At 43.1% G+C, this 71,342-nt stretch overlaps 2 protein-coding genes and 1 long non-coding RNA gene across 5 annotated transcripts; 2 read left to right on the forward strand and 1 right to left on the reverse strand.

The window, feature by feature from the left end:
- Positions 1-3,100: 3,100 nt before the first annotated feature.
- IMPDH2 (inosine monophosphate dehydrogenase 2) lies at positions 3,101-28,912 on the forward strand. Of its 2 annotated transcripts, XM_063291495.1 has the most exons (15): positions 3,101-3,278; positions 8,619-8,667; positions 9,947-10,048; positions 10,949-11,023; positions 11,607-11,813; positions 16,812-16,899; positions 17,696-17,895; positions 18,215-18,305; positions 18,828-18,923; positions 19,399-19,470; positions 23,502-23,645; positions 24,156-24,300; positions 24,642-24,785; positions 25,037-25,120; positions 28,645-28,912. In XM_063291495.1, the coding sequence occupies exons 1-15, from the start codon at positions 3,181-3,183 to the stop codon at positions 28,664-28,666; spliced, it is 1,617 nt and encodes a 538-aa protein (XP_063147565.1). In that variant the 5' UTR covers positions 3,101-3,180; the 3' UTR covers positions 28,667-28,912. The 2 variants fall into 2 exon arrangements, with proteins under 2 accessions (XP_063147565.1, XP_063147567.1); XM_063291497.1 differs by lacking the exon at positions 19,399-19,470 and having other exon boundaries at positions 3,102-3,278.
- A 753-nt stretch (positions 28,913-29,665) lies between these two features.
- On the reverse strand, positions 29,666-40,188 carry NDUFAF3 (NADH:ubiquinone oxidoreductase complex assembly factor 3). Of its 2 annotated transcripts, XM_063291502.1 has the most exons (5): positions 40,081-40,188; positions 37,685-37,877; positions 33,603-33,669; positions 33,387-33,487; positions 29,666-32,835 (listed from the first exon to the last, which is right to left on the reverse strand). In XM_063291502.1, exons 1-5 carry the CDS (start codon positions 40,143-40,145, stop codon positions 32,743-32,745), a joined length of 519 nt encoding a protein of 172 aa, XP_063147572.1. In that variant the 5' UTR covers positions 40,146-40,188; the 3' UTR covers positions 29,666-32,742. The 2 variants fall into 2 exon arrangements, with proteins under 2 accessions (XP_063147572.1, XP_063147571.1); XM_063291501.1 differs by lacking the exon at positions 40,081-40,188 and having other exon boundaries at positions 37,685-38,038.
- Positions 40,189-57,206: 17,018 nt separating this feature from the next.
- On the forward strand, positions 57,207-63,482 carry LOC134492224 (uncharacterized). Its single transcript, XR_010067404.1, has 3 exons — positions 57,207-57,526; positions 62,484-62,632; positions 62,854-63,482. It is a non-coding gene; the product is annotated as an uncharacterized LOC134492224 (long non-coding RNA).
- The last annotated feature ends 7,860 nt before the right edge of the window (positions 63,483-71,342 follow it).

Consider the following 71,342-nt stretch of genomic DNA (forward strand, 5'->3'; position numbering starts at 1 on the left):
ATAACAGCGTGCAGTTTTGTTCAGAACAGGTACCTGCCGTTCCCTATGTGGGTAGGTCCACAGACATATGCCTAGATACGGATACTCATGTGACAAAATAAGTACACCCCATGTAAAGTTTTTTTTTGTTTTTAACGTGGAGATACGAATATTTTATCTTCATTCAAACAATGTATAAAGATAAAGGTGATGTATTTGAACAAAACTGAAAAATCGAAATTATTTACATATATATATATGAATGATATGCCATTTCCTTCTGTGGAAAAAGTACACCCTTGGCTCTTTACCTGGTATTGCCGCCTCTGGCAGAAACAACCTCAAGTAGGCGTTTCTTACAACTGAGTCGTGTACGAGATGGGCAGCCGAGAAATTTGATAAGTAAAGAAATAAACTGTCTGCCAGTCCTCTGTGGAGGATTTTTTCAACTGATGTTTGAGGGGTTTCTTGCACACGTGGCCTGTGTTAAAATCACCCCACAGCATCCTGATGTTCATGAGCAAACTTTAGTCTTGCCCTGATGTTCCTTCTGGACAGCAAAGGTTTCCTCCTGGCACACCACCTATGTAGATCTAATTTCTGCAGCTTCTTTCTAATGCTAGATTCACGCACTTTGACATCAGTAGTGGCAGGAGCTACCTGTTTGTCATGAGATGATTTTCTGGGGTCCTTAGAGACTTCTTTCAGCATCTAGTGTTCTGCTCGCAGACTGAACTTGCTGGGATGGCCTTGGCAAGTTGGCAGTTGTTTGAAATCTCCACTTGTAGATGATCTTCCAGACAGTGGAATGATTGATGTCCAATTGTTAGACAATCTTTTTTAAGTCCCTTCCTAGATTCTTAGGCATCTCTACCCTCTTTTCTGAAGGCCTCAGAGAGCTCTTTCAATTTAGGTATGATAGCACATACACCACCAACAAAAAGCAAATCATACTAAATCTCTGAGGTTCCAATAAGGCGGGTTCCAACCAGATCCTCTCTAATGATGATCTTATCATTTGCACCTGATCTGGTGCGCCTGATTCTAAGTTTAGCTATTTGAGGTAGTGATAAATGTAGGGGTGTGCTTGCTTTTCCATATAAGAAATTTGCTTTGGTTATTCAAATTACAAAATGGATTACAAAATGTAAATGGTGCATGATACTTGTTATATCCCCTTTGTCAATATTGTTGAAATGAAGATCAACTATTTATATGTTGAAATGTGTTGAAAAAGTCAAACATTTCAATGGGATATTTCTTCTTTACCTGGCTATACATACAACCTGACATACAAATACAGGGAATATGTATGTATGGTCATCCTTGGTGTCAATGCTATTTCTACATTTAAATGGATTTGATGTTTAAGTTACTCAACAATTTCCTCCTCCCAGTTCCTTTGTAAATTGTTTATGAAGGTTTGCCTGAGTTCTCTTATCTTTTTAGGATAAAAAGAGAGATCTAAGTGCTTTGGGTCATATGCCAAATATCCCTTCTAAGGCAATGGTTATTAAACTGTTTGACTCAATTACCCCTATCTTGGGTAATGTCATTACCCCCCAAAAAACTTTGTGTGTCTCAGCAGCAGCAGCAGCAGTCTCAAACGGGATCTTCAGCTCACATATAAGCAGTCACAAAGGATATACCCAAATTACCCCCAGTTTAAGAACCACTGTTCTAAGGCCAAATAAGTATTCTTGTTTCTCTTCAACAAATGTTGCTGGACAAAAATGTAGCATGCCTGTTTTGTTTTGTTTGTTTTGTTTTTTTTAAGGGCAAATTGACCTTTCACCACAGACCACCTATGTATTTTCTTTAACCCAAATTCAAGTATTCTAGCTTTTTTGTTTGTGCAAAAATATTTTAAAGTGAATACATTTTGTTATGAAGGGAAGAAGCCTTTTGTATCATGAGTGAAGGGTAGTTTGTTCCATTTGTGGAATGGAATCTGAGTCCAAAAGGGAAAATGTGATTCAGAACACATGCAGGTGCAAATGTACCGGTTAGCATTTCTGTAGGTTTAGGAAAAGATGCAGCTTCTTTTAAGGTGCAAATCATCTTTGAATCTGGATGGCTACAGTCCTAATACTTGCCATCCTGGGATCATCTGGCAACGTGTAACTGGTTGGAGGATGAAAAAGTAAAACTTAATAGAGATGGGCAATTGCTTAGGAAGCATATTTTGAATCAAGTTAAAATCCTATTGTAAGAGATTGCATTATCATTTGTATCTCGAGTCTGAACTGAGATAAGTCACTGGCTTATCAAAATGTTGAAAAGGTTGAGCATTTCAATCAGCTGTAAAGCTGAAGCGGTGGTTCGATCTGCTCGTCTTTCTACTGAAGGCAGTTCAGGGTTATGAACTTTTTAAAGGAGGACTGCAGTAAAGTTAAAATAAAACTAATTCCCTTTGTGGTTGCAATACATTTGACTCGGAGGCCCCCTTCTGGTTTTCCATGTAGGTGACAAAACTACAGTAAACGTTGCCTTTCACCGGCTGAACGGGACCGTAAGGCTTTGGAGACGATCCCGTAGGCAGAGGGTGGGAGGGCGACTCCTATACAGTACTGCCTTACCAGTCTCCGCCTAAGGAAAAGCTGCGGAGCGCCGAAGACCGGCGCCGGCGATTGCTCTGCACGCGTGCTATTTTGTCGCTGTTTCTGTTCCCCGCAAGCCTCGGAAGCCCCCCACTCAGCCCCGCTTCCTTTTTGTGGCGCCGAAGTAATCCGCACATGGGGTACGCGTTTGGTTCCCGATACAATTTTTCTATTTAAGCCCAGAGGACCCACTTGCACAGGATGAGTCGCGGCGAGGGGCGCACTAGAGCTCCACTATTCCAGAGGATCAAGGGGGCGGTGGGAACGAGGGAACGCGCACCGCCGGAGCACGCCCATCTCTTTACGGGACATAAGAAAAGAGCGAGCGCGGGGAAGGACGCGCCCCCTTCTCCCCTTTCAACTCGGCTTCAAATAAGAGCGGGGGGGGGGAGCGGCCCCGCCCTCAGGAGCTGAGAAACCCACTTTCCATGGACGTCACCGTGGTTTACGTCAGGCAAAGGGGCGGGGCTCTTCGCGCGCTTCTTTCTCTTCTGTCTCGCGGCGGTGACGCTCGAGTCTTTCTGAGGCAAGGAGGCGCGGGAGGCCGGCCGGAGCGCGCGCACACACGAGGCGGACGGTCCGGGAGGCGACCCGACCGGCCATGGCCGATTACCTGATCAGCGGTGGCACCGGCTACGTGCCGGACGACGGGCTAACGGGGCAGCAGATGCTGAACTCTGGAGATGGGCTCACTTACAAGTGAGGGGGCGGCGGCGGGCGGGGAGGAGAAGGGAAGGGAGACGAGCGTGGCGGTGGCGGTGGCGGTGGCGGTGGCGGCGGGGCCACCGATTCGCCACGCGGTGCCCGGCCGGGCAGGGAGGTGACGGGGCGGCGCTTCGAGTGGGATCCCAAGCGTGACTTTCTCCAACCCGGTGACTCCCGGCGCAGGGCGGCAGCTCCCACCGCTCTGAGGTAGCGTGGCCGTAGCCCCGGCGATAGCGGGAGTCCACCTGAAGGCTGAAAATGGACCGGGCATCAAGGGCGGCGGCGCTGCGGACAGGTGCCCCGAGGAGCGGATCCTTAGGGAGGGCCGCGCCGGGGGCAATCTGCTCCACTTGCGAAGCATCGAAAAATGGGGACGATGCCGGCTGAAGCGAGGGGGGGGGGGACCGAAAGGGAAGTTTAGGAGCCCCTCGGAGTCTTCAAAGCATCGTGCCAAATCCGCAGGACATAAAACGTGCTTTTTCCTTTAAGATCACCGGCAGCGCGTTATTATGCTGTAGGCTGGTGCCCTCTCCCTTACTGTTTGTCTCCTTAGAGGTGTCTGTAGTGGAAGAGAGGCGGTCACCAGCTTAGCCCGGTGGAGGAGGAATTTTATAATTAAGCGCAATTGAGGCACGGAATAAAATAATGGTTGGAGCAACGGGCACTGATCGTAATATGAAATAAGGAGCCTTTAAACTGAAGGATTCATTACATAATAAACCTAATAACCTAATAATAATACCCTCTCTATCTTAGCATGCCTGAGAACATAGGCTTTGCTTTCTTCCAAACCAGCAGTGGAAGAGAATCCTTCCAGCAACATGGCAATATAGCTCTCCTTTCACTGGGTTGGCAGAACTTGTTTCAGAGCAAAATTAATGTTGTGAAATTGTTCTTATGTATATTGGATATTAATGGTCAAGGTCATGTTTAGCTTTCCCTTCTGTTTCCTGGCATTCCTAATATTTAAATTTTGATATGCATCCACAAGACAGCTGTGCTACATACCCCAAAATTCTAAACTTTGCAGGCTGATAAGGTAATGTTGTCTCCCTTAAATTTTGTGCTCACAAATTGAAAGGTACATGCCGCGATGAACTATCTTTGTGCCACCTGGCTGATCACTGTCCATTTTGTGGAAGTTATAAACCTAGGGCATCATTTAATACAGCTGCTCAGGTTACATTTATTTCTACGGAGCCTGGACACAGTATATGCATTACTAAGCCACCTGTTGCTTCATGTGACCAATTTTAGTTCTTAGGTCATAATCCTTATATAAGAAACTACAAGGGACAGAGAATGTATTCCAACCCATGTTCTGAGCATCTTGTGCTAATGATTAATAATCTTCTCTATTACAGCTCTATTTATTTATATAGTTAATGTCTTACCTTTCGGCACTCAGGGAAGTTAACAATAAATAAATGATAATCAGATATTTAAATTCAGGAGAATGGCTAAAATCTTGATTAAAGAAATTCACACTATAAAGCATGGCTAAGAGAAAGTTTGTGCTTTATTTCCTAAAACAGAAAGAGCAAGGACTGTACATCACTTATATGGCAGAAGCACCAGCTGTAGATCTCTTTTTCAATTCACTCTCTTCTTCTACCCCCACCCCTTCCTTAGCAAATGGGGTTTCATGTGATCCCAGTTGTCTTGGGGGTAGGGCAGGTTTACGTACATCATAAGTTTCTCTGACTAGGAAGCCATTTGAGAAAGTGCTCTGAAAATAATTCTTACACTGTAAGTTGACTGTATTTTCTTACCAGCAATATTCCCATCCCAGCCTGCCTTAGAGAACTGCTATCTATAAATAAACTATATTGTGTGCAATAAACTTTGTAGCTGAAAATCCAGGTTCTTTACAAACAATGGGTGTCAGCTGCTGTCTACCAATAAATGCAATAAAATCCAATTAGCAAGAGATTTTTCCCATCAAGCTTCTATATCCTTGTTAACATTACTCATTGTCTTGCACTGTAATGCAGAAACTGAATTTCTGATTATTACAAATTTTAGTGTCAGAATTGTCACATAATTTGTACAGAGATGGTTAAGACAGCATCAGGTCAGACTCAGAAATCGATACAAATATTATATGTTGAATGGCAACATTTGGAAAACTGGTATTTGTAAGTGTTGATAATACAGAACAGTGTTTCTCAACTGTGGCAACTTCAAGATGGTTGGACTTCAATTCCCAGAATTCCCCAGCCAGCCATGCTGGGAGTTGAAGTCCACCCAGCTTGAAGTTGCCAAGGTTGAGAAATACTGGTATACAAGATAGATTGGGATTAAAAAAATGTATAGAGATTAAATCTCTCTAGTTATTGTGTGGTTTCAGCATAACCCTAGATATGCTACCTCTGTTTATGGAAGTTCCCTTTTAGCATAATATTGATACAATGAATGCAATCGAAGGTCTTTTTAGGACTCCTGGAAGATTTCCAAGGCTGGGTCATAGTTTTGGTTAAATATCAGCTAACATTTCCTCCTGAACATTTTACCAGGGAACTTCTCAGTTGTCCTTCTTTGGTGGAATTCCAGGAAAAAAAAACCAGATAGGCATACCATAGGGTATTTACAAAATTCCATTGTCCATACCTTCCTGAAAGTGTTTCCCTATAACTGGGAAACCTTGGACATATGAAAACTTATTTACTGTCACAACTGGTGCATCTACAGTCAGGACCAGAATATTGGAACGAGGATACCTATTTTGGCATTTGGCCTCTGTACACCACCACACTGAAGTTGAAAGGAAACATACCCAGATGGGAGCGAAGTCAGGACTTTCAGCTGTAATTCAAAGGGGTTGACAAAAGTGGGGCACTAACCATTCAGGAAGTACAGCCAGTGGCATACACACACCCCAGTTGTTGGTGGCTCATAAGTAATGGAACAAATGGCTGACAAGCAGCTGCATGGCCAGGTTTGGCCTGTTTGCTGGGTACCCCATGACCAGTCAAGCAGATAAAAGGACTGCAGGTGGTTCTGAGTGGTACATTTGCATCTGGTAGCTGTTCACTGGAACTCTCAACATGAGGTCCAAAGAGGTGTCCATGCAAGTGAAGGAGGCCATCATTAGGCTAAGAAAACAAACCCATCAGAGAGAGAGCAAAAACACTGGGAGTGGCCAATACAACAGTTTGGAACATCCTGAAAAAGAAGGAATTAACTGGCAAGCTCAGCAACAGCAAAAGGCCTGGAAGACCGTGGAAGACAACGGAAATGGATGACTGCAGAATTCTGCTCATGGTGAAGAGGAACCCTTTCACAACATCTAGCCAGGTCAAGAACGCTCTTGAGGAGGTAGGCATGTCATTGTCAACATCTACAGTCAAGAGACAGCTTTATGAATGTAAATACAGAGGCTTTGCAACAAGGTGCAAACCACTGGTGACGCTCAAGAGCAGAAAGGCCAGATTAGACTTTGCCAGCAAACACCTAAAAAAGCCTGCCCAGTTCTGGAGTAAGATTATTTGGACTGATGAAACCAAGATTAACTTGCACCAGAATGATGGGAAGAGAAAAGTATGGAGAAGGAAAGGAACAGCTCATGATCCAAAGCATATCACATAATCTGTCAAACATGGTGGAGGCAGTGTTATGGCATGGGCATGTATGGCTGCCAATGGTGTTTATTGATGACCTGAAGGCTGAAAAAGCAGCAGGATGAATTCTGAAGTGTAAAGGGCTATACTTCCTGCTCAGATTCAGCCAAATGCTGCCAAACCGGTAGGACGCTGCTTCATATTGCAGATGGATAATGACCCAAAACATACAGCAAAAGCTACCCAAGAGTTTCTCAAGGCAAAGAAATGGGATGTTCTTCAATGGCCAAGTCAGTCACCTGATCTCAACCCAACAGAGCATGCTTTTCACTTACTGAAGATAAGACTGAAGGCAGAAAGACCCACAAACAAGCAGCAGCTGAAGGCAGCTGCATTAAAGGCCTGGCAAAGCATCTCGAGGGAGGAAACTCAGCATTTGGTCATGTCCATGGGTTCCAGACTTCAGGCAGTCATTGACTGCAAAGGATTTTCATCCAGGTATTAAAGGCGATCCTTATGTTCATAATGATGTTGGTTTGTTCCATTACTTATGGTGAGCCACCAACAATGGGTGTGTGTGTATGCCACTGGCTGTAGTTCCTGAATGGTTAGTGCCCCACTTTTGTCAACCCCCTTAAATTACAGCTGAAAGTCCTGACTTTGCTCCCATCTGGATGTGTTTCCTTTCAACTTCAGTGTGGTGGTGTACAGAGGCCAAATGCCAAAACTGTTATCCTGGTTCCAATATTTCTGGTCCTGACTGTAGTTCAGTGCTTTCTCTCTAATTGGCCATAGGTTTCCAGGGTCTCAAGATGAAACCAAGGACTGACACCCCTGTATACTTATATAATTACAGATTCTCTCCTTTGAAAAGGCAAAAACAAAAAAAAGTATAATCCTGGAAATGGGGGGTGGAGTTAGTGAAAGTAGACTATTGGGTCTTAGTAGGCTTGCAACCATCCCAAATTGATATTTGCTATGTGCCTTCTTAAGAGGTCTTAGTTATGTAATGATACTGTGGGCTGAACTCTAGTGTTAAAAATAAGTTCTAAAAAAACAAATCCTATATCTGAATCTCAGAGAGGATTTTTGTGGACAATATATTGCTCCTGATCTCGTTTGAATTTGTGGCTTATGTAATGTTAAGGGTAAATATTTGCTTTCACTGACACAAATATTTTTAATCCTTAAAAATCGTTCACCTTTTTTGTTCTTGCATTCTACCTCCTCTCTTTTGATAGCAGTGTTAGAATAGGAGCATGGCTTGAGTGTTATGGATGCATAATTAAATTGAAGGTGGTGTACATGAGTTTTGATGAAGCCTGCTAGTTTGAACATTCACATGTTTTGGACCTATAAGTTTTGGTCTTTGGTCTTTCAAGATTATGCATAGTTCTTATGACCAAGTTACATATTAAGTTGAAGTTCTGTGACTAAAATTCATGACCTAATTGTCTTCTCTGAAAATCAGCAAAAAACTTGAGATTGAAAAATAAAAGAAGCTGCACAAGTCATCAGCAAATATTAATTTTCTAGGGGATAGGATTAAATTCTGTATTAAGGGGCTTACAATGTTTTTGTTGTAGCCTTTCCAGTTGCAGCATTTTGAGTTTGGCCCTTGCTGTCAGAGTTTCTGGGTTAGGAATAATAGGAAACAATTTCTCAAAAGAGCTACAAGATTCACAAAATAGAAGCTATATTTACATGTTAACAAGAACAGTATTTATATGTTAACAAGCTCAATAATATTCTTTCTTTCTTTCTCATTACTCAGTGACTTCCTTATACTCCCTGGCTATATAGATTTTACTGCAGACCAAGTGGTGAGTATGGGGTTGAAGTTTGTACAGCATATTAAAGGAATGTTCTGAATCAACTGCTTTCTTCCTTAATACAGGTAGTCCTCAATTAACGACCACAAGTGGGACCAGAATCTTGGTCATTGAGCAAAGCTGTCATTAAGCGAGACGGCATGTGACTGCTTTGCTCAACAACCACAATATCAGCACTCCTGGTTGCGGTCGTTAAGTGATCTTGCTGGTTATTAAGCAGATGGAGTCCCAGGTAAGGAGCGCGGGGTGCCTTGGGGGTGGGGGAGACCCTGGGAGGCCTGGCGCAGGCTGCACACAAGTGTCTTTCTGCTCAGGAGCTGAGAATCCTGCTTGGATCTCGGCTCCCTCTTGGCTCTGGGGACTGTTTCAAGAGCTCCCTGCCAAAGGATTCCTGCTCCGTGCAAGCTGGCACAAAGGATTTAGCTAAGTCCCTCTTGCCGGCTTGCACAGAGCTGGAATCTCGAAGGAGTCCCTCCACCCCATAGGCACCCCATGCTTGTTATTTTACGCACTGCCTCTCCGGGGCACTCCTTACCTTACGCGCTGCACGCAGGGGCTGAGAATCCTTTGGTAGGGAGTTCTTGAACCAGCCCCCAGAGACGAGAGGGATCCGAGATCCAAGCAGGATTCTCAGCCCCTGAGCAGAGAGGCAGTGCATAAGGTAAAGAACGCAGGGTGCCTGTGGGGCATGGGTGGAATCCTTCAAGATTCCAGCTCCGTGCAAGCAAGGAAGAGGGACTTAGCGAAACCCTTTGTGCCAGCTTGCACGGAGCTGGAATCCTTACACGGGGGGGCTCTTGAAACAGCCCCCAGAGATGAGAGGGAGTCCTCTTGGCAGGCAGCAGCAGCTTGCAATGTTCCCTGCCGCCTTCCCCATTGACTTTCTGGGGAAGCCGGCAGAGAAGGTTGCAAATGGTGATCACATGGTCGTGGGGCACTTGGTAACTGGTCGTAAGTACAAGCAGGTTTCCAAGCACCCAGATTGCGATCATGTGACTGAGGCGGGGTTCAACGTTTTGCATTGGTTGGAAGTGCTTTACATGCTGTAAAGCATCCTCTCCGAGGTTGTCATAACTTCAACCAGTCATTAAGCGAGGACTACCTGTAATTCTAATTTAGGGTCTTGTAGCCATAGAAGTTTTTTACCATTTCTTTTTAAAGTCCTGAAGATTTTTAAAAATGTCTAGTACGCATATGAGCAAAATTGGAATCTTGGAATATCCTGAAGTGATGTAACATTTTGTTACTGAATAATTCTGTTTATTTTAAGGACTTGACTTCTGCTCTGACCAAGAAGATAAGCTTGAAAACACCCTTAGTATCCTCCCCTATGGACACTGTAACAGAGGCCAGCATGGCCATTGCAATGGCGGTAAGTGAGTAGAGCCGGAGAGAGGGAAGGACTGACATAGTCTGAAGTGGGGTTGTTTATATTTGGGAAGTGCAGATTGGTATCATGATAGATGCCTGCTGAGAGCATTTTCTTTTTTGTCATTTGGGCTGTAGTCTTAACGCTGTTCCTTAGGATTTATGAAACACAGCAGAATTTGTTTTTGACAAAAGATACAAGAGAAGGTGCTGTTAATCCCATTAGCAGAGAGAAACCTTAAAATCGCTGCTGTATAAGTCTTAGTGGCAGAATAAGGCTGGCTGTCACTTTCTCTCGTTCAAGGTGCTTCCAGCTACCACATACTCTCTTGCTGCCACCCAGTTGTCCAAGTTTCACTGCTACTTTCCTTGTATCAGCCGTCTCCTGGGGAAGTATTCAAAGGCAGTTCAATATTCAAGGTACAAGAGTCCCAAGAAGAAAGGGGAGCATCTGTAGAGTATTTAGTAAATGCGATTAAAAATTAGATGCCCTCTTAAAGAAACTATATAAGATTTGATTAATGCTAAAGACATGAACATTTCTTCCCTCCTGTTTTTCTTACATACATTTTTTCCCAAATTAATTGTTTCATTATCGAATGCAAATAATACATTGTAGAATACAAATAATAGATAATTCTGTAAACTGCCAGGCATGGAAGCTTCCTAATGGGAATTTTAAAAGTTTTAAAATTTTAACTAAAAGCTGAGTTTTACACATATTCTTCAAGGTATGTACTTCCGTCATATCAATCCTTAACACGATCTCCTTCCAAGTGGAATATTCTCCTTAAATAACTGCATCGGTCTGTGAAGCATTCCTGCTGAACTTGCTGCCTCTGGCAGATGGCAGTGAAGAATCCTACTCTAGTTTCAGCATGTGTTTCCTTCTGTGTTTGCTCAGCTCACAGGCGGGATCGGATTCATCCATCATAACTGTACCCCAGAATTCCAGGCCAACGAAGTAAGGAAAGTCAAGGTAAAACCAGTGTTTCCACGAATGCTTATGTAAGCTATTGCCGCTGGAACGAAAGGTCTGGTAAGAGTTGAGCTGATAAGTGATTGCACGCTTCCCCCTCTCTTCTTCCCAAATCCCCTCTGTCTTACGACAGTTGTTAGTTGCGCCTAATTAAAGCTAATCGGAGTCTTCTGATCAGAGTTAAGATCAGCAACTGGTGGGCCCTAAAGCAGGATATATTTGACTGGTTCTAATTATGTTAGCATTACAGGAACTATAGTTCCTTTTGGTCCCTCCCTGTGCATTTGCGTAGGAGCTTTGGGTTCCACGTAGCTAAAATTATACAGTAGCATCGTCATGAGTAAGGACAAGCATGCACTGTTTTTTGCACGCTATTTATCTCTGCCTGTGCACACATCTGGGTTTGGTGCTTCAGAGAACCCTCCATCGTGTTTCAGAGCCATAGCATTACATGCTGCATTAATGATTGTTCGTTATCTCAGAGGATCTGGCTTGGGTGGATAGGGATCAGCCTCCTACGAGTGATACGACTATTCGTTTCCTGGCTCATTCTCTCTTTTTTTTTTAATGCGTTGCACTCCAGAAATACGAACAAGGATTTATCACAGACCCGGTGGTGCTGAGCCCTAATGATCGGGTCCGAGATGTGTTTGAAGCAAAAGCCCGTCATGGATTCTGTGGTATCCCCATAACAGACAATGGGAAGATGGGTAGCCGACTCGTGGGGATTATCTCATCCCGAGACATCGATTTCCTGAAAGAGGAAGAGCATGATCTCCCTCTTAGTGAGGTTAGTGAAGGTCGGACATTTCCCATTTGTATATGTTGGAATGTGGGCCAGAGTAATTTTTCTTAATGTTTCAGAAAATGCAGTACTGAAAAAAAAAAAAGAAACCAAGACAGCATTCCCTGAATGAAAAGAAAGGACTTATGCAGCATTGACTGTATAAAAGATACGACTTTATTCTGGTGCTTTTATTGATACAATGCCATGTTTTGTGATAGTTGCTTCTGAGGAAGTCTTGCATTTGAGCTAAGGCACCTAGGGTTTACTATTGTTGTTGTTTATTCGTTTAGTCGCTTCCGACTCTTCGTGACTTCATGGACCAGCCCACGCCAGAGCTTCCTGTCGGTCGTCAACACCCCCAGCTCCCTCAGGGACGATTCCGTCACCTCTAGAATATCATCCATCCACCTTGCCCTTGGTCGGCCCCTCTTCCTTTTGCCTTCCACTCTCCCTAGCATCAGCATCTTCTCCAGCGTGTCCTGTCTTCTCATTATGTGGCCAAAGTATTTCAGTTTTGCCTTTAATATCATTCCCTCAAGTGAGCAGTCTGGCTTTATTTCCTGGAGGATGGACTGGTTTGATCTTCTTGCAGTCCAAGGCACTCTCAGAATTTTCCTCCAACACCACAGTTCAAAAGCATCTATCTTCCTTCGCTCAGCCTTCCTTATGGTCCAGCTCTCGCAGCCATATGTTACTACGGGGAACACCATTGCTTTAACTATGCGGACCTTTGTTGTCAGTGTGATGTCTCTGCTCTTAACTATTTTATCGAGATTTGTCATTGCTCTTCTTCCAAGGATTAAGCGTCTTCTGATTTCCTGACTGCAGTCAGCATCTGCAGTAATCTTCGCACCTAGGAATACAAAGTCTTTCACTGCTTCTACATTTTCTCCCTCTATTTGCCAGTTATCAATCAAGCTGGTTGCCATAATCTTGGTTTTTTTGAGGTTTAGCTGCAAACCAGCTTTTGCACTTTCTTCTTTCACCTTCATCATAAGGCTCCTCAGTTCCTCTTCGCTTTCAGCCATCAAAGTGGTATCATCTGCATATCTGAGATTGTTAATGTTTCTTCCAGAGATTTTAACTCCAGCCTTGGATTCCTCAAGGCCAGCTTGTCGCATGATGTGTTCTGCGTACAAGTTGAATAGGTAGGGTGAGAGGATACAGCCCTGCCGTACTCCTTTCCCAATCTTAAACCAGTCTGTTGTTCCGTGGTCTGTTCTTACTGTTGCTACTTGGTCGTTATACAGATTCTTCAGGAGGCAGACAAGATGACTTGGTATCCCCATACCACTAAGAACTTGCCACAATTTGTTATGGTCCACACAGTCAAAGGCTTTAGAATAGTCAATAAAACAGAAATAGATGTTTTTCTGAAACTCCCTGGCTTTTTCCATTATCCAGCGGATATTGGCAATTTGGTCTCTAGTTCCTCTGCCTTTTCTAAACCCAGCTTGTACATCTGGCAATTCTCGCTCCATGAACTGCTGAAGTCTACCTTGCAGGATCTTGAGCATTACCTTACTGGCATGTGAAATGAGTGCCACTGTTCGATAGTTTGAACATTCTTTAGTGTTTCCCTTTTTTGGTATGGGGATATAAGTTGATTTTTTCCAGTCTGATGGCCATTCTTGTGTTTTCCAAATTTGCTGGCATATAGCATGCATTACCTTGACAGCATCATCTTGCAAGATTTTGAACAGTTCAGCTGGGATGCCGTCGTCTCCTGTTGCCTTGTTATTAGCAATGCTTCTTAAGGCCCATTCAACCTCACTCTTCAGGATGTCTGGCTCTAGCTCACTGACCACACCGTCAAAGCTATCCCCGATATTGTTATCCTTCCTATACAGGTCTTCTGTATATTCTTGCCACCTTTTCTTGATCTCTTCTTCTTCTGTTAGGTCCTTGCCATCTTTGTTTTTGATCATACCCATTTTTGCCTGGAATTTACCTCCGATGTTTCTAATTTTCTGGAAGAGGTCTCTTGTCCTTCCTATTCTATTGTCTTCTTCCACTTCCGCGCATTGCTTGTTTAAAAATAATTCCTTATCTCTTCTGGCTAACCTCTGGAATTTTGCATTTAATTGGGCATATCTCCCCCTATCACTGTTGCCTTTTGCTTTCCTTCTTTCTTGGGCTACTTCTAGTGTCTCAGCAGACAGCCATTTTGCCTTCTTGGTTTTCTCTTTCTTTGGGATGTATTTTGTTGCTGAATCCTGAACAATGCTGCCAACTTCTGTCCAGAGTTCTTCCGGGACCCTATCTACTAAGTCCAGTCCCTTAAATCTATTCTTCACCTCCACTGCATATTCCTTAGGGATATTAGTGAGCTCATATCTAGCTGATCTGTGGGTCTTCCCTAATCTCTTTAGTCTGATCCTAAATTGTGCAAGAAGAAGTTCGTGATCTGAACTACAGTCAGCTCCAGGCCTTGTTTTTACCGACTGTACAGATGTCCGCCACCTTTGGCTGCAAAGGATGTAATCAATCTGATTTCGGTGTTGTCCATCTGGTGAAGTCCATGTATAAAGCCGTCTCTTAGGTTGTTGGAAGAGAGTGTTTGTTATGCAGAGTGAATTGTCTTGGCAAAATTCTATCAGCCTATGTCCTGCTTCATTTTGTTCTCCCAGGCCATACTTACCTGTAATTCGAGGTGTCATTTGACTGCCCACCTTAGCATTCCAGTCTCCTGTGATGAAAATAACATCTCTTTTAGGCGTGTTGTCCAGTAGGTGCTGCAGATCCTCATAGAACTGCTCTACTTCAGCTTCTTCAGCATTTGTGGTTGGGGCGTATATTTGGATCACTGTGATGTTAGATGGCTTGCCCTGAATTCGAATTGAGATCATTCTGTCATTTTTTGGGTTGTATCCAAGCACTGCTTTAGCCACTTTACTATTAATTATGAAGGCTACTCCATTTCTTCTGTGGTCCTCTTGTCCACAGTAGTAGATCTGGTGGTCATTTGATGTGAAGTGGCCCATTCCAGTCCATTTCAGTTCACTGATGCCCAGAATGTCTATCTTTAATCTTGACATCTCACCAATAACCACATCCAATTTGCCCTGGCTCATAGATCTTACATTCCAGGTTCCAATGGTGTGTTGATCCTTAGAACATCGGATTCGCCGTTCACCACCAGCACCGTCGGCCGCTAGCCGTCCTTTCGGCTTTGAGCTAGCTGCGTCATCACGTCTGGGGCTAGTTGAGCTCATCCTCTGTTCCTCCCCAGTAGCATTTTGACCATCTTCCGACCTGGGGGTCTCACCTTCCGATGGTATACCGACATATCTCTGGTTGTACTGATCCATTTAGTTTTCACGGCAAGAATACTGGGGTGGGTTGCCATTACCTTCCCCAGGGATCGCATTTAGTCTGACCTCTCTGTCATGACCTTCCCGTCTTGGGTGGCCCTTCACGGTTTAGCTCATGGCATCATTGAGGTGCTCAAGCTCCAGCACCACGACAAGGTAACGATCCTTTGCTGAAGGGGGTTTACTATTAAATAATACATATTTTTCGGTTAGAAGCCTCGTGTAGGGTGGAGTGGCAGGCGGCAGTATTGCATCCAAAACTCTCCCCACGACCCGAGTTCAATCCCAGCAGAAGCTGGATTCTCAGGTAGCCGGCTCAGGTCGACTCAGCCTTCCATCCTCCTGAGGTCGGTAAAGTGAGCTCCCAGCTTTCTGGGGAAGGTGACAACTGGGGAAGGCAATGGCAAACCACCCTGCTAGAGTCTGCCAAGAAAACGTTGCAAAAGCGGCGTTCCCCCAAAAGGGTCAGACATGACTCAGTGCTTGCACGGGGGACCTTTCACCTTTTTAGGTTCGCAATATTTTTTTTTCTAGTACCCCCTTTCTAAAAATATATTCTGGGACCTGTTCCTGTTTTCCAGACAGCATGCAGCATGGCATTTGCTTTGCAAGTTAATGTTTTCCTTTTCAGCTAGCTGACTTTCTTCCCATTGCCTGGTGAGAGCCTTCTGAAATTAGCATTAATGTAACCACTGAAACTGGATGTGGGGTTTTAGCATTGCAGCATTCTGACCTGTCTTGGAGCTGGCTCTGATTTCCTGTGCTATTTTTAGGTTTGTGCTGACAAACTCTGCTAATAGTGTGATTTAATATTCTGACTGGAATTGCTTATAACACATTTCTAAAGGATTTCTGATAAGATGGGGAGAAGGAAAGGCTGCAGTTGCTTACTCTGAATCAGCTTCAAATAGAATTCAGTGAGGCTGTTTAAAAGACTATTGAACTTGCCCTGTGATCCTAAAACAGTTAAGCAAATAAATAATTCTTGAGCTATTCCTGTGAGGTCAGACATCTTAATCCTTCAGTCTTTGGTACTGTGTCTGTAGACAAGTGAGGATGTATGCCCATGTCTAGGCTATACCAGTTGGTAGCTGGAGGCCCTTGTTTCCGTATCAAGAATAATTAAATTCCAGGGGGGGGAATCCTAGACTTTCTCCATATAGTGTTCCAAGCTATAAGATTTGTAAGCAATTAATACAGAATAATAGCTCTACTTTCAGTTTTTCCTAATGTTGCTTATATTTTTAATAATGAAAAATATTACTAATGGATTTTCTTTTATTTTTGAGATCTCACATTATTTAACTTGTGCTTTTGAAACTGTGAAGTGTTAAATCTAAGCTATGTCTGAAAATGAGTTTTGAAAACTGATTGTTGCACTAGTTGAGAAGCCAGATAGAGACCATTACTTTGAGTTGTGTGATTCCTGATTTTGGGACAATAATGATGTCTGGCACCAAGTCGTTTTCCTTCTGTTACGGTAAATTGCCCTTTTCCACGTTCAGCTAATTGTAGCAAGTTGACTGAAACATCTTTGCACTTCCGTAATAATAAATAAAATAAATGAGGTTTGCTTTGAGGGGCAACTGTAGCCAGGCTGACATTTATTTCCCTGTTAGACAGTGCTGCTTAACTCAACCGAGATGGAAAGGATATTTACCTTACTTCAGCTTTTTATTTTTCATAGATCATGACCAAACAGGAAGATCTTGTTGTAGCACCTGCAGGAGTTACATTAAAAGAAGCAAATGAAATCTTGCAGAGGAGTAAAAAAGGTTTGTAGGAATTGCTATAAGACAGTTTATGTGCTGTATTATTGCATTTTTCATCCTGCACTTCATTTTATGGGTTGATTTGTTATTGTGATGTCACCATAATAATCATGGTTTGGCATGAATCTTGCTAACTTCTGAAGTAAATATGTTGTATTGTGCAGTATCAGAATTTTCTAGTGTAGCTCTAGACTGTTGGTCCAGGGGCATATTGTTTAAAGTGAGGCATTCAGGCATTCAAATATATAGGGTCTGGTGGCATACAAATAGCTATATTAAATAAATTATTCCATTAGGAAAAGATCTAGCTTCTGTGCTCAAATCCTAGTTTAGCCCATGAACTCACTATTAGTAGGTTCATACATTTTGGCTAAGCCAGGTTTGAATAAGCCATCATGGGTTGTTTTGACAGTAAGCCACTGTCTTTAAACTGTAACAGCTGGGTTCATACAAGTCAAAATAAAGCAAAAGCATATTGAATAAATAGTTGTTGGACTGTACCTATGAATACTCCTATAAAGAAAAAGAAATATCATTCTTAACTTGGGCTCCCAATAGATACCTGTTTTCTTTTTTCCTTGGTTAATTAATCACCTTCTGTAGTCTTATCTGAATTAGGAATCAGATGTTTTTGAATCAATTCTACTTGATGAAGCTACTTGAAGTTGCCATGTTACCAAAAATGTTAATATAGCAAATAAACAGAAAATAAAACTGGAATTGTCCATCTATAAAACAGGACAAAAAAATCAAAATTGTTACTCGGGAATAACAGCAGATTTTTTTTTTTAACTTCAAGGAAAATTGCCAATTGTTAATGAAAAGGGAGAGTTGGTAGCCATAATTGCCCGTACAGACCTGAAGAAGAATCGGGACTATCCTCTGGCTTCAAAAGATGCCAAGAAACAGTTGCTCTGTGGGGCAGCCATTGGGACCCATGAAGATGATAGGTACCGTCTTGATCTGCTGGTGCAAGCTGGCGTTGATGTCGTTGTACTGGTGAGTGTTAGAGGGTCCAATAAAGTGTAGCAAGGGAGATAAGTTGAATCTTACGTTGGATGCACTTTGGTAATTAGGTGAAATTATTTTAATTGTTTTAGGCGTTCTGAGGGATTAGGGGTTGCATTGTTGAAAGTTGCTGATCGATTCAGTGAGATCTGATGCAGTTGCTTCAGTTTAAAGTCCACATTAACTAGTAGCTGGAAAGAAGAACGTGGCAAGTGTTTGCACAGAATGTTGGACTCCTTAAATGGATTTAATTTTTTTAAGGAACAATACAGGATTTGTTCTTGTTTTTCTTCTTCTTTTTTAATCTCAGGATTCATCTCAGGGGAATTCCATTTTTCAAATCAATATGATCAAATACATCAAGGAGAAATATCCTCATCTGCAAGTCATTGGAGGCAATGGTAACTATTAAAATGTGGTTTGTAATGCAGTTGTTAGTATGTTTTTGATAAACATTTTGCCAATTAAACTGAGTTCATAAATGTGCTATGGATGGGGAGACTGCCTCAGCATTTGCACTGATATCTTACATCCTAAAATTACTAAAATGTGACAGATGAAAAATGGAAGCTAGCAGTACCTTGAAGGGTGCCCTAATAGATATCAAATAGCTCCTCTTTAACTTATTAGTGTGGGTACCTTGGCTGAAGAGAATAGTTCTCTACCCTAATGATAATCATCCCGATTTCCAGTGGTTAAAACTGATTTGTCCAACCCAACCCAGCAAGAACTGGAATCTGAGCCTCCATTCCTAGCTGATAGTATGATGGCTTCCTCTGTAATCTGCAAAACAGGCTTGTGCAAAACTGTCCCTCTTTGTTTTGAAAGGAGGAGCCATTTCTTGCAGACTTGGGGTGGAGCAATGATAGCTGCTCTGTGACTGGAGGCCAATTTCTTCATGCCTCTTTTCTCCCTTTTCTCAGTGGTGACAGCAGCTCAGGCGAAGAACTTGATTGACGCTGGGGCTGACGCTCTGAGAGTTGGCATGGGCAGCGGCTCCATCTGCATCACCCAAGAAGGTAAAGAGTAGCATTGCAGAACCATCAACCTGATTTTACCCTATGGGTTGCTAGACCAAAATATGTACAGTATTTTTGTGGGGGAGGGCTGGTGGTCAGGTGGGTGGTGAGATCCAGTCCAGTCAGTCATAATTCTGAGGGTAGGCTTCTACACTTTTGCCATAACAGTCGTATAGCAGCTGAGAAGTTGCTCTGAGCAGCTGAGATAGAAGAGCCTGGCTGTGAGCATGCAGCAGTTGGATTGTGTGTCAGATCAGCATCAGAACAGCAGAGAGAGGCTTGTTGGGTTCCTAAAGCCAGGGCTGTTTCATAGTTGGAGGCGTTTCCTCAGGCGTACCCCCCATCTCGCAGTGATTGGAGCGCAGCCTGGCTGCACAATGCCAGGTTGCATATTGGCATTGCGTCACTGTTCAGGAGAGCGTGGCTTGTTCCTCCCTCTTTATCTCTAAACTGTGTGTGTTTTTGTCTTGTTTAGCTGCTCCAAAGGTCCCTCCAGACCTAAAGTCCCACAGCCCCAAATGCCCTTCCGCGGTCACTGGCACCTATAGTAAGTCATTGCCCCTTCCCTGCCCCTTAATTTTGTGGCTTGGAGGAAGGCTCTGATTGGCTGCCCATTATGTCCTCCTGCCCCTCTGCTTGTTTGAGAATAATCTGGTTATAGACACACTTGGGGTCTTGTGGCTTTGGATACTGGTTGTTAAAGCTGAGAAGCTTTCTATTCTGCGTCTTTCCAAAAGCAGGGTTCTACCGTTGTCGTTTTTGGTGCTACCAGATGAAGGTTTCCTTCCTTAAATCCAAAACTGACCTTTAAGAAGGTTCCTTTGCTCTCTTGCTTTTTCTTTATGGCCCCAAATTCTACAATTACTTGCACATAGTTGAACTATGAATCTGAGTATCTTAATACCAAAAGTTAAACTGGTTTAATTTTCATCTGTATGAAATGCAAAATAGGTAATGTGCTATCTCCTTCTGATGTTAAGTTGGCTATAATATGAGCTGGTGTAAATTCTCCAGATACTAAGCTACTAAGATTTATGTTTACTGGACACTCTGTTAGGGTTATTGGATACTTATCACTGTATGTTATGTAGGACAGTTTCAAGGAGAAAGAGTGACCCTGTCTTGGTGTTTTCTTTATAGAGTCACACAGGTGGTGTTTTACATCTGCCAAAAAGACCTTATATTGCTGAATTGCTCTAGGCAATATAAACATTTTAATTAAGTATCTACCTCTGTAATTTAAAATGAAACATTATTCAGTTAAGTGATCCTTTGTAGGAAACCTTTTCAGTATTTGAAATATCATAAGTACTTTGTGTTCCCCATTCAGGATATTTTTTCTTCTGAGATCTTAACTTCCAGGATGAAAATGGGCTTCAGCATATTTTGCTGAGCAACCGTATCACATCATAGATGGTTCTTACTGTATTGATCAAGAGATTTCTTGTAGGAAGAAATGGTAATCGTTTCCCTAAGAATTTCCCTAACCCTCCATTTGTGTGAGGTAGCTGTTTGCTAGATATTCCCCAGATAAATGTAGTTTTTTGTTAGGATTGACAATCTTGACTGAATCTCATATAATTGTCCTGAACAGAGTACAATTAGTCATTTCAGATAGCCTGTTTGTAGATTTTTAAAACATCTAGAAAGATTTTAATGTTGTTTTGGGCTGATGACAGCTGATATGTGGTCTCTTAAACCCTGGTATCACATTTTCTTCTGATTTTGAAAATCTAGCCTGAAGAATGCTAGTATTGTGGAAATAATCCAAGGGGGAAAGAACTCTCAGATTATTGAATTATCTGTCTTCCCATTGTCCACTTAATTTTTAATGTTGTAGATTCTTGTGATGCAAAATAGGTACAGTGGATTTTTTTTACTTGGTACTGTATTTTTTTAGTTTGAATTTAATGTCAGATGTATATTAAGCCAATTAAGACATGTTTGGTTTAAGGAGTTGCAGGCAGGTGCTACATCCCCCCTCCCCATGTTTCCTGAAGCATCTGTGAAGTACTACAAAGCTCTATTTAATGATATCAAAATATACCATAAATTCAAAGAATGCTTCGGCTATCTCCCACTGAATTACATTCACATATTACACTTACTTACAAAACAGTTAAACTGAGTGAATGTGTTCTGCATGTGGCCACTGGCATATCCTGTGAATGGGTGGAGAGACACAGTTTCCAAACTTCTATTCATGCTTTGACAATGGCTAAATGTGCCATCAGAATAGAGGAAGCATGGTACTTTTGACTGCCACAAACCATAGATTATGCTTCTGGTTTGAAATAGTTTTGTTTTACATTATGTAATTTAGCATCATCTTGGGTTCAGATCACATACTTAATTGTTGCCAAACCACAAACTGGGATGTGCAAAAGTTTGTACAGGAGAAGCCGGAGGCCGTGTGAATGACACATGCATAATATGTTTGCCACTTGATTATTTTATAGTTCAGCATGATCTGCAGATAGGCTGAAGTATTATGAGAAGCGGGGCTGGAAAATATCTTTTTCCTGAATTCCTGGCAAATCACTGCCAATCACTGTAGACAACCAAGGGAGTCAGTTGAAACAGTGGCCTGCTCGGTGTCAGAAAGTGTTTGCATCCTTAGCGTTAAGAATTCTGACCCCAAATAAACTATTACAGTCTTGACATGATTGTTACCAGTATTTTGGAGATGGTCAAAACTAAAACAGGCCATTATGAGTGATCCAGAATGCTTGGAGCGACCCTATTACAAGATTGGAATGTTACCTGATGGAACATCCACGCACCCGTTATTAAAGTGGCTAAATGTCCAGCAAAAGTACGGGTTGTTTTGTAGAGGCCCAAGAACACAACAACCTCGTGCTGAAGCCATGGTTTTCCCAATTAAGCAAAGTTCTATTTACATATTGCCAGACCTCTCCCTTAAAAGAGATTGTTGTAGCCTTTTAGACAGTTGTGAGTTTGTTCAATAAAAGACTGCATCTACCTATTTTGTATCTCTTACTTTTGGAAATTTAAATGGTTAAAACAGCTTCATACCAAATTACTATGCCAAATTTCAAACCCTGCTTTGAAGCCAACAGTACCTGTGTGAATCATGAAGCTGAGAACTGAATTCTCTCACTCCATGGTAGCATATGCTAATTTTTAAAGGGTTGGTCTCAGCGTACAGTTGTATAGACATCAACTTGCAAAACTCAGCTACTCAACGATTGCTTTTCTATTTTAGAACATAACTGCATATTTTATAAGGCTGCGCATGCTTTAAAACTTGTTTGGAAAAAATGCTTTGGGCCTGGCACGACCACTTGTCTCTCTGCAATTCATTCAAGCAGCTGCATCTTTTTTCATGCTCTTACGGAAGCCTGAAGGAAGTGTGGCTCCTTTAATGGATAGCCAAAGTGGGCTGAACTCAGGCACCGTCGAGAGCAATTCTTCCAAACGATTTTTGAAGTGTGAGCAGCTCGTGTGTGTGTGTGTATATTGCCTGATAGGTTTTAAAGTTCTTAACATAAAAAACTCCTTTTTAATGTTTTTTTAGCTTCGATGTTGCCTTTGCAAAAATGAGACCATCTCTTTAAGACTAACCCTGTTTTGGTTTTGCTGGCAGCCCATTTCATGGTGATTTGAATTCCAGTTCAATGCAGTTGCTGTTAGCTAAATTGAATCTGGCTGGGCTGCCTGTACTTGGCCCTAGAAATTGAAAGGAATGTAGCAGCTGAGTTGGTGCAGAAGTGATTTGTATCAGGTCCAGTTTCTTGGTGAAGCACTGAGTTGACTTCGGCAGTGCAGATAGTATTGAAACTCTGCATTTAACGGGAAGTTTGTACTCTAATTTTGCACGGTCATGACTGAATCTGAATCAACTATTCTAACCATCGTGGTGAAAAAGATTTTGAGTTAAAAGTCAACTGGGGAGAATGTCCTGTTCAAGGGAGGGATGAGGCATTTATGTCAATCTTTGTGCATGGCCTTGGCTACACAACATATATCAGTTACAATCTGTGCATAATGGGGAATCTAGGACACACAAGTGATGCAAAACGTAAAAGAGCCCTTGCTGATACGTTTTGGAGATCTTTTGATGATTTTCTCTTCCTGACTCATTGTGAGCTTTAAGCAGACCACATTTTGCTTTGGTTTCAGTCACCTTGTGTGCCAGAAGTAGCTAGCTTGATAAAAACTCCACTGTAAGATGTTGGATTCTGATAACGAAGTTTTTATTACAGTCAGACAATGACTAATACTATGGCTGGAGAATGCTATCTGCAACTAAGCTGACTGGAACCAACTACTAATCATCATACATGCATGGATTTATAGCTGCCTCTGGGATATTACCCTCTGAGGTTTGCCAGAATTGGAAAGACATACAACTCCTTTGATGTACCCTGGGAAGAAATAGCTGAAGGATGCCTTTTCTGAAGATTGATTTGCTTTCCTTGGCTCATGCTAAAAATGCCATGCACTTTGAGGACCCTTATGTGTTAAAAGAGGAGTGCTCATCTCTCAGAAGCCTACTGTAGAATAAAAATTGACTTCTTTTGCTTCTTTTATCTTCATCTGTCCTGTCCTGTTTAGTCTTAGCATGTGGTAGGCCTCAAGCCACAGCAGTCTACAAAGTGTCTGAGTATGCTCGAAGATTTGGTGTTCCAGTGATTGCAGATGGAGGCATCCAGACTGTTGGACACATTGCCAAGGCCCTTGCCCTTGGTGCTTCTACAGGTGAAATTAGAATTACAAATTACTTGCCGTTGCTTACTTTCGGCTCATGGGATCATGATAATTCCCAGTCCCAATCTTTAGAAGGGAATGGAATTGTTCCTGAGTATAGGGCCATAGTGATATCTTGTACTATACTGTACTGTATTACCATGTTCGTGGCTCGAATGCATGGCTAGAAGCCTTGCCTACATTGGGGGACTTGTCAGGAAGCATAATTGTAGATAGCACTGTATGTTACGATAGCTGCAGAGAAATACTTGCATTACATCCATGTATGTACTTTTGGAAAAACTGGTAGGTTTTCGCAGTGCGCAGGCATACACGGGTGTTGATAAGCTACATGAGCCTGCCTAGTTTTATGAGCATATACAGCACATGAATGCAGTTAGCTACATCTAGCTAGCTGACATCAGAGTTAACCTGCTTCCCCAAATTCCTGTCCAATGTCCTTTCCATTTCTTTCCATGCGCCTCACACACCGTTGCTTGTATTTGTTTTCACTGGTTCTAGTGATGATGGGGTCCCTTCTAGCTGCTACCTCAGAAGCCCCTGGGGAATATTTTTTCTCTGATGGGATCAGGCTGAAGAAGTACCGTGGCATGGGATCACTTGATGCAATGGACAAGAACCTGGGCAGCCAGAACAGATATTTCAGGTAGGAGGGTTGGTTTGAAAGTGCTGTGCAAGCAAATAAATCCATGCAGAAAAGGGAAGGTATATGTAAAACTGAAGTTACAGGACTCTGTTTCGCCTCTATAGGATTGCCTTCCTCTAGAAGGTTGTCAGAATGCATTTCTGAATACATTAATACCTTTGGACAGGTATTTAATAGTTGAGGTGGGGGGAGGTGGGTGATTTGTGATGTGCAGTTGTTTTTACTACTTTGTTGTCACCTTTAAAATATTTATATCCTTATTTCTTTCAAGATAATTAGTGGATTGAACAATCACAATTCTGCAGTTCTCATAGGTCTTTTCTGTTGTTTGTTCTTCTCAGTGAGACAGATAAAATTAAAGTGGCCCAGGGGGTCTCTGGGGCTGTGCAGGACAAGGGCTCAATCCACAAGTTCGTGCCATACCTGATTGCCGGCATCCAGCACTCCTGCCAAGATATTGGTGCAAAGAGTTTAACACAGCTGAGGTGAGAGCATCAGCAGTTTCTCCGTCATTACCCTGATCTGTACCTCAGGATTGTTTTGGAGCTGTTGTTGGCATTGTCCATACAAACTTGATGGAACAGTGGTGTTTTGAAATCTACGCAGGAAGACTTCAATTCCTGTTACAGATTGATTTGGGTTGGTCAGACAACTCCGTGGTGATGGTTCCTGTGTTGTTCCGAAGGTGCAGGTTTTTGTGGCAGGTTGGGAAAGTCTTCCTTCTTTTGATCACTAGGGCCATGATGTATTCTGGAGAGCTGAAATTTGAGAAGAGGACAACATCTGCTCAAGTGGAAGGAGGGGTTCACGGCCTTCACTCGTAAGATTTTTTTGTGCACATTCATTCTGAATAAGCAGAGAATTCAAAATGTTGATTCCACCAGTTTTCCTACAGCGGAGGCAGGGCATTCTACACTGGATCTCTCTCTCCCATTTTCTCTGGAAGCAGTGTTTAGAAAGGTTCTTGCACTGCTTCCTGTGGCAGAAGATATACTTTTCCCTGTTCTGGCCCTGCCTTGTTCCATCCACTCTGCCAAGGACTCTCTTAATTGTGGCAAACCCCCAACTTTCCCTTTCTTTTTTTAACCTTCTACTCCTTTTTGTTCATCTAGACCAGCTCAGTGGATTTTTTGGCCTGACCAGCAAGCTGGCAGCAGCATTGCACTGCTGTGAATGAGTTGGAAGTCTTCTCTGATGACTGGGGCTTAGCCATGGGGCCACTCTCCAGCAATGCACCAGTTTACCTTTCTGTCTCCCCACTCTATTCTCCTTAGGAGATGCTACCTAATGCTGCAGCTGTTGATTTGCCAACCACAGACCTCATAAACCTCACAGCCATCAGAGAGCCATTGCTGCTCCTCTGGGGATCTAGTGGGCATGAGCACCGGAGGTAATGGAAGCCAGCTGTACCAGGTGCCCTATCCCCCCACCCTTTACTGAGGGAACAGCAGCCTCCAATCTCCTTGGCTGGCTCCACCGGGAATCCCTTCCCCCAGCCTTCCACTCCCTGGAGACCTCCAGGGAAATCCACAGGAAGCCAAGTCAGCTCACACCTTGTTTGGATTCAGGCCCAAGCTAGTGAACATCCATCCCACAGGGGCCAAAAGAGTTGGAAACATCATTTTGGGGCTACCCACTGTATCTACTACTAGCAGTCACTTTTTACAGACAACTATCAGCCCTTTCCTCGGTCTCAAGCCCTAACCCAAGTCTTGCTTGAACTCTAGTGCAAGTCAGCTTTAGAGCATCTGTTGTGGAAAATGGCATTCCTAACAACCATATCTTCTGCCAGACAAGTGTCAGAAAAGGGGAATTTTCTGATCAGCCAGCATCGCTACCCAAAGTCAGCCTTCGTTATTGAGATGAATTTGGTTTTTTACTGGGTCCAGAAAGTGGTCCTCTTGCTGCCCAAGACCCAGTTAGAGAGAGGATCCATATAAACTGGACGTGAGAGAAGTTACCAAGACAAGCGATAGAGGATTACCAAGTAGCCAACAGTCTCATTTCCTTCCTTCTACAGCCACAGACCCTCATCACCTCTCATATAAAGAGGGATCAAGACTTGCCTCAAACTAGCCTACAAAATGCAGAATAAACTTGACCCACTCCACTAGATGCACCCTCACCAGAAATACCTTCCTGGGAGACATCTATAGGGTTGTACAGGATCTTTGGTCTTCTGGCCAAAGCTGGGTTTTGCAGAAGGGGTTGCAGCAAATAGTTTCTGTTATGCCCTCCAGACATAAGATCCAGCCACCAGGGACAGCTTTGCTATTTCCCCCACAGGATGCCCTGGCTCCACCCAGTTATGTATGAAATGAAAAGAGGAAATACCTACCAGGGATCCCATCAGTATTTGCAACCAAATGTACCCTGTCTGACACGTCTCTTCTAATTTTCTAATATGTTATTCCTACCTTTTTGAAGCCTTTTATTCCTTTGAATGCGATTCCAAAACTGGGAAAGGAGACCTCTCTTCCCTGAAAGCAACGTCAGCCCCTTTTATAGCTCTGCCTCTGGAGCAGTATTTCTTAACCATGGCAACTTTAAGACTGTGGACTTCAACTCCCAGAATTCTGGGAGTTGAAGTCCACACATCTTAAAGTTGCCACGGTTGAAAACCTACTCTGGTGTAAGTGGGAGAGAGAGACCCACTGTAGGTAGTTTCTGCTAGAAGAGGGACCGTCAGGGTAAGTCCAGTGTACCGTTTACAGCTTGGGCCAAGGATCTCCTCCCTGCAGACATATTCCAGCCCATAACTAAACTGGCCACTGATAATGAGGGTCATGCAGGCTGATCACTTGGCAGCAGGAAGGCCCCCAGGCGCTGCTTCAGATAGTATCACAAAGGGCACTCTGACCATCTTTCACCTTTTTAACGCTTCCACCATGATTTAATTTTTCCAAAGAAGCTGTTTAAAATACCTGCTTTACAAGTTAAGTGTCTGCGCTTGTTAGAAATACCCAAAGTTGTTAAAGTATGCCAGACAGAGGAAACATCTACTGCTGATCATGGCAGAGCACTTTGGAAGATGTTAAGGAGGTTTCACACAGCAGGAACAGGACCTCGGAATATACAGAACATGTTCAGAGACATTGTGGGATAGTGCTTTAAAGCGCTGGATTAAGATTGGGGAGATACAGGTTCCAGTCCATCCATCCCCCACATCCACAGAGGGTCTCTTGGGGACACTGGGCCAGTCTTTGTTTCTCGGTTCAACCAGCCTACAAGGGTTGTAGGAGAAAACTTGGGAAGCGAATTCCTGAGATGCCGCCTCTAGGAAAGATGAGGTGAATTAGTTGCTGCCCCAGCTTTATATTGGCAGCTGTGTTACATTAAGATGCCTACTCATATTCACTGGTTATTCTGTGCTGGTTTAAATAACTGTGTCCCTGAATGTTGAGTTAACTGCCAACTTAATCATAGGTAGATTAGATGAATACATCATGCAAAATCACGACCTAATGATTTTATTTATTTATTTATTTATTTATCAAATTTGTCACCGCCCATCTCCTCCAACTGGAGGGACTCTGGGCAGTTTACAATACAGAACAATAAATATACAATAAAGTTCTAATAAATATACAATAACATTCTGGTAAAATCCCTCTAAAACAATTTCTTAACTACCCCAGCTCATAAAATCCAGATGGCTGTGATCTCCTTCAGTCATTATGTAGGAGGGGCACTTCAAGGCACTAGCCAACCCCAAGTATGACTATTCTCCTCCTGGCCCCAAGCCCAGTGGCAGAGCCAGGTCTTCAACTTCCTCCGGAAGGCTAGGAGCGATGGGGCTAATCTCACCTCTGGGGTGAGGGTCATAAAACAAAGACACAAAACAGACCACAGTGGTTGGGTTCATCCAACATAAGCCAAAAGCAAACAAACCACATTTTGGACTAGAATGATAGATGAATTGTCGAAGATGAATGAATGGGACAGAGCAGGCCTAAGGCTGGATTCAGTACTGTAATTATTTCACTATTTTATGTGGAGCTTTTATGAGTGAAATACCATAAATCAAACGCCTGTAGTCTTACACTTTGCTTGCTTATGTATATTTACATCCTGCCTTTCTTTTGTACAATGCAAGGCAGCCTACGTAATGCTCCCTCTGTTTTCCCCACAATAACATCCCTGTGACGTGAATTGGGCTGAGCGCCAGCGACTGGCCCAACTCACCTTGCCTGAGCGGGGACAACTCAGCATCTCCCAGCTTCTGGTCCAGCATCTGAATTGCTACATCTGAATGTCTCCGAACATGCTAGGCTGGAGACGAGCTAAATGCTTTATAACCCCCTAATTTTGATGTTGCTTAACACAGTTCCTTTCATTTCCTAGATATGAGAAGCGTCTTTTCTGATGATGGTCCCTTGCTCCTTTCCAGAGCCTCTTTCACCACGTGGGGCTCATGCAGCCACAATCATGAACTGCTCCCTTCACAGAAGTGCCATTTTGCTAAAGGGGCAGAGCTACGTGCCGTTCCCCAAATCATCAGCTGCTCTGACCAAGGCTGAAGAGAACTTTTTCCAGAGATGGTGCTATATGCTGACAGGCCCTGCGGCTGTGTGTTCTTGCACTATTTTTACAATAAAACTGGAGGAACTGGGCCCTGTCCAACTTTTTCCAGTGCATCTGTGGATGTTTGATATCACTTCAGCCTGTCTTTTCTGTTGGCAGTTTCTAAAGGAGAATTTCATCAGCTACTCTCAAATGTGTATCAACGAAACCTTTCTTATGTGCGCACAGCCATCCATTTCACTTTCCAAAAAAATGGTTTTCACTCACCCCCAGCACAAATGTTGCAGCGCATACACACCCTGCCACCTTCTTCTTCTTAAAGTCATTTCCAGCTGTTGCTTTGTTCCATGTGAGAGATTATTTTTTGGAAGCAAGAGTCTCCTGCTTCCAGAGATTGTTTTATCCACCCAAACGTGTGTCTAAAGAACGTACTCTTAGTGGATACGCAGAATTATATGGAAAAGGCATCTCTTGCTGCTCAAGCCCAGTTTTCAGGTCTTAAGCAGAAAGTTCTTTGTTTCCAAAGCAGGTAGATTTATCATCATCCAAGATCAATGTTAGTGGGAGGATTGTTGGTTGTGTTATATTCTTAGGCCTAGTAGCACCTTATCTGCTTGTGCGGGTAAGATCTTGCACGTTTATGGAACTCCCAATGTGCATACTGGCAGGTATGAATAAGCAAAGAAGCACTAGCAAACCTACAAATTTACATAACTAAGAAGAATGATGAAATAAGGGGGCTTGAGTCCTTTCCAGGAAAGGATGCTGCTTGCATCTGAAAAATGCTTTTTAGGGAAGATCATTGCTGTTATACAGAAAAGCCTTCCTTTACGCTGTTGCACATGGTATATTTTTTAACATGTTTTATTATCAAATATGGACAAGCAGGTTCAAGTCTCAAAATCTTGGAATGCTGTAGTTGTACTCTGGCCCATTACCCAGGTCCTTTGCTCTTCACAGAGGGGGCCATGCTTTCTTTTGGAATGGATTTACAAAACAACAGAGCAAGATATGCACAGACCTCTGGCTGCTATAGCCTGTAACTCTTGCAATGTACCTTTAGGAACTCTCTGTTAAAATCACAAGTTTCTCAAATTCTGTCTGTTCTTGTTTCTATGGGCCTGGGAAAGCTAATAGTGAAATGGTTCTAGAAGACAGCATGGGAAAATGGACAGATGTTTATTTGGTGACCTATGGAACAGATGCTGCTTATGCAAATTGGAGAGCCAATTTGGTGCAGTGGTTAAAGGCGCTGGACTAGAAACTGGGAGACTGAGTTCTAGTCCTGCCTTAGGCACAAAGCCAGCTGGACCCAGGTCAGCCCTTCCAAACCACTTCCAAAAATGTTGTCAAACCTGTGGAATTGTCTCTGTAGTCACCAGGAGTCAAAACTGACTCAAAGGCATTAAGAAATGCAAATTGTGCAGTTTATTACAGGAATTGAAGCAGAAGAGGGTGCTGACTCCCAGACTTTTTCCTGGAGATTCTCTTAAGGTCTTCAGCGATTTCTTACCCATTTGGCTGCAACAAGTAAAAATACCTCAAGTTTTTAAGGTATACATGTCAATGGTTTATACCATAACATAGTGATGCATTCCTTAAAAACTGGTTTGGGGAAAGATGCCTCAGTAACTTGCACCGATTCCTCAAATTGATACATAAAATACCCCCCAATAGGACTGCAGCACTTTGGATTCAATGGCAATAGCTGCCCAGTCACTGGCGGGCGCCCTTGTGCTGCAGCGCCTGCCTGCAGCTCCCTAAAGCAGCCGCATCTTTTCCTGGTATCGTATGGCCAACCTCTGCAGCTGCTGGGCAATCCTACAAAAATAGGCACTCGGTTTAAAGAGTTGCAGACAGCTGCCTTGTGCATCCAAATGGAGCCAATTTTTTCCCTTTTGAATCAAGCTACTACAAAGCTCTACTACAAGCCCTTTTCCCATGAAAAATAAACACAGGTTCATGATCATGGGGCTATGAAATATGCTTAAAAGATAAGTTGGCCAACTTTCAGCCTTTCTGGAGCGCTTAAATGTAAAAGCCCAAACTGCTTTCTGTTACTTTGAAAGATTTGGCATCCGCTTTGACATATTCTGGACTCTCCCCCACATCTGTTGACTGTTCCACAAGCCCTGGCAAAGGGCGGCTTTGTCCTTGGTGCATATATTTAAATAATACCTCCTCAAAGGTCAGTGTCCATTCAGATTTGCCAGAGGCACACGTGCAATATGACGTGTTCCTTAAAACGGGCTGGGATAGGCTTAAGCTAAGCAATATGGTAGACAAGCATTTTGCTCTGCAGAATGGCAGGCAGGGCTACAGCCCCATGACAAAACACATGCTCCACCTGCGAAATGCCCTGGGTTTGAGAGAGGGCTTGGAGTATAGCCTGACATTTCACTGACAGGAAGCAGTGCTTCAAGCACCCACCCAGACACACAACTGGAAACTGAGTGCCAAACCAGATGCTGCTGCACTTGTTCCAGAGGGCTACATTTCAAGCAGATTCACAACATGCTCTGCCATGCGCCATGTGGGTCTTTTAAGTGAGATTTCATTCAGCAGAAAAGATTATACGGGCAGCGTTCACTTAATGACCACAATAGGGACAAGAAAATTGGTTGTTAAGCTGTGTGGTTGTTAAGTGAGTCACCATGTGACTGGACCCAATTTTACAACCATTTTTATGACAGACATTAAGCGAATCACCAGGGTTTTTAAGCAAATCACAGGTCATTGAACAAATCACCATGGTCGTTAAGCTAATCCAGTTTCCCCAATGAACATTTTTTTGCCAGAAACTGAAAAGGTCAAAAACGCGATCATGTGACCACAGGACACTGCAACTGGTCGTAAATGCGAGCTGGCTGCCAAGTGCTGGAATTGCGATCATGTGACCGCGGGGGTGGTGCGACGGTTTGTGATGGTTGTGTGAGTGCAGGTGGTAAAGCACTTTTTCTGAGGCCATTGTAACTTCGGACTGTCACTAAACAAATGGTCATTAAGCAAGGACTACCTGTAGCTCAATGGCAGACCACAAGCCTCACATCAATGCTGAGCTACAACCAATAAGCTAAGCACAAGGCAAGTCCCTCTAGCTTCCTTAGCCATGACCCCAGCATCTCCCTCTAGTCCTACATCTTCTCTCCCTCCCTCCCACTGTAGCCCCCGTGCACAGGCACACACAACACAGCAGAATATGGAAAGACCCTTTGGCATGGTTTGGCACAGGCTATGAATATTGCAACAGGGTGAGGAAATCAGAGAAATGTGTCGATTGCCTTGCACAAGCAGAACTGACACTCCCCTTGCCCAAAGTACCTCTGGGTATAGTGCTCTCTAGTCTTGCTTCCTCATACATTTTCATGTGTTCTTTTTATGACTTGTTCAATGTGCTGTTTTTATAGAGACTTAAGTTGCTGTTCACTGATAATGCCATCCTGAACAGGCTGTATAAATAGAAATTTTTAAAAATTACATAGGTAAATAAACAAATTACATGACACAGTGGGTACAGAAGCCCCTGTTTGCTCTGTCTCAAAGCCTGTAAATCAATTTTGGATGAATAGTTTTATTTCAGCCTACCCAACAAATTTCCTCTGAGGACAGAAATTCATGAGCTGCTTGCAGTTGTTTCAGATAACAACTAGATGCAATAGGCAAACAGTGGTGCATGGTGTCACTTTAAGGCCCCTTTTCCACACTAGGCTCATGCTTTGGTGTGAGGAAGAGCAGTCTGCCTCAGATCTGGTGCTGAGCCTGGAAAAAATCCACCTCTTTTTGACGTCCTGCTGCTACGGCTTGGATGCGACTAGGGGAAGGAGCTGGCAGAACCTCGAAGGGGCTGGCAGGCATGACAGCAGAGTCCCTTTCTCTGGCCTGCTCAGAATGCCCCCATCTCATCTTACCCTTCAAGGCTTATTCAGACACGAAAGCAGGAGGAGGTATGAGTCCAGCAGCTGTCACACGTCGCTCGCTTACCAGGAAGTTGAAGGTGGCACAAGCATTAGGCTGTAAAACAAGGAGGTGAGAAATAAGGTACGGATGGCAGGGGACCTGGGTCTAAGTTCAAATCCAAAAGGGACGGATGCACCCCGACAAAAGGAATCAGTGTGGAGAAAAAGATGAGAGCCTATTTGTGTTGCTGATTCATGCTTTGGCAAATCACTATATCAATACATATGGAGGAAAAAGAACAATACAAATTCCACCGCAAAATGCCAAAGGCATTAATGCCAAAGTTCCTGGGGTGGGAACTTATGCTCCATGCAAAGACTTCTGGAGATAAAAATAAACTCCACATGTATTTCTGTGTACTTTAAAAAAGCAAATCATGAGAACTAGAAGCATTCAGCCTAAACCAGAATGCCAAGCATAGCAAACACTGCAGCAGGCAGTGAGGTTTCATGCTGCATGTCCCATCCAGCTTTTTATATTTTGAGGTCTCAAATGACTGCATGAAATCCTAGGCCAGAAGGAGAAGATGACTCCTACTGTGCTGTTTTCTCACCTAACCTTTCTTCCTGTCTGCTGCTTCCTGTCCCCACTGCACCATTGCTTACCGTGTTTTGTACTTCCACAGCAATCCCACGTTGCTGCAAACATTTCAGGACAGCAGGATCCAGCCTTTCTACTCTCGCTCCCGTTCCCAGGACCACGATTTCTAGGACAACCAACAGGAGAAGGCAGGGAAAGATGGTGAGGTTACATCTCCTCCTCAAGACCAAACCTAACAAAAAACCCTAAAACCCAGCCCAAGGCCCACAGTTATTTTGTACCTATCTTGGGCTCCAGCATGTGGAACAGAGCGAGGCTCTCCGGAATAATGTCTTTATGTGTGCCGACCTGGAAAATGGGGTAGAACAACAAAAGACAAACTCTTCCAATAGTGAAAATGCAGCATAACAAAGAGCCTTCGCACAGAAGACTTTGGATCTATCAGACTTCCCCAAATCCAGAAGCCCAGAAATCGATCTTTCTCAGCCTTGGCAACTTGAAGGTATGTGGACTTTGACTCCCAGAATTTCCCAGCCAGCATTGGAGAGCTGTCCAAAGGCTCTGAGAAGAGAGCGTAAACTTCGGAAGACAGCATTCCGAAGGGAGCCACGTGGAGGAAACATTTGCCAGAGAAGCTGGGTCCGAAAAGGACTCAACAAAGGCAGCCAGGTGCTTCTGCTTTGCCTGCGGTGGCTGAGCAAAAAAGTCAAAAGGCAGGTGTGGGGAACTGGGAGAGGACGAATGCAGGTTGGGGAGGCTGGAGTTTGCTAGGGTGGCCTCGTGCCATGTGGCTGGGCTTGCCACCCCGCAAGGCAGGGTGCAGGGCTTTCAGAAGGGCAGAGAAGAGGGAGAGATAGGTGGGCGGAGGGAGTTGAAAGCAGTGTTTGGGGCTGGGAGGAACCAAGCCCAGAATTGAGGTGGGTGCTTGGGCTAATGACCCATAAAATTCACTTAACAATGGCAAGGGGAATTGCCAGGATTGCCATCGCTAAGCGATGCCATCTCGCCTTACAACCGCATTGCTTAGTGATGGAAATTCCGGGCTCTATTACCATCATTAAAATGAGGGCTACCTGTAGAGCAGCCTGCAGAAAGAGGAATTACACCAGAGCTATTGCAGAAAATGTTTGAGGAATTGGGTAAGAAGTTGTCTGAATCGGTTAATGCTAATTTGGCAGCTTTTGAAGAGACAGTGGAAGAAAGACTTTTAAAGATGAAAGAGGAAATGAAAGAAGACGTTAAGAAGATGGAAGAATCTGTAGAACAAGTAACTGGAGATGTAAAACAAATTAATGACACAGTGGAAATTTTGGAAAGTAAAACAGAAGTTATAAACAGAGAGATGGAAAAAGATTTAGATAATCTGGCATTACTAGAATTGAGAGAGAAAGAATTCTGCTTGAGATTCAGAGCAATTCCAGAGGATTTTGGTGAAGTTATTAGATAACAGGTTATCAAAGCCTTATCAATTTTTTTGGGATGGGTGAACAGGATACAGAGACAGAAATCAAGGAAGTTTATAGAATAAATACAAGATTTGCAAAATTAAGAAATGTTCCAAGGGATGTCCTGTTGCACTTTATCAGGAAGAAGACAAGAGACCAAGTTCTGCAGCACCATTTTAATACAAGATTGAAGATCGCTAACACAGATGTAATTGTGCTTAAAGAAATTCCAATTAGAAGACTGCGTAAGAGAAAAAAGTAATTCTTTCTGACAGATAGACTTGAACAGAAAAAGATTTCATTTTGATGGGACAAACTGGAAGGAATGATTTTTACTCCAAACAGCAAAGGTTTTGACTAAATTCTGTGCAGAAAGCGAGAGAATTTCTGGAAAAATTTGAGGAACTGGAGAAAATACAAATGGATGTGACAGGTGAGACCACACAAAAGCCTCAACAGGTGCAACAGGAAAGTGAAAGGGATGTTACTGAACTAGGTGCTGCAGGTATTGACTTTTCTAAATTTTTGGCCTGATTATGGATTACACATGCTTAACGCGGAATACAAGTGGAGCAAATGCTCCTCAAAAGAGAGAAAAAAATATTTCACTATTTGAAAAAATTAAAACATCATATAAATAGCTTACAAGAAACACGTATTAGAAAAAAAGGATACAAAACATTTGACTTACAAAAATTTGGGTGAAGAATTTGTTTCAGCAGGAACAGGAAGGCAGGCAGGCAGTTGTTTTGATATAAACCCCCAACTACAACCAGAACTTATGTTGACTGATGAGCATAGTAGATATGTTGGGGTGGAAGTTAATCTGTATGGGATTAATACTCTGATATTGGGAATTTATGCCCCAAATGAAGATAAAGTAATGGTCTATAAAGGACTTACGGACAGACTAATGGGTGTTTCTTATGAAAACCAGTGTCTAATAGGAGATTGGAATGGAGTGATCTCCCCCCAGCAGACAGAATAGCAACTACTAGATATTAAAATTACAGAAAGTAAGCTACCAAAAGTTTTTTTTTATTTGATGGACAATTTAGAGCTTGTTGATGACAAAAATGACAATTCAAGAATGTATACTTGTTTTTCTGAAAGACACAGATCTTTTTTGAGAATAGACAGGAATTGGATTTTGAAGGATTTGGTTACTAAGGTTCATAAAGTAGAGATACTACCAAAGACTTTTTCAGATCATAATCCAGTGAGTTTGGTTTTTAAATGGAAGCCCAGTTCTTTCACATGGAGGTTAAACGAAATGCTGTTACAGAAAGAAGCAATAGCAGAGGACTGTAACAAGAAATCAAAAGAGTTTTTTGAAAATAATCTTAATAAAGGTACAGATGTAAAAATGGTTTGGGAAGCAAGCAAAGCTTTCATGAAAGGTTACTTTATACAACATAATGGTGAACTCAAAAAGAAGAAGCAAGAGAAAACACAAGCTATTTTGGATGAGATAAAGAGAAAAGAAGAGAAATTAAAAGAAGTTTCCAGAGAAAATAAGTATTTCTCAACAAATTAAACTTCTATAGCGACAATTATCTATGTTAACAGTAAGAGAAATAGAAATAAAAATGAATTATGCAAAACAAAAAAACTTTTGAGTTTTCAAATAAACCAGGGAAGTGGTTGGCATACAAATTATGAAAAGAAAAATGATATTGAAATTACAAGAGGGAGATACTGTAATAACAGATAATGTGGTTATGCAAAAAGTATTTCATCAATATTATTCAAATGTATATTAAGGACAAGAAATTTCCCTTGAAAAAATAGATTAATATTAAAGAAACAAAATTTACCAAAGATTATTTTCTTAATAGTAATTTTATTAAAAACAAAATAACAATAAAAAACTAATACAAACTAAAAAAAGAATAAAAAGAAAAAATAGAAGGTGCAGAAAAAAAATGAAAATAGAAAAGAAAGAAAAAATAAGAATATAGTAAAGCAAAAGAAAATATATAAAGAAATTCCCCATTCCCAAGGGATAATGTTGATACAGGAGTAGGGAAGGAGGAAAACCTGTCTGGTTTACATTATAATAATGTAGGTACTTAATGTAACACTTTTAAACTATTATGACAACCAGCACTCATTATTCCTTGAAGTTCACACTTCCCCTAAAATGCTGTGGTATAGCTTCCCAATCAAAATATGTGTACATTAATAAAAATGCTATACACAGTATTCTATTACAAAATATTACACATAAAATTATTTATGGAAAAACATGCTTTAAAATACATGTAAGTTTCCATTAAAAACTTTATTCAACATGAATTGCAAACTGGCAGGTACAGACGGTCCTTGTTAAACAACCACTTGTTCAGCAACCATTCGATCTTGTGACAGCCCTGAATAAGTGGTAGTTATAACCGGTCCTAGAAGTTCTCATTGTCACAGTGCTCCCACAGTCATGTGATCAGGATCTGGGCGCTCATTAATCAACCCAGATTTTCAACTGTCACAGCATCCCGCTATCACATAATCGTGATTTCTGACGTTCCCTGCTGGCTTCCTACAACCCAGATTTCCGACTGTCACAGCATCCCACTGTCACGTGATCGTGATTTCCAACGTTCCCTGCTGGCTTCCCACAAGCAAAGTCAATGGGGAAGCCAGCAGGAAGTCAGAAGTCATCATGCTCGTGTGACGTCCTTGCTTAATGATGGTAATCGGGGACTGCCAGAATGGTCATTGCTAAGTGGCACAGCCAAGTGACATTGCACTTTACAACCACACTGCTTAGCAATGGAAATTCCCATCACAATTACCATCGTTAGGCGAGGACCACCTGTAAATGGAATCAAGGAAAAATATATTAAAATTAGAAAATGTATATCCTGAATTCAACAGATTCATATATCCCTATTAAGGAATTGAAAAGCCTACACACTCACATTCCATTGCAGGATAGCTTGTGGCAAAATAGCACAAGGGCCTATCACCATGTTCCCATTGATGGTGAAACCATGACTAGTGTAACCTTCAATAAATAGGATGTTTGGCGAGTCTCTTTCCAAATGATGGACTGTAGTTTTCTGGAGGAGCTCATCATCAGAAGGTGTGAGGCGATGACTTCGCTGAGGCTGCCTGAAAGTGAAAAGACAGAGAGAACATGAGATAATGGCAGCTGGCCTGACCAGTAAGTCAAAATACCAGTTAACAGGCTTGCACTTAAATCTTACCTCCTGATACACGAACCTCTCTAACCAAAAGGAACCCTGAGGGGCTGCCATCTGGGGCTGCCCCCAATCCTAAAGGGAGAGTATTCCAGGGACAGATAGCACAGTAACCTTAAGATGTTGGTTAAAGAAAGAACTGTGCACGACAGGGAAGTAAAATTGTGGTCCCGATACTTCTAGGCACAATGTGAAAACACAGGATTTAAATTCCAGTAGGCTGAAGAGAATTGCCTTGTTCTCTATTTTAACTCAGAATAATTTACATCCCTCTATTGGGTAGTAATGGGATTGGAGACAAAAAAAATCCAGTGAGAAAGAGGAGGGAGGGAGCAGTATGCTCAGAGGAAACACAACACTGAAAAGGTAACTTGGCGGGGGGGATTCCATAAGCAGGGAACTTCCTCAGCAACCCAATGAAAACTGGGCATCTCAGTGGCACAAAACTGTGTGGGCTTAGAACTGGGGCAGATAGGAGAATGGAGTGCCCATCCTGGAAGAAGAGACTGACTGAAGCGTTGAACAAGAGCACTCTATATTTGTGGCTCTAATCTTTTTGGCCTGCTGGGCATATTAAAATCTGGAGAACAGGTTGTGGGCACTTGTGCAAAAAGGCTACTGCAGGGCTTGCCCATTGACAGAATATAACAGAAACAACTCCAAGCCATAGATTTAGAATGTTACCTGTCATCCTTTTAGTGCCCCCCCCATCTCTGCTTACCACCTTTTTCTAGGCAGCTGAGCATGTTTCCAAGCAAACCACTGGGCTATGCCACCCATAATTACAGTGGTGGTGGTGGTGGTGTTTTTAAAGAAAGCTTATGAGGCTGTGGCATTCTTGAAAGTAAAGATGATACTGGTGCTTTTCTTTGCAGGATGCCAGATTCCCATTTTTTAAAAAACTTAAAACCCTCTTTTAAAGATGTAAAAAATCAGAGGATACTCACAGGCATATTGATACCCTTACCTGCCACTTTGGACATTCCAAGCTTTTGCCCATTGCAAAACTTAGTTGCAGAGCGTGCACAGTTGAAGTTCCAAATTCATATAGTACGCATAGAAAAAGACTGAGCAAAGGACAAATATAGCAAAAAGGCCAAATTGGGTTAATGGTCAACACCTCCATATTAACAAATGCTGATGAAAGATCCTTGGCTGGCAATTTCAATTTCATTTGATATTTATGGAGTTCTGCTGGGGTTTCACTACACAATTTTCTCCTTCAAAAATCCTATAGGAGGCCAAGTCATTGGACAAATAATCACTGTTTAATTCAAATAGAATATTTATGAGATGGCATAGCAAAATAATTTTGACACTCTCCCTTCTGTAAGGTTCAACTATCCTATCATTGTTGATACTGCTGGTTTCTCAGTGGGTTTAAGGCTCATGAAACAGGCCACGCTAAGGACTTATCAAAGAAGTTTTCAATTAAGTTTTTAATGCTTTCACCTTTTCAGGGTCATTACAAATGGCGTTGAAAAGTGGGCGCGTTTATAATAAAGTCTACACCCCTGAACACCGCCTTCCAACTGAGGCCGGTACTGGGAGATTAAATCGCCTTTCCCTTCACATCGGATGCTCCTGCACCCTGACAGGCAGCAGATCTCCAGCATCAAACCCTGTTTAAGCTCAGGCTCCAGCACGATTTACAAACCCAACCAGACGGTTCTCGTGCAACTTGCCAAGCCAAAACCAAACCAACCGAGTTCTTTTTTTCGTGCACCTCCTCACAGAAAAAGGGACATAATTCCTCCTTCGAGGACGTCACGGCCACGTGCATAGACTTTTCTCAGACGTAACACTGAAACACGCCCTCCGGCCTTCTCTGGAGTGGCTTCTTCGCTTTCCCAGGGCGGCCCCGGCATTTCCAGGCGGCCCCGATCCAAGTCCGGCTTGCGGAGCTTCAGCCAAGGTCGGCTGGGAGACGCGCTCCGCTGCGACACGCAGCCCCCGCCATTTCTTTCACCGGGACGGCGGAGCGAGCCGAAACGCGGCTGCAGCTGCTCCAGGTTCTGCCCAGCTCAAGCCCCCCTCCGGGGGCAAAGGGGCGATGGGCGCTTTTCGCCTGCAGCCCCACCGGGGGCGGGGGGGAGCCCCTTCGCTACACTTACCTGAGGGAGAGAATGGACCTTGGTCTCCAGCCGACAGCCGAGCGGAGCAACCTGAAGGCGGCCATGAGAGCAGCGGGAAGAGCGGCTGGGCCTTGCCGAGGAGCGCCGCCCCACGCCCTCTAGCGGTCGCCGGCGCGAGGAAGGCACGCAGCTGTCAACCCCGCCGTTGAGTCCCGCCGGGCTGTACGCATCGTCCATCTTTATTCCCCAGTGTGCAGATAGCAGGGCTGCGAAGACTGATGTCCAATATGTACGGAGGGCACTGGGTTGGAGAAGTCCCTTTCTTTTAATAATTACTTTGGTAGTGGCTTCTAGTCCCCAAAGCAGGCCTTTTGCTCCGGTTTCGTTCAGAATAGTGGTTGATGACTGTGGTATTGAGATCCAAAGCAGGTCCTAACACTGTCCACCTCATGTTACTTTTGTTGATGATGTGCCATCAAATGATTTTTGACTCCTGGTGTCAGCCTTGCAAGGTAGTCCAGATAAGAAACACACCCAGTTGTACTAGCTCTATCTTTATTGTAAGGTTACATTAACAGAATCTTGCAAGTCTGAAAGTACATTTCTCCCCCCTCACCTTTACAGGCCAAGAGGGGGGAGGGGCCCTTCTGAGACATTTGCCCTGCCCACGTTCCCACTGTGGGCTCAGCTGCCTCTTATCTGACTGTTACTTAGTCTGTCGCTCTTCCTCCTGTCTCCCATTACATCTAGTGACCACATAGATAAATTTTCTCTGGGACAATCTCTCCATAATCTGGTCGTTCAGTTCTTCCAATGGTGCACCATCACCACAGTAACTGAGTCCATCCACCTGCTGCTGGTCATTCTCTTTTTCCCTTTCCTTCCACCTTTCCCAGCATTAGAGCCTTTTCCGAGAGTTGGGTCTTTGCATAATATGTCTGAAGTAGGATTATTTGAGTCTGGTCATTTGTACCTCAAGTGAGAATTCTTGGTTGATTTGTTCAGGACCCATCGGTTTTTCTTGGCTGTCCAGGTATTCTCAGGAGTCTTCTCCAACACACTAATTTTAACCCATCTTAACACCATTTTAGCTTCGAAGGCACAAAAGCAACCTTTCTCCAGTGAAGCAATTGGGGTGCTGTCCCCAATAGGACCCTGACCCTGGTCATCACTCAGTAGTGAGGACCATAAGCAGCTAAAGAGAAAGGGAACCTTCAGATGTACAAATTGGATCTTTAGAGAGACAAACGAGTATTTAGAAATTAAACAGTCTTGGGAATATATCTTAGGTGGACCCCAGCTGCCTCTTTACAGTGTGATTCTTGAATCTGAAGCAATCATCTATTTTTCACAAGTTCTTACATTATTCTCTTTTTCTGGAGGCTCAAAGGTAAAACTAAATTTCATCTAAACTAGTATTTTCAGTGTCTTGATTTCTAATATACTAAGCAGAAATGTCTCCCTCAAGCATCTAAATCAGGGTTCCCTGGGAGATCATAATTTATTTAAAGAATTATTTCAAGTTCAGGGAACTTCACATTAAAGAGGTAAGTTTCGTTCTTTATATTTAGTTTAAGAACACTGTTCGTGCATCTATACAGGCCTACCCATGAAATGAATATACTAATTTTGTAACTTGTGGCCTATATTTGAGCCTGAATGTGCAGGGGTTCCCCCAGCCCTGAAAAATATTTCAAGACTTCCTCCAGGGTCAAAAAGTTAAGAAAAGCTGATCTAAATTAATTCTTACCCAAGGTTTCTTCCATGTGCTACCACTAAATGGAGATGGGTTTTATTAGTAAGGAAACATTAAATGCTGATAGTCCTGCATCTAAAGTGAAAGAAAACAAAATACAAATTTCAGATAAGTTTGGGCTGGTTTTACAACTATTGAAGTGCTGGGGACTTAACAACTAATGGTATCACTTAAATGCCTAGAGAAACATGGGCAATGCACTCCCAAGTGAGAGCCATTGCAAAAAGCTTCCACTTAGTTGTATCCCTTGTTTATTTATAGCAGGAAGAGGCAAATGTCCCATGGCAAACGCACCCATTTTTGGCAGAATAATTTTGCCTTTTAATCCCTCGAACCCTTCCCTATTGTGCCAATGAATTAAACACAATGATCTTGCCAGCCTCCTATATATACATCATATACAAATTTATTTTAAATATATACCAGTGCTTTCAGAATAGATTGAAACCACAAAGGATAATTTTTAAATACAGCAATAGAATGAATTTAAAATATAAAATCAAACAAACTAACCAAGAAAATAATCCAACCAAAATCACCTCTCCAAAGGGAAAGAAGCTGGCCAGGAAGGTTGAAAATGACAATCATGTTACCAGGGGACACTGCGACAGCCGTAAATGCGAACTGGTTGCCAAGCGCCCAAATTGTGATCATGTGACCATGGGGACACTGCAATGGTCATAAGTGTACGTCGGTTTTTCCAGCAGTGTTGTAAGTCCGAACCATCACTAAACAACAGGTTGTTAAGCGAGAACTACCTGTAATTGGCAAGTTTCCCTGTTGCCTCATTCTAGCCCAGATTTTATTCATTTTATGTATTAATCAAATTTAGCCACCGCCCATCTCCCCCAAAAGAGGGACTCTGGGCAGTTTACAATAAAATCAAGCGCAAAATATAAACATTAAAATCTCATAAAACAATTATTATAAAATACAGTAAATAAATAGAATCCAAGAAAGGTATAAAATCCAGGCTGGTGGGAGGGACTCTAGGGTGCGAGCCACCCCCAAGAATGGTTATTCACTTTCCCTCCTCAGGCGAGATAGCAGAACCAGGTCTTCAGGGCCTTCCGGAAGGTCAGGAGTGAGGGGGCCTGCCTCACCTCTAGGGGCAAGGTATTCCAGAGGGTGGGGGCCACTACAAAGAAGGCCCGTTTCCTGGACCCCGCCAGATGAAATTCTCTTATGGATGGGGTCTACAACATACCCTCTCTGGATGATTGGGTGGGGCGGGCCGATGTAATGGGGATGAGACGGTCCCTCAGGTAACCTGGCCCCATCCCAATTTTCCTTGAAATTGGGGCCCCCTGGATAAGTGGGACCCAGAATTTCCCACATCTTAGAGACACCAGCTTAGAAAAAGCTGTTCTAACCAGGATACCATGCCATTAAATGTCTACCTATCGTATATTGCCGATATTAAAGGTCTACCTATTTTGTTCTGATAGAGATGCTAACTTCACATGCATGACATATGCTGTACTCTTATATCAGTTCCATTTTTGCTTCTCCAGTTCCAGAATTTGTCTAATTCATTATACAACATTTTTCAAATTATATTCTTTGTTCATTTCTCATGAGACGAACTTTCAGGCTGTAGCTTGAAAGTCTGTTTCTTGGAGGAGAACTTCTGACCTGTGACAAAGTGGCTATTTTGTCTCAGCATCACCACTCTCCCCTACACTGGGAAAACGCTGATCCTAAGCTACAGGCCGAGTTCAAAATGTTGGATTTTACCTTGGAAGGGCTTCAGGTTCTGCTATCTGATGGAGCAAAATACAGGTAGTCCTCAACTTACAACCACAATTGGGACTGGAACTTCCATTGCTAAGTAAGGCAGTTGTTAAATGAGTCACATCCGATTTTACCTTTTTTGCCATGGCCATTAAGTGAATCACCACAGTCGTTAAGCAAATCTGGCTTCTCCCATTGACTTTGCTTGTCGGAAGCTGGCTGGGAAGGTCACAAATGGTGATTCATGTGACCCCAGAATGCTGCAACTGTCATAAGTGCGAACTGGTCGCCAAGTGCCTGAATTTTGATCATGTGACCGCAGGGACGCTGTGATGGTCATAAGTGTGAGGACCGGTCGTAAGTCACTTTTTTCAGCACCATCATAACTTCGAATGGTTGCTAAACGAATGGTTGTAGGTTGTAAGTTGACTACCTGTACATTTTTCATACATCCTGCTCAATGTAAGCTGCAATCACTAATGAAGTCACATACAAATCCAGCCCTTATTCAAAGGACCAGGTTTCTGCTAAGCAAAAACCATTGGCCAGACTGCTTTTAAGTGAAGGTGGCCTGTTTGCAAGTCATGCCCATTTTAATCCTTACTAATTGTAGGTGAGTTTAATTAATTGTCCCCTGAACAGACTCTCTTAACTGTTCCAGTGTCACATTACATATATTCCTGGAGAAGGTGGATTGGGAGCAAATTATTTTTCCGTTTTTACCTTTCTTTTTTTAATAGTCCTATTTCACTATTTAAAAACAAATGGGGAAGAAATCTGAAAGATAACCAGTAATTAAAGTCTCTCTATTCCCCCTGGGGGTAATTAAGAAGCTGCATATCAGTAATCCTCCAGCCACAAACAATGAGATGAAATCCAAGGCCAGGATTTAAGGATAGAAAGGCCTTTTGCTGAATGTATTTTTGAATAAACATTCGACAAGTCTTGGCCATGGGGAAAGATGTGGCAGGATAACGTAGCATTATATTAAGTGCTCTTTAGAATCTTAATTTCAGTTTGGTCTCTGGGGAACTGCAGTAAAGTGGTTTCTCAGCAGCCCCTGATGTGGAAACCACCTTCTTCAGACCAAAATACGGAGCGTAAGACAGGAATGGCCAGTGGGTGCTGCACATAGTTGTTGGTGGGGAAGAGAGTTGGCTAAAGGCTGCCATGGGCTGGGTTGTGATGTTTTGGTTTTTCAACCCAGGCCTCAAGGCGTATTTGGAGGTTTTCTTTGTCTTTACTCTGTGAAACCTATTTTAGATCGTATGCTATGGCTTTCCTTGCAAAACCCTTTTCTGCAATTGTGCTCTGTCCAGCCAGGCTGAAATTTTTATTTTTATTCAGTGAAGCTCTGATAGTTGTAACAAAAAGGTAGCTTGGGGGCTGTATGCAGCCCTGAGGCTAGAAGTTGCCACCGGCAGTGAAAAGGGATGAAAAGGGAGCCTCGCCCCAGACCTACGCCAGGACCTAGTGAAACTCCAGGGGCATATCCTAGATCAGTGTTTCTCAACTTTGGCAACTTTAAGATGTGTGGACTTCAACTCTCAGAATTCCCCAGCCAGCATGCTGTCCTAGATTGATCTTACAGGAAAAGCTTTCCTAGCTATGGAATCAGAGGTGGGAAAGAGTTAAATTTACATTAAAAATTATTTTTCTCTTACGTGGTGAATCAGGCAAACACGCTGACTTGAATTTCATGTCTTTATGTCCCCTGCTGATACTTGGCACCACTCTTCCCTCCTCCTTATACTTTGCACACCTGCTCTGCATCCCCCATCAACCTGAACCAGAAGGGATGGAAAACACCAATTCTTGGGGACGCTGGGGTATTTCCGCCCGCAGCAGTAGCAGCACCTGCATGTTAATTGGGCAACACAGATACTGATAGATTTCACCCTACCCAACAGCAGATGGTTAGGCATACCTTTGAAAAGTCGTAATATTGCATGGCGTTACAGTTAGGGTTACCAGACTGAGTTTTGGCTGCAAAACTCTGAATAAGCACTGGATGAGAAATGCAAAGAAATACAAAAACTCTAAATTTTTGCTGCTGTCCACTGGTCATCCAGAGTTTTGCAGCCTAGATCTGGAAGCTACTTATAGCAAAGCAGACTCTGGCAAAATAGTTCACACCTAACCATAACTCAAATGTTGGGTGTGATGTTTAGTGAGAGACTGCTGAACCACTGCCACTTGGCTGCCAACCTGAGAAGACAGCTAACTCCCATCTATGCAAGAGGTAGCCCATGGGGACCTTCTATTCAGAATTAGCTAGATTGGGAGGCTTCTCTTAACATTTATTTGAACTCCGCTTTATATTCATCACTAGTTAACAGAACCATGATGCTATCATGGGAATAGATCCTACAACAAAGCCAGGTTTGTACTTTGCCCTCACATTTGCACCCACAGCACCATCATAGGCACCAACAGGTATGCACACAAGTTAGAGGCATCTTCACATTCTCTTCCTCTAATGTGATATCACCCATCTTCTGCCAGCAATGTCCATCTGGAGTCTATGTAGGACAAAGAGGCCAGACTTTGCACCAAAGAATTAAGGACACAAGTTTGACATCTGAACTATATATATATATAGCGAATGATGAGTACATGGCAAGAGAAAAGGCAAAAAGACACAGTCCACACAAGTATACACAAAACTTCTGCAGGGATACATCAGTAGCCTCATAACTGGATATCCAGTTCAGCTATCCAGGTGATCACTTCTGGTGTTGCTTCGTGCAGATCTTCTAAGGAGCCAGAGAACGCACATCGTGGGCAGTCTTGCACAATATGTTCAATAGTTGGCATATCAGCACCACAGTCACAACAAGGAGAATCTTTCCAGCCCCACTGATACAGAGCAGAGGCACTCCTTCCACTGATTCTATTCAATTTCATCCAGATAGAGCGAGGCAGGTTAAAGCCAGGAGGTTTGGAAGAGGGATCACTAATGACCAAGCTGTGATGTGACAACTTGGACCATTTCTCTCTCCAGGCATTCTTAGGATTGAACTGGATAGATGTTAGATGTATGGCTGTTTTCCAAGCTGGCCTACAAGATTTCAATCTTGTGGTGGTCTGTGCAATATCCTGGGGAGTAAAAGTTACCCACGTCCGTCCGTAGCATTCCTTAAGCTACACGTGCTCCCTGGGTGGTGCTAAAAAGGTGACAGTGATTTGATGCAGCCGTACTGCCCCCCTGGGCCTCACGGCCATGACAATCAGAAGTGTACATCTGAACTCCTAGAAGGGCAAAGTTATATCAGAATATTTTAACCTCCCAGGGCTACTCCAGTACAGACCACAAAAATAGCTATTTTGGAACAAGGAAACTTTACCAACACAATTGAACAAGGGATTGGTGAACTCACGCATATCAAAAGATTTCTGACAACCTCGGAAGATCTCAACAAACACAATGGGATTTAAATTCATTACAATTGTTAATTGATATAGGCACTTGTAATTTGTCTCACGTGTAGCCTGTATCTGCATAATCACCCTCTGTTCCCCTCCCAATTTAAATCCTATATCAGTTAGTCACTTTGTGCTTCTGATGTAGTAAGCTGTAACTTATGAACACTTATGCCTTTTAATAAAAAGTGCTAGTCTGAAAAGGTATTACTAGACTCCTGATTTTTGGCTCTCCTCCTACATAGTCCTCATTTTCTAAAGCAGCCTTCCAAAGTCTGGAACCCTGCAGATGAATTAGAACTATAATTCCTAGAATCCATAAGCACCATAATTGCATTGGAAAAGCTGCATTAGTACGTGGCATCTTAGACCCATTCCTATTCTAATCATACAAAAGCAGAGATAGGATGTTATTGTAAACACATACAGAGCTCAGGTTTCCATGTATAAAATGCCATTGACTATTTTGTTATGTTGTTTATTCGTTTAGTCGCTTCCGACTCTTCATGACTTCATGGACCAGCCCACGCCAGAGCTTCCTGTCGGTCGTCAACACCCCCAGCTCCCCCAGGGACGAGTCTGTCACCTCTAGAATATCATCCATCCATCTTGCCCTTGGTCGGCCCCTCTTCCTTTTGCCTTCCACTCTCCCTAGCATCAGCATCTTCTCCAGGGTGTCCTGTCTTCTCATTATGTGGCCAAAGTATTTCAGTTTTGCCTTTAATATCATTCCCTCAAGTGAGCAGTCTGGCTTTATTTCCTGGAGGATGGACTGGTTGGATCTTCTTGCAGTCCAAGGCACTCTCAGAATTTTCCTCCAACACCACAGTTCAAAAGCATCGATCTTCCTTCGCTCAGCCTTCCTTATGGTCCAGCTCTCGCAGCCATATGTTACTACGGGGAACACCATTGCTTTAACTATGCGGGCCTTTGTTGTCAGTGTGATGTCTCTGCTCTTAACTATTTTATCGAGATTTGTCATTGCTCTTCTCCCAAGGATTAAGCGTCTTCTGATTTCCTGACTGCAGTCAGCATCTGCAGTAATCTTTGCACCTAGGAATACAAATTTCTCATGAACAATTCTCAGTCTTGCATAATAAGACATATAAATTGTTATGCAAGACCCTGAATTGTTATGCTATATTTTATATGTGCTTTGGGGTCTATTCCTCTAAAAGAGGGCCTTCTTCTAGGTGAACTAGCTAGACTACCATAATCATCTTTGGTAACCCGGTCTTCAGAATTAAGATGGATGACCAGAAAAAAGGGTATTTGAGGTGATAGTGCCCTGATGTGTATTTTGTACCATCTTTGCTTAAAAACCTGTTTCATTGTACCATAGGCCTGGAAAAAAGGTAGAATATTAAATATGCTCAATAGCACAGCAATGAAAAATCCACAAGCAAAATATCATTTTGGCAACACACAATACGGGAACACAAAATTTGTCTTTTTTGCAGCAGCAGCAACAGCTACAGGAAAACAGCCCAGCCTGGTGGCTATCTTTAAAATCTTGTAGAATTCCCCTTGTTTTTTAGCAGGGAGACTAAGGGCATTCTGACAAGGCAGGGTGAGGAATTCAAGATTTGGGCAGAAAGAATAATCCATGTCATTGTTATGATAGCACTTCTCTCAAGCTTGCTGTCTTGTCTCAGGAGGAGGCTTAGAAGATTAGAGAGGGATAGATGCCCTGCACACCTGTATGCTGGATCAGAGCCATGGCTGAAACCCAACTCCGCTAAGCTGCTTGGTGAGGGTCTTTGGTTCCCTGCTTCTCTGCATTAATAGGCTGGGAGGCAGACATGGCCCCTCTGGTCCCTCCTCCCATCCGCTGGCATCACTTGAAGCCATCTGTGATCATCTGGACGCTGAAGTCACTTTGGCACCTTGCATTTCTGTTTCTTTGCTCTCTCACACATGCACCCATATACACCTTGGTTAAGCCAAAAGCTATAATTAAGCAAAGCTTTTCTCCTCCCAGTTAATTTTATTTGGGTTCTGATATATTCAGCTGGGAGAGGCATGACTAGGTGTAAGGCGGAAGGGAGACTTTATTGTACCTCCTATGATTTTCTGCAGCTGCAATGTCTGGAACAAGGTCAGCAACAAGGACTTGAAGAATAAGGACCCTATTATTTGAAATAAAAATGACATGAGACCCAGGAAGGACAGATGGACAGATCTACCTAGGATTTAGGCAAAAGCTGGGACAATTAGCTCCCTCCATCAGAATCCAATCTAGCATCATGCAAAGACAGTTGTCCTGTTCCATTTGCTGCAAGATGGATGTATATAAATTAGAGGAAGAAAGCTCAGCCTGGCTGCATTGCTAGAATAGCCTCAAACTTGAACTTGCACCAGAAAGTTGCCAAGTTGGTCTCACATACAAACATAGGCTCTTTAAAACTAAAAATAACCTCTCTCCAAAGAAAGCTTTTGAAATAACACTGGTGAAGTCCCTTCTAAAATACAGATCTCATTGGGGAAGCCAAAAAAGGTAAAATGGCTAGTCTGCAAACTGGTGCAGCACAAATGCAGCAGCATTGCACACAAAGTAAATAAAACGTGTTTTAAAGGGAACAAAAGTGGTTCTAGGGGCCTTTCTAAAATCCATGTTAAAGGTGTTAATCAGCCCAGATCAAAAGTAAAAAACTGTTCAAGCTTTCAAGTTCAGGTAAGGTGATAAACAGAGAAATAAAAAGGAGGATGGAAAAAAGGATGCTTTACATGTTGATTTATTTATTTGATTTGGTACTACCACAATCAACATGGCTCTTTGGGAGTTCTGTGTTAGAAAATAATATAAATAAATTGTCCATGGTAAAAAAATTATAAACAACTAATATCAGAAAAACAAATAACAATGGTAGTAATAATTCCAGGGCATCATGTCGATTGCTCTAAACCGTCTGTAATAGTTCTTTTTTAAATACCTTTTGAAACTAGCATTGCAGGGCCAGTCTAATTTCCACCGTGCATGTTGAAATACATGGAGTGTGCAACTAGTCACAGTTTTCAGATATAATATGGGAAGAAGTTGCAGAGCAGGCACTGAAATTACACTGCACCTGATGCTGTGATGGTTTCAGGTTGTGCTTAAACTCTGCTAAGAGTTTTCATTCCAGATGTCAAAGAATGAGTAAATTGCCAGGCAAAAGGATTTGAAGAGTAATGATGATTATTTTTTATAACTAAAAGCAAGAATGCAAGGGAACAATTTTAACTGGAATCTAGGGTCAGGATCCAAGTGAACTGCCATAAACTTCCCCTTATGGAACCGAGATATTCAAGATTTCTCTAGATGAAGAGTTCAAGAGGGGTCCCTATTACTGTAACTCTTTGTGGTCCAGCAAGTTCTGACTGAAGATCAACATTTCAGAGTGGGAGGGGGTGGTCAAGGAAGCTGTAAGTCTACAAGAGAGATGGGTTGATATCCATGTCACTGTAGCCCAAATTACTTTAACAGCTGAATGACAGTATAATTGCTACAATAAGGATCATTCACCTTACAAAATGAGAGTTTCTGCCTATTGAAACTGATTTGAAAACCTCCTTATCTATTTCCACCATTAGAAAATCCAGCTGAAATTTCAAGCCAGGGTTGGCAAACTGCTTTAAAATTTAAATGCTTAATATCACAGCATCAAGGTAAGTAAAAGAAACCATTTGATTCAAACTCAGTAATAGCTGATAATAAACCCAGTATTTAGCATTTACAGCATCTGACTAGCCTCACTAGGTGACAGAACTTAGTTGACATTGATCCCTCTTGAAATTGTAAGCAGGGTTGATACCTGGATGAGAGGCTACCAGAAATTTCAGGGTTGTATGCTGGATTGAGACATCAAGAAATTCTGGAAAAAGGCAGTGGCAAACCACTTCTATAGTGTGGCAAGAAGGCTACCTGGACATGTCCATACAGCCAAGGAGACTTCACGTTTTTATGGTGTTTGGCAATAATTAATAGATGGGATTGAATTCTATATATCCTTTCCTTCTCTTCCCTCCAATTGCTTTGTAAAGTATCATGTACTCTCTGTGCATGAATGCTACGCATTCAGACAGCCATGTTAAATGTTCAAACTCTATTTGATTTAGGATAAAGTTAGTTTATTTCATTTAATTGCTTAAGCCATACACTAGGGCAGCCTTTCTTAACCTTCTGACCCTGGGGGAACTCTTGAAATATTTTTTAGACCTTGGGGAACCCCTGCACATTCAGGCTCAAATATAAGCCAGAAGTTACAAAATTATTATATTGGTTTCATGGGTAGGCCTGTATAGATGCATTAACAGTGTTCTTAAATTGAAAATAAAGGAAACTTACTTCTTTAATGTGAAGTTCCCCAAATTTGAAATAATTTTTTAAATTGTGATCTCCCAGGGAACCCCTAGTGGCCTCTTGCAGAACCCTGGGGTTCCACCGAACCCTGGTTAAGAAACCCTGCACTAGGGTAACTATCAAGCAGAAAAGTACCACTTTTAAAACAGAATGTATGACTTCTGCTTTCTTCAGAAGCTTGAATACAAATAAAATGAAATGGTTACAGCATCTTTTTCTTTACCCTGGGAAAATGAGGAACATGGAAATTGAATGATTTTGCTTTTAATCTGTACCTATAGCAATAGGTCAGCAGATAACAACACTTAGCTGATCTTGAAACAACAGGGCCAGACCTAATTAATATTTGAATGAGAGACAATCAGGAAATCCCAGGGCTGCAGGCAAGACTGTGAAATTGAAGAAAGATCCCAGAAGAAAGCTAAGGCACATGACTTCCATATTGTGCCAAGAAAACGACAGAGCCATCTCCATGTGTACATGTGTACATGTGTGTATATATTATGGTCAGACTGAATCAATCCACTGCAGAATGAAGGCTTCATTGAAGCTTAAGGACCTCAATCTATCACTTTAACCACATGGGTTCCCATGTATGTGTGTGTATACACACACAGAGGTATGCAAACAAGCATGTGAACACTATACACCTTTATCTGAAGAAGGAATTTTGATCTCTCAAATTCAATACATTGTTTTGGTGTTTGCACTGTTATTAATTTGTACGGTCCTCTTCACTGATTAGACCCTTTAGCAGGACAATATATCGTAAATGCATGGCACGAGAAAGTGGCAAGAGCAGGAAAGGAGAATATATGTGAATAATATATTATCTTGATGCTGGGAATGTGTCACATTCCAGAAATAGGATTGCTTCCTTGAAGGAAGGTATTTGGATTGGATGATATGCATTAATTATATTCTACCAATTGTTCAGAAGCATCTTTGAGCTTGAAACTCAAAGACTGACATTTGTGGTAACAGGTTCAGGCCAAACTCAAGATGCTTGCTTTCAATGAACTGACAGTCTCCCAAAACAAACTTCTGGGTGATACTGGCCCATCATGCTTTTGTAGAATTTCCACAATTAAAAAAAAAAAAACTTTTGAACAACAACAAAAATAAAAACATTGAGGATGTATTTTCCTCTGTATCTGGGACACCAGCCTGAAGAATTACACAACAGATTCATCTAAAACGTAAAACAAAGTGGTAACATAATGATGGCATTAGAATTGTTTTCCCTCTCTAAAGGCACTGTAGACCACAGGTCAGCTGGAATACAGTTTGTTTAACCCTTTTTATCTCACCCTCCAAAGCCTAATGCAAGGGATTCTCTTTCTGGGAAGATGAACAATGAGAGTTGGTCAGCCTGGAGGTCCAGCACTTCTATTTGGAATTATTGGACTCTATTTTCACCAAATAATGGGGTTACCCATTCATAAAATGGCCACTCCAAGGGCTTGTCCAGTGCCTACATGCCCATTTCCCAGGAATCCAATGACTGAGATAGCTCCATTGCTTTACCATAACATACTTGTGTCTTTTTTTCTGGGCAGGTAGACCAACTTCCCTTCAGCAAAGGATCGTTACCTTGTCGTGGTGCTGGAGCTTGAGCACCTCAATGATGCCATGAGCTAAACCGTGAACGGCCACCCAAGACGGGAAGGTCATGACAGAGAGGTCAGACTAAATGCGATCCCTGAGGAAGGTAATGGCAACCCACCTCAGTATTCTTGCCGTGAAAACTAAATGGATCAGTACAACCAGAGATATGTCGGTATACCATCGGAAGATGAGACCCCCAGGTCAGAAGATGGTCAAAATGCTACTGGGGAGGAACAGAGGAGGAGTTCAACTAGCCCCAGACGTGATGACACAGCTAGCTCAAAGCCAAAAGGACGGCTAGTGGCCGACGGTGCTGGTGGTGAACGGCGAATCCGATGTTATAAGGATCAACACACCATTGGAACCTGGAATGTAAGATCTATGAGCCAGGGCAAATTGGATGTGGTTATTGGTGAGATGTCAAGATTAAAGATAGACATTTTGGGCATCAGTGAACTGAAATGGACTGGAATGGGCCACTTCACATCAAATGACCCCCAGATCTACTACTGTGGACAAGAGGACCACAGAAGAAATGGAGTAGCCTTCCTAATTAATAGTAAAGTGGCTAAAGCAGTGCTTGGATACAATCCAAAAAACGATAGAATGATCTCAATTCGAATTCAGGGCAAGCCATCTAACATCACAGTGATCCAAATATACGCTCCTACCACAGATGCTGAAGGAGCTGAAGTAGAGCAGTTCTATGAGGATCTGCAGCACCCACTGGACAAGACGCCTAAAAGAGATGTTATTTTCATCACAGGAGACTGGAATGCTAAGGTGGGCAGGCAAATGACACCTGGAATTACAGGTAAGCATGGCCTGGGAGAACAAAACGAAGCAGGACATAGGCTGATAGAATTTTGCCAAGACAACTCACTCTGCATAACAAACACTCTCTTCCAACAACCTAAGAGACGGCTTTATACATGGACTTCAACAGATGGACAACACCGAAATCAGATTGACTACATCCTTTGCAGCCAAAGGTGGCAGACATCTATACAGTCGGTAAAAACAAGACCTGGAGCTGACTGTAGTTCAGATCATGAACTTCTTCTTGCACAATTTAGGATCAGACTAAAGAGATTAGGGAAGACCCACAGATCAGCTAGATATGAGCTCACTAATATTCCTAAGGAATATGCAGTGGAGGTGAAGAAGCGATTTAAGGGACTGGACTTAGTAGATAGGGTCCCGGAAGAACTATGGACAGAAGTTTGCAACATTGTTCAGGAGGCGGCAACAAAATACATCCCAAAGAAAGAGAAAACCAAGAAGGCAAAATGGCTGTCTGCTGAGACACTAGAAGTAGCCCAAGAAAGAAGGAAAGCAAAAGGCAACAGCGATAGGGGGAGATATGCCCAATTCAATGCAAAATTTCAGAGATTAGCCAGAAGAGATAAGGAATTATTTTTAAACAAGCAATGCACGGAAGTGGAAGAAGACAATAGAATAGGAAGGACAAGAGACCTCTTCCAGAAAATTAGAAACATCGGAGGTAAATTCCAGGCAAAAATGGGCATGATCAAAAACAAAGATGGCAAGGACCTAAGAGAAGAAGAAGAGATCAAGAAAAGGTGGCAAGAATATACAGAAGACCTGTATAGGAAGGATAACAATATCGGGGATAGCTTTGACGGTGTGGTCAGTGAGCTAGAGCCAGACATCCTGAAGAGTGAGGTTGAATGGGCCTTAAGAAGCATTGCTAATAACAAGGCAGCAGGAGATGACGGCATCCCAGCTGAACTGTTCAAAATCTTGCAAGATGATGCTGTCAAGTTAATGCATGCTATATGCCAGCAAATTTGGAAAACACAAGAATGGCCATCAGACTGGAAAAAATCAACTTATATCCCCATACCAAAAAAAGGGAAACACTAAAGAATGTTCAAACTATCGAACAGTGGCACTTATTTCACATGCCAGTAAGGTAATGCTCAAGATCCTGCAAGGTAGGCTTCAGCAATTCATGGAGCGAGAATTGCCAGAGGTACAAGCTGGGTTTAGAAAAGGCAGAGGAACTAGGGACCAAATTGCCAATATCTGCTGGATAATGGAAAAAGCCAGGGAGTTTCAGAAAAACATCTATTTCTGTTTTATTGACTATTCTAAAGCCTTTGACTGTGTGGACCATAACAAATTGTGGCAAGTTCTTAGCGGTATGGGGATACCAAGTCATCTTGTCTGCCTCCTGAGGAATCTGTATAACGACCAAGTAGCAACAGTAAGAACAGACCATGGAACAACGGACTGGTTTAAGATTGGGAAAGGAGTATAGCAGGGCTGTATACTCTCACCCTACCTATTCAACTTGTATGCAGAACACATCATGCGACACGCTGGGCTTGAGGAATCCAAGGCTGGAGTTAAAATCGCTGGAAGAAACATTAACAATCTCAGATATGCAGATGATACCACTTTGATGGCTGAAAGCGAAGAGGACCTCAGGAGCCTTATGATGAAGGTGAAAGAAGAAAGTGCAAAAGCTGGCTTGCAGCTAAACCTCAAAAAAACCAAGATTATGGCAACCAGCTTGATTGATAACTGGCAAATAGAGGGAGAAAACGTAGAGGCAGTGACAGACTTTGTATTCCTAGGTGCAAAGATTACTGCAGATGCTGACTGCAGTCAGGAAATCAGAAGACGTTTAATCCTTGGGAGAAGAGCAATGACAAATCTCGATAAAATAGTTAAGAGCAGAGATATCACACTGACAACAAAGGTCCACATAGTTAAAGCAGTGGTGTTCCCTGTAGTAACATATGGCTGCGAGAGCTGGACCATAAGGAAGGCTGAGCGAAGGAAGATAAATGCTTTGGAACTGTGGTGTTGGAGGAAAATTCTGAGAGTGCCTTGGACTGCAAGAAGATCAAACCAGTCCATACTCCAGGAAATAAAGCCAGACTGCTCACTTGAGGGAATGGTGTTAAAGGCAAAACTGAAATACTTTGGCCACATAATGAGAAGACAGGACATCCTGGAGAAGATGCTGGTGCTAGGGAGAGTGGAAGGCAAAAGGAAGAGGGGCCGACCAAGGGCAAGATGGATGGATGGTATTCTAGAGGTGACGGACTCGTCCCTGGGGGAGCTGGGGGTGTTGACAACCGACAGGAGGCTCTGGCGTGGGCTGGCCCATGAAGTCATGAAGAGTCGGAAGCAACTGAACGAATAAACAACAACAAGACCAACCTCCAATCACCTATTTTTATTTTTTAAGGTTTTTAGGGCCTACACAAGTCCGAGGTCCATTCCTGAAAATAATGACGATGTCAGAAGCAGGCAGTTTGCAGCTTGTCTACTTTCTATTCTTCTTGTAAGTAAAAATAACAATAATAACAATAAGGTGGGGCAGAGAATTTGGCAAGCGCCAAAGGAAGTGTCTCATGCACAGAGGCCTCTCATTGCCCAGCCTTAGACTAAGAGGTGACTCGTTTGACGAGAACACAGCTAAGCTGTACTTTATTCAAATCAAGCCTTGGCCTGTGTGGCATGAGGGCAGCTCTGCTGCTTCCCTCATTCACCAACCCTGAAAGGCTGAGATAAAAGGAAAAGTTGATATGCCCACTAGGCATTTCAGCGGGAAAAAAAAAACATCACAAAGCTCATGCAGACAGTGCCTATATTCAAATGTGTTCCATATGGTCATGGTTAACTTAAATTACAGTTTATGGAATTAACTGATCCATACACTAACCCCTGCTTGGGGTTCAGATGACACCCTTTGCTCTAAGGTGATTGGTTAGTTCATGGTTGAGTGTGCTATGCAAACACATAGTCTGGGTTTACCCAAGAGGCTTTGGGGTGACTGAAATAACCCATTTTTTTCCAGATTCACACAAGGCCCTGAGCTGTCAGCTGATCAGCTGGGTTTCCACACCACTCTGGAAAAAAGTAAGTTTGGGGGGAAAAAGCAGTATTTAATGAAGTGAGTTTGGCACGTTGTATCAGGGCAGCTGCTGGATTTGTAACGGAGCGTAAACTGTGCGGAGAGGGCCAGGCCATGCAACCCCACGGCTGGCGGCAGGGCAATTTATGTAACCCCCACCGACTCCAGCGGGGCCTGTTCTTGCCAACCGGCCCGTCCAAAAGGCTGATCTTCTGCTCCAGGATACTCCTCCGCTGAAGTGGAGGCATCAGACGCTCGACCGGGGAGAGAAGCCCCGGGTGACCCTGGCGAGCTGGTAACAGGAGAAAAGAGTCCGTGCCTGCGGAGCAAGTAGCACGGCGGGCGCAGCCCAGGAGCGACTTGGGCAGAGTAATAGCAAAAGCGAAACTAGCTGGGCGGCTCAGCGGCAGCTGCTTTGCGAAAAGGAGAAGTTAGTTTGGGCTAGGAAAAAAAACCAATAGGAGGGGGATTCCGGCCTGCCCCAAACAGCCCTGATTGGTTGAGATGGGCTTCCCAGGAGGGGAAGGCAGGGGGAAATTCGTTGGTCCGCTCAGCATAAAATGCCCGGGAAGGAGCGCGGTGGACCGGGTCGGAGTGCAGTTTGTGTTCGTGGCGGACCGGTCAGACGGCTGCGTCCCTGCAGGCAAGGCCCCCGCTGCCTCTTTGGCACTGGCCAGCACGGCTGAGCGAGGCCACCTACCTGGCGATGCCGCCTTCCGAAGCCGGCCAGGTGAGAGAGAGTGGGAAGGAGGGAGGGGTCTTCAAATGGGTAAGGGGCGCCGAGAGCGTCGCACGTGCTTGCAGGCGGCCGCGAAAACGGGGGAGAAGCGAGAAGCCCCAATTCCTCCTGCAGTGTTTCCACCCGCGACCTTTCCACGGGAGTCGAAGCGTTTCGAGGGGGTGGCGCGGCTGAGCGGGGAGGCGGAAAGGACTTGCCACCGGCCCCGCGGCCAGGGTGCGGCCGGGGTTAAGGAAGCGGAGTGCAGGGAAGGGAGCGTTGCCTTCTAGCAACCGAGAGCCTTCCTGCCAAGGTAGGATTGCCTTTTCTTGCCGCGGGATCCCCTTAATAAGTGCCACCAGAAGAAATGGCGTGGGAGCCTTCCAGCTGATGGCTGCATCTTGATCAGGCAAGGAAAGATTCCTTCTGGGCAGTGAGGACAGGTGACCTTTCCTGGTGCATGTGGGCAGGGCCATGAGGGAAAAGGACATGAGTGTAGGGTCATTCCAAGGGCCATTTATTTCTTTACTCCCCATCTCTACCTCAGGAGTGGACCAGCGATGGTTCATCCCACCAAGCCAAGTGTTCCCAGGTCTAACATTTATCTTGCCAGAATCTAGCAGGGTGACCTCAGGGGAGCCCCATCTTCAGCCTGTTGTTCTTCTGCAAAATGGAATTACAGCAATGGGCTTGGGGAGTTTACTGCTGTGAAACAAATCTTATGGTGCACCCTGAGTTTGTATTAATCCCCATGGCCAAAAAGTATTTTAGGTACAGATGTGCTTCTCAGGAATAGGATTCTTACTTAATTTTACTCAGATGAACTTACTTCCAGATAACTATACATAGGATTGTAGTTTGAATTAAAAGGAAACATGCTGGTCTAACTCAGAAGCACCTTGTATGCTCAGTTCCAATAAACTAATAACCCTTACTTCTGCCTGTTGCCTTCCATGTAAAAAAAAAGGAATATGAATCTGGGTTTTTTCTCTCTACTATCTTTTATTTATGTATCTATTTTTAAGGAAAATGCATTTGGGGAGAAATAGAAGCAGGGCAATGCCTCTGCTGCTATTTGAATGCAAATTACTTCCCCAGTGCACTAGGGGAAATTATCTTTTTTTATGGATAGAAAGTCTGTGCCTTTCAAGAGATGAAGTTTTTCCCCTTCTTGCATTTCCATGCCAGAAAAAGCTGCTAATGGTGGTTTCCTTAGTTTCGTCTGTTGAAATTACACAACCTTGAAAGACATAGCTCCCTTCAGAAATAGATTCCTCTAGATTGATTTCCCTTTCTGTAGTAAATCTTCCTGTTCTCATGTAGAGTGCTTTGCTTTGTAGGAAACTCCCCCCCCCCACCAGTGGATTAGCTGGAACCTTCACCCAGTTATTTTAGCACCTCTGCTGGAGAAACCAGGTGTTAAAAGGTGGGAAATTGCTGTCTACTAAATTTGGGTACCAGGTTTATGGCTTGCAGTTGGTTGGACATGCTCGCTGCTGTTCACCATAGCCAGTGGCAACAAATTATGGTATCAGAAACATCTTGAGGTGCCAGATCGCCACCATCTGTGCTAAATAATGTCAGTCTATTATGCTGCTGGTTGAGGTCGTCCAGGTAGCTGAATTCAGAAGAAGATGGGATTTCTGCCTTTTCTTCATTATATAGGACAAAGAATTTCAGTGGATGATTTTTTGTCTACTACACAAAAGGCATTCGCTTTTGCATCTGGCCAACCCTTTGTGAGTCCTGTTGAAAAAGGAATAGCTGTCCATAGAGCTAATGCCAACCCCAGGCATTTGGTTTGCAGGCTTAATTTGGTTTGCCTCACTGAATCAGAGTGCTTTTCAATATAAAATTACTCAGTTTAAGGCTAAGCAGAAAAAAATGTTCAAATGGGGTAAGGCTTTATAGGTTTAAGAATAAAGTATTGGTTCAAGGTTTAGTCATAACCCGGAAAAGGGCTATGGAACTCAACAGGTTGTAAATTAGTCATGAATGGCTTAAGCCCCATTGATTTCAATAGATTTACTCTTGTTATGACTAAGCCTGGATCCAACCCAACAGCCACAAGTTGAATAGTGATCCAGAATGATTTGTGCAGATTGTTTCCAGAAGTTCAAAAAATAGCTTGGAGAGAATCTGGCATGAAACCATTCTCCATTTTGAAAAGAGGAAACTGAAGAAGGTGGGTGGGAATTGTGTATGCATGTTCTGCTGATCCTTGTCTTTTTGTATCTATTTTTTAAATGCTTTATGCACCACCTCAAATTTTTTGTGGGGGGGGGACTTTGTGAAGATTTAAAGAGCAGTTTAGAAAATCTAGGATTGTGGGTATGATCTGAGATGGGGGATACTGGTAAGAGAAACCTTGTAGGTCATCAGGTAAGACTACTGGGCTTGTTTGGATGGCCACTGATTTGCCCTCTCTGGAACATGGTGCATATCTGATACAGAGCTCTGTTCTTTCTAAGGGGATGTGGTTTTGATGTAAGTTGTGGCTTCTTAAGTAGCTGTACATGTCAAAGTTCAGTAAATGTTCACCATATCCTTTTGAGTGTGGGTTACTTTCAAACTAAACCTTTTTAGTTTTTTCAATCAGGCTTTTAAGAAGAGAGAACAGCATTTTCTGGTTTTCTTCTTAAAATTGAAAAAGGCATGTGCATACTGTATATGCAAATCTCCATTTTACCAAAGGGATGAATGGAAAAGGTACCTTGGTTAAACTTCTACAACAGTGATTGGAAACATTCCTTCTGAGTGCTCTTGAACTACAGTTCCCAGCATGCCTAATTCTTGATCATATTGCTTCCAAAGCAGTACTACAATATTTGAGGGGTTTGGTGCTTTACATCATTAATACTGCTACTTCAGTGTTTTTAATCCACATGCCTCCATTATCCACTTAGCGTGCTAAAATAGCCTAAACTAAAATGAATGTGGAGTACTATGGAGGCCTACGCTTGTCGCAATTGCATAAGTGTTTCAGACTTTGTTTTAGAAAAGTGGGCATCCTCTAGGGAGGTTAACATTGGAAGCAGTGCTGACAAACAGGATGGCTACATCTTGACATCTCTGCCTCACTCCCGCAATGAAATGAAAAACTGAATATGCTTTTCTCAATAATACTTTTCTGTAAGAGACTCATGGATTTTGGGAGGGGGGGTAGATGGGATGGGACTATCTTTTCTTATTTATTATGTGCCCCATGGTATTCAATAAGGCTTATTTGCCAGGAAATACTCCGTGTGGCAGGGGAAGTCTTTATGGCCAAGGAAGATAAGCTCCAAAGCAGTAGAAAGGGTTGTAGAGTCCATCATACCTCTGAAATTAGAAAAGGGGCATGAGAGAATTCTGTAGCAATAACTCTACTAAAAGCACTTAGGAATGCCACCCATTGATAACAGCTGCCAAGCAAGTGGTGTGAAGTATGGCCCAGTCAGTCCATAACTTGTTTGATAGCACAGACTCGGGTAAAACCACCTCCTCATAGTTTGGAGTGAAGGGTTGGGTCTACAGATTGGTGGGATGAATGGGAATAATCAGGCAGAGGTGGAAAACCTGTGGCCTTCCAGAGATTAATGAAATATTGGGTCCATGCTAGCTGGGGCTGTTGGTAGTTGTAGTTCAGCAGTATATGCGGAGTGCTAAAAGTTACCTAACCCTGGTGGTACCTAGACCCTTTCAAGGGTGCTCTGCCTTTAGGAGTTGCACAGAAAGGGGATGTCAGCTCTGACTCCTTTTGTTACTGGAGCATCAGGAATTTGTGGATTATGTCTATTTATCGGAGCCAAGGATTTGGCTGCACTGTTAGTTAGTGGTCCATTCCCCAAAGGCCAACCTTTCCTTCTCCATCAGGGTCCTTCTCCCTGATCCTCCATGTCAACCCTTCTCATTGTTCCCATGAGAGTCTCTTCCCCTTTGGGTTCCCCCCTTCTCTTATTTCTTGGCTAATAATACAATGGGTACATCTGTTCCGCAAAGGAAAGGGTTACAAGGAAGTTGAATAGCAATATAAGATTTGAAATATGACCCTGGCAAATCCACTTGGCTGCACCCCAGAGAATATAATAGCTCTAGGGAACTGGGTGGCAACAGGTAGGAGGAAGATCTTGGATACAAGAATAGCCTTCTCCCTCCCAAGATATATCCTTTTTGTTGTATGCAAGCATCAATAAAGTGAAAAGGGGATAGAGGGAGAAATAATCCACCCAAAAAAGGCCTGGTGGCAAGAATGGATTGTGGCAATGGAGAAGCCCTTTTCTGCTTGCTGAGTTGTTACCAAGTTGCTTGCATGAGTGAGGTTGGAATAGATTTTTGATTTTCAAACATTTTCCTCCCACCTTTCAATATTGCATTAGCAACCTTTCCAAACAACATGTCTTGTGGGCTGAAAGGTGTTCTTGGTGCGCTTTCACATATTCCCTTTCTGCACACCTGGCACTTTCAATCTACAGGTGGCTTGGGATTCTTATAACAATACCTGAAAGGGAATACGTTGTACCACACTGTTACTTAGCTGGTGAAAAATCACTGCAACAGGATGTGATGGCCAGTAGGCTCAGAGAGCTTTGAAAGATTTGACCAATTTATGGTTCAGATCTACCTGTGCCTGTTAGCCATCATCCTGATAGAACTTTCTGGATCAGAGATAATCAACCTTGAAATAGCAGTGGAAGAGATCTATGGCTTTCCCATCCTACTTTCTAGTTCTTGGATTTCCAGAGATGACACTTTGTGAGACATGGTGCCAGAGCACAGCTAACTTTCCTAATTTGCTTAATCCAAATCATCTTGCAGTAACAGTGGAAATGGCACAGTGATCCCAGCCATCACGCTTTGATGATTATGATGATGATGTATGTATGTGAAAAGGGGACAAGGCTTCAACTGTGTGGTTGTGGCTCCCATATTGGCCTTTTTGACCCTTCTCAGTAGCCAAGGTCTTAATCCAGCATTTTGTTTCCTACAGAGGCCAACGACCTGCCTCGGGTGCTCACGTGCAGGAGATGGAGGCATAGACCTCCCCTGGCATTGTTCCATGCAACTGGTGTTTGGAGGCAAGCTGCCCCCAACCTGGAAGTAACACTGAGTCCTCAAGATCAACAGCCCTTATGAAATGTGTCTGTCATGAATTTACCCTACCCCTATTGTGGCCATCCATGTTATCCACCTTCCCCACATCTTGTGGTAATGCATCCTGCCAGTTAATTATGCACTGGGTGAACGAAAAGGTCCGAGCCTTAAAAAGCGAGGTCTGAGTCTTCAGAGGGACACGAATCCAGTAGCTGAGACTTTGCAGATGGGTTTATTGACCTTTGTTTGGCTTTGTCTCCTTGCAGGATTTAAGTGTGGAGTGTTACTGTCGCTGGAATGATCTTCACACCCTTACTCTCTGTTCATGTTGCTTTCCTCTGTGGGGTTCGCAGTGTGCAGCTTGGTCTCTCCAGCAACAGAATTCGCTGCCTCCTATTCTGCTTTCAGTCAATTACCAGCTTCTGTGAAAGCATAAGAATGGGCAACGGAATCCCAAAAGCAGCTGTTTTCCTCTGAGTCTTCCAGCTGCACTTGGATTCCGTTCCTTGCTCTTTTGCCCACCTCTCCGGGATTTCATTGATTCTTTTCTGTAACTTGTGGCATAGGGAACTGTCTGGGGAGCCACTGGAAGGAACAAGATCTTTTAAAAAAATAATAAAGTGCAAAGACCCAGTTCTGTTCAATAATGAGAACTGGAAACTTGTTCTTTTTAAAATGATTAGTGAGAAGCTCAGCATCCGCTCCAAAATTCTGAGCTAGCTAGCCACCAAGAGCAATGGATGCCACAGGATTCTTTGTTCAGTGGTAGAAAATTAGACCACGATATAGAGAGAGACTGGCAGTTCTTAAACTGGCTAAATATCAACGATGAAGGAAAATAAAATGTTGGGTAGAAGTATGAAACAATAATAAAGAAAAATTTGTTTGCCTCCTGGCTGATTTCTAGATAATCAATCTTGAGAATAATCTGGAAAGTGGATTTTGCTGCTGTTTCTTCATGAGCTGCTCAACCAACTTAAGGAATTAATTTCAAAGAGTGTTGTCAAAGTTGCTGCCATGGAGGGTGGCCTTCCCCAACCGAGCATCCTCCACATGTGTTGGGACTGCAACTCCCAGAATTCTCAGCTATTTGGAGACTATCAAGTTGGGAGAAGCTGATCTTTACCATATAACCAAGTCATGGACAATTGGCTTGTTCGTGGCAGTTCCCCAGGATGGGGAACTTATTTAGAAGCCAAAGCCTCAGTTAACTGGGGATGGGTATCCTTGTTGGACAGGGCCTTGTGAGCTTCCAGAGAGCATACAATGGCTCTATTTCAGACATAACCCTGGGCTGCATAAATCTTTGGCCTGGTCTAGTAGGAGTCTACCTTCTTATTAATGCACAGGTAGTCCTTGCTTAATGACCATTCATTCAGTGACTGAAGTTACAATGATGCTGAATGAATGGTAGTTACAACTGCTCCTTGAAGTTACGGCCATTGTAGCACCCCTGTGGTCATGTGATCAAAATTCGGGCTCTTAGCAGGCCACCCACATTTACAACTGCAGCGTATGCTTCAACTCTCCCCACCTGCCTTATCTCCCCCCATCTTTCCCCTTTTGGCCACCCTGCACTCTGCCACCCTTTTGCCATCAACTTTCTCCTGCTGCAGATGTGTACCCACCCAAGGCAGCTTCTGGCTCTTTGTGAGGCCCTTGTGCGATCTCCCCAAAGCTGCTTGGAGGCAAAGGGCCGGAAGCTGCCTCAGCCGGGTGCAACTCATCAGAGGGAGGAAGAAGCCAGTGAAGGTCAGCAAGGGGTGGCAGGGGCAGGTGGTGGTGGTGGAGTGCAGGGTGGCCAAAAGGGCAGAGGTGGGGGAAATAGGCGGGTGGGGACGTTGAAACAGAAGCCAGCAGGGCAGGAGAAGCATGAGGTCCTTGCCTAATGACGGTGCAGTCCTGGCTTAACCACAGCTGGGACTACTGGAACTGCCATTGCCAAGCGTTGCAGTCATGCGATGTTTCACTTAACTGCTGTGCTTAGCAATGGAAATTCCGGTCCCAATTTTGGCCGTTAAGCGATAACTACCTGTATTTCCAAAAGAGTGTCCTCCCAGTGTTAGTGAGAGAATGTCCTTTTTCTGTTGAAGATGGGAGCTTTGGCCGGAAGTGAAAGGGAACAGGCTGAGAGTGGGACTGTTGATAACTAAGTTACTAGCATTGTGTCTGTTTGGGGGTGGGGGGGGACTCCTTTGGGTTTCCTCATACTCTTCTGTTCAGTGGTGATAAGCTATTTCCTGGACAGAAATCTGCAGAGCTGGGCCTGCAGATGTTGTGGTAGGCTAGAGTTCCCTTTACAGAGTGGTAAGGCAAGCTGAGCAGGAAGTACTGAAGCATGCATGAATTTTCCTGAGTTCCGAGGAAGCAGAATAAAGGGTTTGGAAGATGGTCTGGCTGAGTGGCCCTAGGAGTGGCTCTATGCCTGGGAGGACAGTATTCAGGATTTGTCTTTGCTTGAGCTTAGAAGCTGAGCAAGGTCAGATCTGGTTACTCCAAGGAATAACAGTGGTGTAGGCTAGACTATGAAGTGGAAAAAAAAGTTCTCCAAAGGAGGCAGTGGTAAACCACTTCCCCATTGCTGCCCGGAAAACTATGTAGATTTGGTCACATAATCAAGTCACTGGGGGTGTTGATCATCTGTTTCTAGATAATCTCTGAAATAATCTGAAAGGTGGATTTTGCTGCCATTCCTTCTGGAAGGGTCAGTCTGGATTTACAGGAGGTATTTCTCTGCCTGAATAAAATAGGCTGGCTGGAAATCAGGGGAATTTCAGTGCAACATAAATGGATGGCCCTGGGCTGGAGGAGATGCAGACCATTTCCCATCCCCACCAAAAGCTGCTGCTGGCTTTACATGGCATGCTGTCACAGTGAGTGTTCAACGTGGGAGGAGAAAGGGAGTGGCCATCTGCTGGCAAGTTACAGCCATGTGGGCTACTCAAAACATACCCTATGCTCATGGTGGGCCGAAAGGGGTTCCTTCAGCATGTCTGTCTATAATATTCTCTAACAAAACAAAACACACCACCCTTGGAGGGATGGAGAGGCAAAACGGGATGGGAGGATGCTTTCAGCAGTGCTGATTCGTTCTACAAAAGTGTCCTCACCAAGACGTCCTTTACAAAAAAAAAATGTATAGGGACACAATTGTTTTCCTCCATGAGCAGAAATGAAGCTAGGTGCCTCTAGTCTGTCCGGAGAGAGATTAACATCCACTTCTTCCACCAACCCCTCTCATCCAAATCCGAGCCTAAATCTAGCTTTTAATTTTCCCAAGCCAGGGGGTTGTATCCTTAAGACTACTACTGTTTCCGGCATTAGAAAGGAAGGAAAGCTCTTGCACCTGATATTGCTGGTAAAGAGCAGGGTTTCTCAATTTTGGCAACTTTTAAGATGTGTGAACTTGAACTCCCAGAATGCCCCAGCCAGCCGCCTGAGAATTCTGAGAGTTGAAGTCCACACATCTTAAAGTTGCCCAGGTTGAGAGACACTACTATAGAGGCTTGAAGGAGTTCTGTATACTTCTGAATATTATCCTCTCTCTAGCTTGCATCATAAATTGTTACTACGGATGCTGCTTCTGGGATAAAATGGGATACTGGTGCCTCTCCAGATGTTGCTGAATGACAATTCTCCATAGGGTTCATAGGGCAGGCTGAGGCTCTTGTGAGGATTGACACCTTTCCACCTGTTTGTTTTGCCAAGGGTCCAAGCAGTGATCAGGTGTTCAGACAATTGGTTCTTTTAGATCCAGAGATGATAAGCACACCAGTGGATAGAGATTTTAAGCTTTATTGTTAACTTAAGCAAACAGTTAAACAAACATAGTTTAGCTAGAAACATAGTTTAGACAGATTAAACAGAAGCATAAATAGCATAGCATAAAGAAAGAAAAAAAGCATAACATACCAAGCAAGTTGAAACCCAATCTCCCATTGGCTGTCAGGAGCCCCTTAACAAGGACAGCAGAGATACCCCAGGATGGCTCAATTTCCACAGCACCCAGCGCTCAGGTCTGTACAGAAGCTCCCAAACTCAAAAGACAATCCTAAGGTTTTTATCAAAGTCTGGTCCTAAAATCTTGTGACCCTGTTTCCATGGTACAGAGGCTGCAGGATCTGACCTTGACTGGATAGTTCCCAGGATCTGGAGCACCTGTTTAATCCAAGAGCCCGGGAAACTATACAGATAAGCTAGTGCTTAACAAAAACAATTTTGGGATTTTCTCTTCTCCCCCACATTTTAAACAAAAAACAAGCAAGCTAAACATTAGCATAACTCAAACTCTAAGCATCTCTGTGTGAAGGAGAAAAATAAAAATATGTCACTTAAACTCCTCAAAATACAATGGTCTTCCACTTTGCCACTACACTGTTTTCCAGAGTCAGCAGTCATAGTACGAGTTGGGCAGGGAGAAATATGACAAATAATTTCTTCTCCATGGATGGCATTTGAACATCTTTTTCTTCCCCAAACTAACTGAGATGACGTGAGCTAAAACTAACTCCCCATAATTGAAGGCATTTCTGCTCACTGGGGGAGATTAGAAGGTATGGACTGAAAAGGCCTTGGGCACGGTCTAACCCAATGGGAACTGGGTGGAGTCTTTTTCAATCTTGGACTGCATCGTCCTTAAATCAGATTAATGCCAAGGTATGTGTCTCAGATTAGCCTTGTTGAGTCTGGTGTTCTCCAAATGGGTTGAATGACATCTCCTGGAAGTCACAGTTAGCATGTCTTTGTGGCTGTAAGATGAGGTCTGATACATCTGGAGGTCACTAAGTTGGGAAAAGTAGCCTCAAAACCTCATGTGGGCAAAGCATGCCTTTTTTTTTCTCCAGTGGATGATTCGTTGGGCTTGTCAAGTCAAATTACTAGAGACATCATTGCAACAGATCCAGAATGTTTTTTCAGTGTCTGCTTCTTTATTTGACATGTTTTGCTAGTGTTGCTTCTCTTCTTGGGATAGGTAGTCGAGGCAAAAAGCAGGAAGGGGCATGCATGTGGGAACACCTCTGGCGTGGATCAATTATCTAGATGCTCATATACGGAGGAGAACTCAGGAGGAGAAATTGCCAAGGAATGACACGATCACTCCCGCTGAGCGAGTGGACGCAGAGCCACGGGGCTGTCGTGTCTGTCCTGAGCTTTTTCCAAGATCCCAGTTGAGCCTATGAAAAGGACTGAAAGCGCCTGCAGTCGTGTGATGCTATTTGTGCCTGGTCCCTCATTTAGCTCTAGTCTCAGCAGAATAATTGGGAAGAAAGAGACTGTGTTCATACCACACAATTAATCCAGCCGCTTGTTTGCATACTACTATCAACCATACGCTAGCAAACTGTATTTTAGCCGAATGTGTGAACAGTGTTGTCATAACCAAGCCTAGATGCTTTTACAACATTTTTTCCCTACAGCCATTTCCATATTGTTGATTTATAGCATCTTACGGTGTTACAGCTAGTACTCACTTAACAACCATTTGGTTAGTGATGGTTCAGACTTAAAACAGTGCTGGAAAAACCTCCTTACAGCCAGTCCTTTCACTTACAACCGCCGCAGCATCTCTGCGGTCATGCGATCACAATCTGGGCGCTTGACAACCAATTCTCATTTATGACCCTTGCAGCATCCTGCAGTCATGTGATCACCATTTTCGACCTTCCCTGCCAGCTTCCAGCAAGCAAAATCAATGGGAACTGCATGATTTGCTTAATGACCACATGGGTTGCTTACAGTGATTTGCTTAATGACTGCTGCAGAAAAGGTCATAAAATCAGGTCAGATTCACTTAATGACTGCTTAGCAACCAAAATTTTGGTCCCAATTGTGGTTGTTAAGCAAGGACTACCTGTACTGCATCATGGCCATAACATTATAATGCCTGTCTTTATCACTGATACATCACCATAGCACTAAATAACACTATAAAATGGTATAAATCACTTTTTTGGGAATAACCTCAAATTGCATAAGGCTACACAAAAAGGAAAGAAGCAAAAGCCCTTGGGGTTTTACCACATTAGATTTCTTGTCCAAAGCAATTTCTGGCTGCTTTCATCATAATTGTATGTTAACATTAATATTGGATAGCATGAAGTGGAGAAGTTTAACATTGTATGAGAAAATATAATTACAGTCTAGCCAGTCGTCATTCATTGATTTAAAAGCAAAAACATGAAACAATTGGTTTGGGGAATAGAACTCTTAAATATTGAACAAATATATCCAAGTTTTCCTACTTATAGTACACAGGCCAAAATGGGAGCTATCATGTAACATTGTTTGCTAATAAAATACTTAAAAGGTAAGCTTTGGTTTCTTAGGTGTGCATATGGGAGGGAGGAAATCAAACATTTTTCTAAATGACATGATAGACACCTTTAAATAAAAAAATGGTCCAGATCCTCCATGTTGCTGAAGCCAGAAAGAGAAACTTATAAACAGGAATCTCTGCCCTGGTGCCATCCAGGTGCATTGAATGTCAACATCCATAATTCTCATCTTTTGACTATGCCAGACAAGTGGTAAGTAACCATATGATGCTGCCTTTTACCCAATTAGAGTATTGTAAAATTATCCTAATGTTGTCGACTCTGATAGCTCCCCAGGCAGGACTCCAGCATGAAGCCATTATCCAGCTTTCTGTCTAAAATGTCCTTTAACTGGAGATACAGCAGAGTGAGCTTTGTGGATGAAAAACACACATGCTTTGTAATTAGCTAGCACATTCCCTTAATAGCTATTTATATTAGTACCTCCAAACTTAACCACTGATTTAAAAACTTTAAAAAAAAAAAAAAATCATGGGGCTATATTGGGCTATGAACCAATTGCATTTTTGCCCAGGGTGTTATGCCAACACAGTCTTGGTGGGTCAGCCCTGCCATTGGGCAAATGGCAACAGTAGTAAGGAGGCAGATGCTGAGGATAGGATGAAGAATGGCAGCAACTGGGCAGAACGGTGGGAACTTGGAAGCAACATGTTGAAAGAGTCTTGGCTTTGAAAAGTCAGTCTGCTGCCATCAGCTTTATTGGCTCTTCCATTAATGGTGGTTTCCATGTATGCCATGGCTCAGATTGGATGAGTTAATGGAATTTATGGGAAGGGGTATCCTGTACCATATGTCAACTATCCAGCTGAAGCAAAAGAGGCTCAAGATGGCTCTAATTTTTACTGCTTCTGTTTTCTGAGGATGAATAGCCAACTCCTTTGCATGTTTATTCAGAAGCAGACACGCCCCATTAAGTTTACTAAGGATTGTGGCATAAATGGGATTTGAACGGCAACCATCAGTAATACAATCAAATGCCCAAGTTTCCTGTTAACTGCATCTTAGATACACAGTTACCCATTTTAAAAATGTAAGGCTAAATCTGACACGTTTAAAAGGTAAGCCCCTTATCCATACTAGGGCCTCAGATGGCAGCATTATCTCCATGAGCTAACTGTTCTGCTACACACCTGGGGTAGTTTTTATAGCTGCAATCTTCCCCTCCCCACCCCAAAAAGGATGCAACCTGGGCACGCAAGTTGTTGTTTATTCGTTTAGTCGCTTCCGACTCTTCGTGACTTCATGGACCAGCCCACGCCAGAGCTTCCTGTCGGTCGTCAACACCCCCAGCTCCCCCAGGGACGAGTCCGTCACCTCTAGAATATCATCCATCCATCTTGCCCTTGGTCGGCCCCTCTTCCTTTTGCCCTCCACTCTCCCTAGCATCAGCATCTTCTCCAGGGTGTCCTGTCTTCTCATTATGTGGCCAAAGTATTTCAGTTTTGCCTTTAATATCATTCCCTCCAGTGAGCAGTCTGGCTTTATTTCCTGGAGGATGGACTGGTTTGATCTTCTTGCAGTCCAAGGCACTCTCAGAATTTTCCTCCAACACCACAGTTCAAAAGCATCTATCTTCCTTCACTCAGTCTTCCTTATGGTCCAGCTCTCGCAGCCATATGTTACTACAGGGAACACCATTGCTTTAACTATGCGGGCCTTTGTTGTCAGTGTGATGTCTCTGCTCTTAACTATTTTATCGAGATTTGTCATTGCTCTTCTCCCAAGGATTAAGCGTCTTCTGATTTCCTGACTGCAGTCAGCATCTGCAGTAATCTTTGCACCTAGGAATACAAAGTCTTTCACTGCTTCTACATTTTCTCCCTCTATTTGCCAGTTATCAATCAAGCTGGTTGCCATAATCTTGGTTCTTTTGAGGTTTAGCTGCAAACCAGCTTTTGCACTTTCTTCTTTCACCTTTATCATAAGGCTCCTCAGTTCCTCTTCACTTTCAGCCATCAAAGTGGTATCATCTGCATATCTGAGATTGTTAATGTTTCTTTCAGCGATTTTAACTCCAGCCTTGGATTCCTCAAGGCCAGCTTGTCGCATGATGTGTTCTGCATACAAGTTGAATAGGTAGGGTGAGAGTATACAGCCCTGCCGTACTCCTTTCCCAATCTTAAACCAGTCTGTTGTTCCATGGTCTGTTCTTACTGTTGCTACTTGGTCGTTATACAGATTCTTCAGGAGGCATACAAGATGACTTGGTATCCCCATACCACTAAGAACTTGCCACAATTTGTTATGGTCCACACAGTCAAAGGCTTTAGAATAGTCAATAAAACAGAAATAGATGTTTTTCTGAAACTCCCTGGCTTTTTCCATTATCCAGCGGATATTGGCAATTTGGTCTCTAGTTCCTCTGCCTTTTCTAAACCCAGCTTGTACGTCTGGCAATTCTCGCTCCATGAACTGCTGAA

Source organism: Candoia aspera, chromosome 2, assembly GCF_035149785.1.
Source record: "Candoia aspera isolate rCanAsp1 chromosome 2, rCanAsp1.hap2, whole genome shotgun sequence".
Classification (NCBI taxonomy): domain Eukaryota; kingdom Metazoa; phylum Chordata; class Lepidosauria; order Squamata; family Boidae; genus Candoia; species Candoia aspera.

Excerpts from the sequence above, each read along its gene's own strand:
- IMPDH2 (XM_063291495.1), top strand. The coding sequence starts at position 3,181 with ATGGCCGATTACCTGATCAGCGGTGGCACCGGCTACGTGCCGGACGAC. Across the intron at positions 10,049-10,948 it reads GCATGGCCATTGCAATGGCG|CTCACAGGCGGGATCGGATT; the intron begins GTAAGTGAGTAG and ends GTGTTTGCTCAG. Across the intron at positions 23,646-24,155 it reads TGCCCTTGGTGCTTCTACAG|TGATGATGGGGTCCCTTCTA; the intron begins GTGAAATTAGAA and ends CACTGGTTCTAG.
- NDUFAF3 (XM_063291501.1), bottom strand. The coding sequence starts at position 38,023 with ATGGCAGCCCCTCAGGGTTCCTTTTGGTTAGAGAGGTTCGTGTATCAG. Across the intron at positions 33,670-37,684 it reads AAGCTATCCTGCAATGGAAT|GTCGGCACACATAAAGACAT; the intron begins GTGAGTGTGTAG and ends CCCATTTTCCAG. Across the intron at positions 33,488-33,602 it reads CATGCTGGAGCCCAAGATAG|AAATCGTGGTCCTGGGAACG; the intron begins GTACAAAATAAC and ends TGGTTGTCCTAG.